Source organism: Lissotriton helveticus, chromosome 3_1 (genome assembly GCF_964261635.1).
Source record: "Lissotriton helveticus chromosome 3_1, aLisHel1.1, whole genome shotgun sequence".
NCBI lineage: Eukaryota > Metazoa > Chordata > Amphibia > Caudata > Salamandridae > Lissotriton > Lissotriton helveticus.
In genome coordinates this window covers 770,700,462-770,772,550 of record NC_136061.1, presented here as the reverse complement: position 1 = coordinate 770,772,550, position 72,089 = coordinate 770,700,462, and positions in this window count along the sequence as shown.

The following is a 72,089-nucleotide window of genomic DNA, read 5'->3' as shown; positions in this document are numbered from 1 at the left end:
GCAACGCCACTCACCCACGCAACGCCACTCACCCACGCAACGCCACTCACCCACGCAACGCCACTCACCCACGCAACGCCACTCACCCACGCAACGCCACTCACCCACGCAACGCCACTCAGCCACGCAACGCCACACACACACGCAACGCCACACACACACGCAACGCCACACACACACGCAACGCCACACACACACGCAACGCCACACACACACGCAACGCCACTCACACACGCAACGCCACTCACACACGCAACGCCACTCACACACGCAACGCCACTCACCCACGCAACGCCACTCACCCACGCAACGCCACTCACCCACGCAACGCCACTCACCCACGCAACGCCACTCACACACGCAACGCCACTCACACACGCAACGCCACACACACACGCAACGCCACACACACACGCAACGCCACACACACACGCAACGCCACACACACACGCAATGCCACACACACACGCAACGCCACACACACACGCAACGCCACTCACCCACGCAACGCCACTCACCCACGCAACGCCGCTCACCCACGCAACGCCGCTCAGCCACGCAACGCCGCTCAGCCACGCAACGCCGCTCAGCCACGCAACGCCGCTCAGCCACGCAACGCCGCTCACCCACGCAACGCCACTCACCCACGCAACGCCACTCACCCACGCAACGCCACTCATCCACGCAACGCCACTCATCCACGCAACGCCACTCATCCATATGCAAAACGAAAAATGTCAAACTCTTCTATTGCGAGACCTATTGCATTTTCAATGCTTGTTTATCTAGAAGCCGGTTGTAGTGGTGGGCTAGAAAAACGAATTTTACCAATGTGAGGTTCAGGTAAGTAAAAGAACATTATCCTCACACAGTCTTTTTCTGTACAAAGCCTCCTTGGGTCACCTGGCAGAGAAAAAGACCCTGAAAGAAGGTTGTAACAGCTTTGAAATTTATCCGACCTGTAAGGAAAGACCTCAACACCTTACCCCAGTAGTAGCTGTAGTGCGCAGTCCAATTACTCACGAAATTGCCGGTCTGGTTCCTCCTTGGACCTGTCGTCCTTCTGCGGTGCCCGAATGTGAAAAGAGGGCCTGGCCGATCGTGTTTATATAGCCTGCGTTATCGTTTACACCTGTGTAAGTGTAGAAACAGAGGGAGGGGTGCAGTCGCGCAAAACGCCATGTCATTGCAGCTGAGCGCATGCGCGAAGGGGTAGTGGCACTCGCCGGGCGCATGCGCATTAGTTTCCTGACTCCTGCGCATGCGCGAAGGAGTTCTGAGAGCGCCCGTCAGTCTGCTCATGCGCGAAGTGCAGACAGTGGTTGCAAGTTTCACGTATTACCTCATTTAGGATAGCGCGTCTTTGCTGCACGTGTAGCGGGGGCATGTACGAGCATGAGGGCCGGTTATGGGATATGAAGGATTAAAAATTAAAGGATTAAAAATTGGAGGGACATTCCCATTAGGTGTTTGTTGAGTACTTAGTTACAATGGTAGCACACTGATATGCACAGAGATATGCTGTAACTGGGTGAGAGAGAAGAAGACAAAGGAACATGTTGCTTAGGATAATTCTCAATTCAATGTGTTAATGAATTCCATGGTATGGAATCATTCAGCCCCCCAATATGTGTGGACAATCTGTATATCCAGCGTTGTTCCTTTTGGAGGAGGTGCCTGTCGTTGTTTTCTGTTATGTCAAATTGTTCAATGACAGTCCAAGTAAAATCATTTGGAGTGTGGTGATGAGACAAAAAATGGTCTGTTAATTTACTTATGTTTTTGCCACATCGGATGGTGCTCCGATGTTCTGTCATTCTGGTTCGCACCTTGCGGGTAGTCATCCCGACGTATCGCAGGCCACATCTGCATGTTATTAGATAAACCAGGTTGGAAGAGTTGCAATTGGTGAACTGACGTTGTGTCCATGTTTTACCTGGTTCCAGGTCCAGGGTTTTAGATGGAGATGTTAAATGGCATACACTGCAATTGTTGCACGGTTGGTGTCCTGTCAGTTTTGGTAAGCCCCATGCGTTGAGAACTGTGTTGTCTCTAGGGGCATTGCTAGGTCGGGGTCTTGTGTGGACTAGAGAGTCTTTTAGATTTTTTGCTCTTTTGTAGGCAAACCTTGGTTTCTCCCAATTTCTGCTGCCTGAGTTTATGATCCTCCAATTTCTATTGATGATGTTGGAGACCTGGTTTGATACAGTGTTATACGTGGTAACACAGGTGAGGGTGGGTTCCTCAGGCGGTCTCGTTGTTGCCTCGAGTAGTGCCTCCCTGTTTTGATTCCGCGCTCTTTTGCAAGTGGTTTTCAAAATCCTGGTGGGATATCCTCTGTCTTCCAGTTTGTGGATTAGGGTAGTTGATTGTTGTTTGAAATCCTGGATCCGGCTGCAATTGCGTCTGAGTCGCAAGAATTGACCATAAGGGAGGTTTTCCCTTAGAGGTCTAGGGTGGAAGCTATCAAACCTCAGGAGGGAATTTCTCGATGTGGGTTTGTAAAAAGTTGTGGTCGTTAGGCCATTCTGGTCTGCTTTTATATTGAGATCCAGGAAGGCTAATTCAGAGGAACTGCTGGTACTCGTAAATCTCAGGTAGTTGTCACGACTGTTGATCCACATGAGGAAATTGTCCAAGGTTTCTTGACTCCCTTCCCAGATGATGAGGATGTCGTCGATGTAGCAACGCCATACTTTGATGTTGGCCGTGTAGGGGTAAGTGAGAGTTCGTATGTGAGTTTTCTCAAAGTGGGCTACGTAAAGACCAGCTATGCTGGGAGCGAAAACGCTCCTCATGCTGGTCCCATTGGTCTGTAGGTACAGTTTACCTTCATATTCGAAGTAGTTGTCCTTTAGTGCAAGGGTTGCGCATTCCATGATGAAATTACGGGGAGTCTGGTGGTTCCAAGTGGTACCCATAAGGACTTCGTGTAGTACCTCCAATGTGGCGTCCTGTGGCAAGCTAGTGTATAAACTCTCAATGTCTAGTCCGACAAGGAGTTGAGTTGTTGGGTTGAAGTTAGTTTCTTTGATCACGTTGAGGAGATGTTTTGTGTCCTTTATATATGATGGTGTCTGTTGAACTAAGGGGTTCAGGAAGAAGTCACAGAAGCGGGACAAAGGCTCCAGGAGTGATTGGATTCCAGACACAATTGGTCTGCCCGGTGGGGGGGTTACCCCTTTGTGTATCTTTGGTACTGTGTAGAAATACGGGGTTTTGGCATTTTTGGTGCACAGGTAGTCTGCCTCTTGTTTGGAGATGTGTTCAGCATCTCGGGCGTTCTTCACCAGAGTCTGTATCCTGTTGCGTAATTCCTCGGTAGGATCTTTCTCACATACAAACTCTCACTAACCCCTACACGGCCAACATCAAAGTATGGCGTCGCCACATCGACGACATCCTCATCATCTGGGAAGGGAGTCAAGAAACCTTGGACAATTTCCTCATGTGGATCAACAGTCGTGACAACTACCTGAGATTTACGAGTACCAGCAGTTCCTCTGAATTAGCCTTCCTGGATCTCAATATAAAAGCAGACCAGAATGGCCTAACGACCACAACTTTTTACAAACCCACATCGAGAAATTCCCTCCTGAGGTTTGATAGCTTCCACCCTAGACCTCTAAGGGAAAACCTCCCTTATGGTCAATTCTTGCGACTCAGACGCAATTGCAGCCGGATCCAGGATTTCAAACAACAATCAACTACCCTAATCCACAAACTGGAAGACAGAGGATATCCCACCAGGATTTTGAAAACCACTTGCAAAAGAGCGCGGAATCAAAACAGGGAGGCACTACTCGAGGCAACAACGAGACCGCCTGAGGAACCCACCCTCACCTGTGTTACCACGTATAACACTGTATCAAACCAGGTCTCCAACATCATCAATAGAAATTGGAGGATCATAAACTCAGGCAGCAGAAATTGGGAGAAACCAAGGTTTGCCTACAATAGAGCAAAACATCTAAAAGACTCTCTAGTCCACACAAGACCCCGACCTAGCAATGCCCTAGAGACAACACCGTTCTCAACGCATGGGGCTTACCAAAACTGACAGGACACCAACCGTGCAACAATTGCAGTGTATGCCATTTAACATCTCCATCTAAAACCCTGGACCTGGAACCAGGTAAAACATGGACACAACGTCAGTTCACCAATTGCAACTCTTCCAACCTGGTTTATCTAATAACATGCAGATGTGGCCTGCGATACGTCGGGATGACTACCCGCAAGGTGCGAACCAGAATGACAGAACATCGGAGCACCATCCGATGTGGCAAAAACATAAGTAAATTAACAGACCATTTTTTGTCTCATCACCACACTCCAAATGATTTTACTTGGACTGTCATTGAACAATTTGACATAACAGAAAACAACGACAGGCACCTCCTCCAAAAGGAACAACGCTGGATATACAGATTGTCCACACATATTGGGGGGCTGAATGATTCCATACCATGGAATTCATTAACAAATTGAATTGAGAATTATCCTAAGCAACATGTTCCTTTGTCTTCTTCTCTCTCACCCAGTTACAGCATATCTCTGTGCATATCAGTGTGCTACCATTGTAACTAAGTACTCAACAAACACCTAATGGGAATGTCCCTCCAATTTTTAATCCTTTAATTTTTAATCCTTCATATCCCATAACCGGCCCTCATGCTCGTACATGCCCCCGCTACACGTGCAGCAAAGACGCGCTATCCTAAATGAGGTAATACGTGAAACTTGCAACCACTGTCTGCACTTCGCGCATGAGCAGACTGACGGGCGCTCTCAGAACTCCTTCGCGCATGCGCAGGAGTCAGGAAACTAATGCGCATGCGCCCGGCGAGTGCCACTACACCTTCGCGCATGCGCTCAGCTGCAATGACATGGCGTTTTGCGCGACTGCACCCCTCCCTCTGTTTCTACACTTACACAGGTGTAAACGATAACGGAGGCTATATAAACACGATCGGCCAGGCCCTCTTTTCACATTCGGGCACCGCAGAAGGACGACAGGTCCAAGGAGGAACCAGACCGGCAATTTCGTGAGTAATTGGACTGCGCACTACAGCTACTACTGGGGTAAGGTGTTGAGGTCTTTCCTTACAGGTCGGATAAATTTCAAAGCTGTTACAACCTTCTTTCAGGGTCTTTTTCTCTGCCAGGTGACCCAAGGAGGCTTTGTACAGAAAAAGACTGTGTGAGGATAATGTTCTTTTACTTACCTGAACCTCACATTGGTAAAATTCGTTTTTCTAGCCCACCACTACAACCGGCTTCTAGATAAAAAACCACATGAGTCCTGTCACTGACAAGACCACACTTTAGCCATACATAGTTCGTTCACTCACCTTATAAGACGGCTGAATGACGGATAAACTTGCAAAATAATGCTAATGTGACTCTACCCTGTACGTCTGTCTGCGTCCCCTTCATGTTATATGTAGCAAAGCGAGAGGGATCCCCCCTCTCACCCATATAGCACCTTAGGGAGTGCTACACATAGCAAAAAATAAACACACTCACTATAATTTAGTCTATTTATTTAATTCACCTTTTACACATACTCACTTGGTCCTGAGGAAAGCCTGTTTCAAATTAAAAAGGCCAGGCTGAAACATGTAGACCACACAGGACACTGGAGGTCATAATCCATACTCCAACGCGTCCGTCTGCCTTTTAATATACCAACAGGGGCCCAGTAAATTAAAATATTGTTTAACCCTCGGGTACTGGGACCACCTGTATGGTTTTTTAATTTTCACCTTCACACTCACTACACTGCACACTCAGCAAGTATACCAGCTCCGCAGTAATCTGGCGTTGAAGCACACCCGGGGCATATTAGGTGTCACTGTGGTGGGCCCGATGATGAAGCATGCCACCAACTAGGTTGGTGGGTGAGGGCTTTCTGAAAAAACCTACTGGTTTGTCGACACACGTACTCCATTGAGTCCCCCTCTATGTAACTTAGCTAGTCCTCTTTGATTTTGACAAATGTAAATCCATCTCATGGGTACGGCAGCGTCTCATCTTAACACCTTCGCTGCGGCGGCTATTCCGCCGCAGCGCTAAGGGGGTGGGGCGGCCGCGCGGCGGTTCCGTGCTTGTGACGGAACCGCTCCATCACGGCTCACGGGTGAGCTGTGCTTGTGACGGAACGGTTCCGTCACGGCCCCGCCTGTTCTTTAGAACGTCAGCGCAGGCGCGGAATTCGCGCCGCGCAGGCGCCGCGGCAGGGCCGTGACGGAACCGTTCCGTCACCAGCACAGCCCACCCGTGGCTCGTGACGGAACGGTTCCGTCACGAGCATGGAAGGGGTTAAATAACCAATGCTAAACAAAGTACGGAGCTTTACAGCTCACCTGTATATACTGAGGTTTGCCCTCAGCTAACATGTTTTCAAGACAGGTAAAATAGCAGCTCGCATATTCATCTAGAGCCCGTTGCTAATCATTCAACCCTAGAATGTATTATTTGGTAGCTGACAGAGTACTCTATAGAACCTTTCGTGTATCCTCTTTTCATCCTTTCTTTCCTATTCTCTCTCCTTCTATCATCCTTTGCCTAATTTCCCAGCAAGTCAATGTAAAGGGGATTAGCTAAACATGTATACCAATGTACCTGTATCTACTGAAACATAAGTTAAGTTTGGCTAAACCGCGCAACAGAAATGCTAATGTACTTGTTTATAAAAATCAATAAAATACTTTGAAATTAAAAAAAAAAAGATGCACAGAACAATTCCAAGTTTCTTAATAAATTTATGATCGGAATGTGTAAAACCTGATTTCCAGAATCAGATGGGTCAACTGCCTCACTATAATTTCCTTTTAGAGTGCAAATCCAGCAGGCTGGCGTATTTTCCTCTGTGACAAACACAAGGACTGGCCAGAAATATGTCTCATCCCCAGCTTACGATAGAGAGGAAGTTGCCTTTAGGAATGTTGGGAAAATTGATAAGTAGATTTTAGTAGTGTTTGTAATGGCACTCGCGCAGAGCTGAGCATTTTTGTAGGCATTTTCGTAGGCCTTTATAGTGGAAAGTAAATTCTAGGGGGAATATTTTTAGAGTTAATGCAATGCAAAGCATCACAGCTCCGCAAGTGAAGATGTTGCGCTGCGTTGTATGAACGGGAGAGAGCAGAGCTGTGTCATATCTTCAAAGAAATGGCTCGGTCCTTCTCTATTCATGCGCTAGTGCACTTGGGCACCCTTGAGACATAGTGGAAGAGTGTCTACCTTAAGGTTAGGGTAGTTTTTGTGCAGGAAGCGGTACCTTCCTGCACAACAACTATCCTTTGAGGCTATTTTCTCGTTGTATGTGTGCTGAACGCAAAGAGGAATAACGAGAAGAAATGAAGATATTTCTCCTCATTATGCCAGCCTCAGGGAGGTAAACCATTAATGGTAGAAAACCATATCTACAAATCTTTGTAGATATGAGTTTGCATTAAAATCCATGGGTGGATGCATAGGAATGCCCAGATAACACCCATGGAACACATACATGACGCAATATAACTTAAGGCAGAGCAATGTGCTGTTTTCCTTTTTTTATTACAAAGCAGCGCAAATAACTAATTGCATTGCTTTGTAAATACTAGAGAGGATTATGCGTCAGGTCTACATCACAAAACTGAAAGCATTAGTAATGACTAAATCAGGCCCTCCTTTAGATATTTGTCTATTTTAAATGGCCGCCTCTTTGTCCTTTAAGCTTGCCCCTGACATTTGCTCATTATTTAATCTATCTATCTCCTCGGGCAAAGTTCCCTCGGCTTGGAAAGAAGCACTAGTTACCCCCATTCAAAAAAGCCTAATTTGCCTCCTATGGATCTTACCAACTATAGACCCATTTCTTTTCTTCCGTCTTTGGGCAAGCATGTTGGAGAGTCAAAACAATGTCCAACTTTTGGAACACCTTGAAATAAATATGCTGCTGGACTCTCCCAATCAGGTTTAGACCCTCGCACAGCACAAGACCACTTTGGTTACGGTGAACGGCCACATTAGATGTTCTCTTGACAACAACACCCCCTCACTACTAGTGCTGTTGGACCTCTACGCAGCATTCAATACTGTAATTCTAGAAAGTTGCTAAGATTGCAGGAGGTAGGAATTTATGTGACGGTATTATCATGGTTCAAGGACTTTTTAACTGACTACTCTCAAACTATTATTTTGGGAGCTTATAAATTGCATACCCTGAAACTGGATAAAAGGGTGTCACGGGGCTCATGTCTGAGCCCTACGCTTTTCAACATATGTGTGGCCCCCTTTTCAAGTTTGCCAAAAAGTTTGGCTTTTTTCCTATGCCATATGCTGATGACGCACAGCTGATATTTACTCTTGATCAAGATCTAAATAATGTTAGATCTCGTGTTTCAGCAGGTTTGATAGCTATTGCATCTTTGATAACAGAGAATTGTATCCAACTGAATGCCTACAAAACCGAAATCATGCTGTTTGGTAGGGCCCAGCAGCTTTGGACACCGAATGGTGGCCTTCTGAACTTGGTCCAGCTCCAACTCCCAAAGTGGTTGTTAGAAATATAGGTGTCCGCCTTGAACAAGCCTTCACCATGGAAGAAAAGGTTGCACACACTACTGGCACTTGCTTTGAAGAGTTACGGCTGTTATGGAGAGTCTGGCCAGGATCAAAACTCTTGATATTGCGCCTCCCATCCACATTAGCCTCTCTAACCCCACACCTACGCCTTATGCTACGCTGTCACGCCTCACCTCCTCTTCTTTTCTCCCTAAACTTTAGGGAACCCCCCCTTCTACAATCTCGATCTCCCTCCTCAACACCTGATCCGCGGTCAAGCACCAACTGGCAACTGGAGCTTTTTGACCTCCTCGTCACCACTAAACCCGAGATCCTGTTTCTAACTGAAACCTGGTACACTGCCAACTCCCTACCTGATGTTCTCACCTCCCTTCCCGACTCTTATTATATCCTACGCGCTGACCGCCCTGAGGGTAAGACTGGCGGCGGAGTGGCTATGGTAGTTCGCTCCAATCTTCGATTTCAACCCCTTCCCCATCCTCCCATCGCATCTGTCGACCTCTTGGTGGTGCGCTCTACCAATCTTGCGATCCCTCTCACCGTGGTATTGCTTTATCGCCCCCCTCACTCCACGACCCATTTCATTCCAGCCATACAGGACCTATTAGCCACCCTGGTCGTCAACAACTCCTCTGTTCTCTTATTAGGCGACTTAAATTTTTGGCCAGGGGACCCGCATGAAGACACTATGTCTAAAGATTTCTCTGATACCCTCCACAGTATCAATCTTATCCCCCATATCTTCCTTCCCACCCACATTCACGGTCATACTCTTGACCAAGTTTGGTCTGTCAATCTACCCATCTCCACTCCCAATATTTCCCCCTGCATCTGGTCTAATCATTTCCTGATCACCTTTTCTGTTCTCTTGGCAGAGGTCAATTCTTCCCCCTGCCCTAAAAACACCTATGCCCGAAACTGGAACAGGGTAGACATGGTCGCCCTAGGACACAGTCTAGCCTCCTCAGCCCCCATTCTGACAGACATTCTCCCTAATAGGCTAGCAGCCCTCATCAACACCTGGCTCTATGAAGCCTGCAATCAAGTTGCACCACTCAGACGTGTCAGAACTCGTCGCCCCCACGACGCCAACAGATGGTTCTCCAATGCCCTCAAATCCCAGAAACTTGCACTCCGTCAGGCTGAGCGCCTTTGGCTACTGCCCCGACTCCAAGCTTCAATTTCTGACCCTTCTGCAAGCCTACAAAAAATCTATCCTCTCCGCTAAGCAGGAATATTTCTCTCAGAAAATTCATCAGGCAGCTAATAAACCTAGGGAGATTTTCACGATTGTGCACAAACTTTCTGCCTCAGACAGAGCCGTTCCCAGGCCCATCCCTTCCCAAACCCTCTGCAATGACCTCAATGACTTCTTTATTGAGAAGATTGCTACCATAAAGCTGAACATCCCCTCGGCCCCCGCTTCCTTCACCTGTCCCCTACTGCCTCTGCCCTCCTCGTTCATCGACCAATTTGCTTTGATCTCTGAAGAGGTCTTCCATACTCTCTTGGGGAAAGTTACCTCGGGCTCTCCTGCCGACTTTTGCCCGGCTCACATCTTGAGAGACATTCTCTCCCGCTGCCCTGCCCCTCCTATTACCCTTCTCAACACCTCCATTACCCTTGGCATTGTACCTGACTCATTCAAATCAGCCAGGGTAATCCCCATTCTCAAAAAACCCGGTGCCGATCCCACCGCCCCTTCCAATTTCAGACCCATCTCACTGCTGCCACTCCTAAGTAAAATCTTGGTGAGCCACATCACATCTTCACTCTCCAATCATATTGAGGCTCATCACCTCCTGGCGACCCATCAGGCTGACTTTCGGCCGGCCCACTCTACGGAATCCATTGTCCTCTCTGTAGTTGATGAGCTCAGGCGCAGTGCCGATACCAACTCTCCCCAGGCCCTAGTCCTTCTTGATCTCTCTGCCTCCTTCGACCAGGTCGACCACTCCATCCTCCTCGACCGTGTCGGGGGCGCCGGCCTGCGGGGGTCGGCCCTAGCCTGGCTCGCCTCTTTTTTAACAGGTCGCACACAGGCTGTCCGCCTGAAGAGCTTTCTTGTTCCCACTAACTCTGTCACCTGCAGGGTGCCCCAGGGCTCTTCACTATCCCCTCTCCTATTTAACCTCTACATACACCCCCTTATTGCTGCTCTACAGGACATGGAGGTCACAGCATTTAATTACGCTGATGACCTACAGCTCATTTTCAATCTCTCTTCCTCCTCTGACTCTATTTCCAAGGTCCACTCCAACCTCAAGTTCATCTTCAACTGGATGAACCTCAACCAACTCAAACTGAACCCGGATGAGACCGAGTTGGTTCTCCTTGGTGGTCCCTCCAACCCCATGTCCTCCGCTTTTTGGCCCCCCATTTTTGGCCCCCCTCTGGCCCCCTCAGCCTCTGTGAAAACCCTGGGTATTAAAGTCAGTCAAGATCTTTCCATGCGCCTCCAGATCAGCTCTGTAGTCTCCTCGTGCTTCCTGTCCCTTAGAATCATCCGTAAAGTCTCACGTTACTTCTCGGCTGAAGCCCTCAAACTCATCATCTTAGCACTCATCTCGTCCCGCCTGGATTATGGTGATGGAGCGAGGTTCAGAGTAATATTTTATTTTGACTCGCAAAGTTAAACTTCCATAATATAATCATATTAATAAGTTTGTGAATGAAATGTACTAATCAACCTAGATTAAAACGCATTACACGACATGAGGGATTAACATATGTGCTTTATGTTGCAAACTGCAAGTTCGTGGAAAATAATGAATTAACCTTGTCTATTGTCTTTGTCAATATTAAATGTGGCTGTCTTATTAAATGGCATGTGCTTATTTTGTGTGCTCATGTTAAGTCTTTTTGTCTTTTTGTGGCATGAGTTTGTAAACTCTATGTGCTTCAGCTTTTGCTAGGTAATTTTGATTAACGGGTTAATAATTAGTAAAGGGGGTGGGTAACAGAAGGGTTTTCAATGCTCTAATTAATTGATGTCTTGTGTTTCTCTAAATACTAGTTCTCCATGAGGGAGGCCTAAAGCTTGAGGCCTAGCGTTTTGAAAATAAATGTTTGGAATCCTGTCGTGAAGAGCTGAGCACAGAGAAATAAATAATAAATTGGTTGTGCAAGATGACCTCTGCAAGTGACAAAATCAAGGACACACAGGATGTGGCAGACCTGCCAAGCCAAGGAAGCAACGGACTGTTTCAAATATTGTTGCATTTCCGAGGAAGCTAATGGTCTCATGAGAAAGTGAACAATGGCGTTTTAGAAAAGTTTAACTTTGGATTGAAAAGGAGGTGATCTCATATGGACTGACATCTGTCAGCCAATCCGGACTCTGGATGGTTGAGAAAAGAATACTTTTTTGGTGAGATTAGCTAGTTAGAAAGGTATAAAAATTGCCCCCATGGGCAGGAGGGTGCTGCTGGCAATCCGAATCCTGAAGGGCGTGACGTGCTGACAGACATTTGGCGCACGTAAGAATAATAGGCCTTAATGACTTTTTCTTTTAGATGGAGCGAGTTTTAGACAGGGAAATTAGAACTTAGGGTTTGAAGAAACTGATTATTTTATCTATCTCATGCTAAATGATTATTCTTTGAAAAGTCAGTCTAATATGCTTTCCCTCAATTAAATGCTGCTATTTTGCTAATAAAATAATGACTTATTAAAGAAATGCTTTTCCTTGAAGAATAAAATTAATAAATTAGATTTTGAAACAACAAGCTGGTCTTGTTTATTCATGGTCTAGTTACCATCAGTTGATCCATTTACCTAAGTGACTTAATTAATATGATAAATGCATTATAACCATGGTAAGAAATGATAAACTGCAGATGTATATAAATGTATAAATAGTTTGTGAATAGGTTCTGTTTAATTAGGTCACATGATACAGTCGCCCAAAAAGTGTCTCGGTTGTTAATGGGCCTTGTGAGTGATTTATGATTAATGGTGAGTATTATGGTGTAGGGTAGCGTTGTTGAGACAGTTTTTCTACATGGGCGCTGCATCAATGGCAATGCCCTTTATGTCGGCATTCCTGCATATGAATGTTGCCGTCTGCAGCTCATCCAGAATCAAGCTGCCCGCCTCATTTACAGGCTGTCCAAATCGAGTCACATCACCCCTTTGCTTAAGTCTCTGCATTTGCTCCCCATCAGGGAACGCTCGCTCTTCAAGATGGGCTGCTTGACCTTCATGTCCCTGGCTGGCACTGCCCCCGCATTCATCAGATCTAAAATAAACACATATGTCCCCAGCAGGAACCTTCGCTCTTCCACCCAGTTTCTACTCAAAGTCCCCCGCTTTCGTAAGAAGAAATCTGGTGGCTCCTGATTCTCTGCCCTTGCTCCTCTTTTCTGGAATTCACTCCCTCTCGTGATTAGATCCACCCCCCTCCTATTCAGACTTCCGCGCCAATCTTAAAACCCACTTGTTCTCTCTAGCCTACCCCTCCTAATCTCTCCTCTCTTTTTCTCTCAGTCTCAGTTTCTGTCCACAGCGCCAAGAAACCGTTCGGTGATAGAGCGCTTAATAAACCCCTTTCAACTTCAACTTCTTCCCCCTTCTTCCACATGAAGTGAGGAACACACTAATCAAGGCACTTCTCATCAGTCGCTTGGACTATTGCTGTGGTCTACTGGCTTCTAAAATGAGACTGCTTTAAGCAAATTGCAAGTCATTCAAAATACAGCAGCACATCTCATTCATAATCTTCCAGCTGGATGGCATCTGCTCCTCTTCTGCACACACTTCATTGGCTACCGAATCTCAAGAGAATCATCTTGACGGGTTACTGCCTGACTCACAAGTCCTTGCAGGACAATGCACCGAGCTACCTCTCTGCAAATCTTGTTCACTATCGTCCTTGTAGAGTTTTGTGATCTAGTGATAAAGCCCTGCTTGCAGTTCCATGTATCACTAAATCTCGCTCTGGAGTCAGTTCCTTCTCTTACCTGGCTCGTCTTTTGTGGAACAAGCTCCCACTTCAAATAACATCAATACGCAGATTATTTCAATGTTAGGAAACTTCTCAAAACACCGTTATTTCAGGCCTAATCCGTCTACTCCTCTGCTTATTTGGGGTGTTGCGATGAGATACCCCTCCTGGGTTGATTCGGGGGCATTATAAATTAAATTAACATTACATAAACCTATTGTTAGCACGCCAATTCGTTTTTTTAAGGAATGGTAATATTAGACCATTAGTTGTGAGATGCTGGTATTTGCATTTTGAAAGCTATCTCTGCCCAGTCATCCACAGAGCTGTTTAAACTTTGATTACCTACAAAAAGAAAAGTTAGAAAGTCAGGAACTGCATTTGTTTACTTCACAAGTCTGCCAAGTGGCACTATGATATATGAAACTGTCAGCCATTCCGGGCTTTTCAGACAGTCATATGTTGCTTTGTTGGGCTTACAGTTTTACCTGTGCCACTGTTATTTTGGGGTCAAAGCCCCAGCCTGTGAAGAGTTGTTGGCTAATGTGTCAGAACTGACAGAAGGTGTTATACAGGACATGTAGCAACTTATCAGACTAAATCATCTAGTCAATTTCACACGCAAAACTAAAAGTAAACTCAGCTCACATATTTTGTGAAAGTTCACTCCTTCATTCTTTTCATGCATTGAAATAAAGCAAATCGTTTGGTCATTTGTGTAGTGGAAAGTTTTATACCGAGTTTTACAACAACAAAAGTTCAACATGGCCAGCACAACCCTAACACAAATAATAAATAACAGACAAGTTGCAGTATCTGAAAGAACGTCACACAGTTCTCTCACGCTTGCAAAAGAGATACACCACAGGTAGCTAATACACTAAAGAAGGAGTGAGAGGAGGTGTTAAAGGACTGCTGTACGTTCTAAGTAAACAAACATAAACATGCAAGAAGTACAATACTTCTGGAAGAGAAAGTCAAATCGTGGGGAGTGACCCCAGGTCACTCCCCACGCCGCTCGACTCTTCTGGGACCCGAGTGCTGCGGAGGGTTCGCCGCAGGTGTGCCCTGGGTTCTGCATTCCTTTTTCCTTACTGTGCAATTGTTGTTTGCTTTCCTGTATTTTATTATTACTATTGTTATTGTGGATTCTTAGGCGCTCCTTGTGCGCCCCTGCCCTCTGTGCCCCCCCACTCCCTGCTTCCCGCCGCTGCTCCCCCGCCCCCTTTTTCCTTTCTGTCCCCTGCCCGCCCATTGGCCGCCCCGCTCCCGCCTCCCAGCTGCTCCTCCCTCCCACTTCGCCTTTTATGGAGGCCGCGCAGCGGGCGTGCGCAGCGGCCACGCCGCTGGCGTGCCGAAGGCGCGCCAAATGCAAGCCCGTCTGCGCCTGGACCGCGCCCAGCACCAGAACCCCTGGAACCCGCAGGCCCCCGCAGGCCCCCGCAACGCCAGACTCCAGCACCCTCCACGCACTCAACACCGAACGAGACCACCCCTGCTACCGGGCCACCCCGAAGCGCACCCAAGGGCCCTTCGCCTGCCGGAACTGCAGATTCAACAGCATTAAGCCCTCCAAACCACCAACCAGAGAACCCAACCACCTCCGCTGCATCCTCCTCAACACTCGCTCCGCTCGCAAACACGCCATCGAACTCTGGGACCTCCTTGACTCTACCACCCCCGACGTCGCCTTCCTGACGGGGACCTGGCTGACCGCCACCTCAGCACCAGACATCGCCATAGCCATCCCACAGGGCTACAAGATCTCCCGCAGAGACCTCACCAACGGGGTAGGAGAGGGAATCGCCATCATCCACAAAGACACCATCAGAATCTCGACCAACACCAACGACACCCTCACCTCCGCCGAGCCAAGCACATGCACTTCCAGATCCACACCGAACCCAACACCACCCTCAGAGGAACACTCGTCTACAGACCTCCCGGACCTCGACCACAGTTCAGCGACACCATCGCCAACCTCGTCAGCACCCATGCCCTCGCCTTCACGGACTACATCCTCCTCGGGGACCTGAACTTCCACCTCGAGAACAACAACAAGGCCAACTCCGCCACCCTGATCGACAACCTCGCCAACCTCAGACTCAAACAGCTCGTGACGGCACCCACCCACGCCGCTGGACACACGCTGGACCCCATCTTCTCCACCAGCCCCCACGTCTCCTTCAACCACACCACTGAACCCCACTGGACTGACCACAGATGCATCCACTTCACCTTCAGGAAACCCACCACACACCACCGCACCCAACAGCTGCCACGCCGCTGCTTGTGCAAGATCACCAAGGACCAACTGACTACCTCCCTCGCCCTGAGACCACCCGCCGACCCCACCGACCCAGACACCGCCGCAACCAAACTCAAACAGTGGATCAACGACTGCACCGACACCCTCGCCCCTCTCAAGACCTCCACAACCAACCACACCAACAAGAAAGCCGCCTGGTTCACCGAAGACCTCCGGATCTCCAAGCGCACCTGTCGGAAGCTGGAGAAGAAATGGCTCCACGACCTAACACCAGACAGCCACACAGCCCACAAGATCGCCACCCGCAGACACCACCAACTCATCAGGACCGCCAAGAGGACCGCCAAGAGGACCGCTTAAACAACAACGCACACAACACCAAAGAGCTCTTCAGCATCGTGAAAGAACTCTCCAACCCCAGCTCCAACACCAACGACATCCCACCATCACAAGATCTGTGCGACTCCCTGGCCGCCTTCTTTCACCACAAGATCACCGACATCCACGACAGCTTCAACTCCGACACCCCCGCACCCACCACCGAGTCCACCACCCCTGCGACCACCAGTCGCCTGACCGCCTGGTCCAACGTCAGTGACGAAGACACCATCAAAATCATGAACATCATCCACTCCGGATCCCCATCTGATCCCTGCCCTCACCTTGTCTTCAACAAAGCCAGCACAACCATCGCGCCCCACCTCTGAAAAACAATCAACAGTTCCTTTGAGACAGCAACTTTTCCGGAAAGCTGGAAGCACGCCGAGATCAACGCCCTTCTGAAGAAGCCCAAAGCGGACACCAAGGACCTCAAGAACTTCCGGCCCATCTCCCTGCTCCCGTTCCCGGCAAAAGTGACAGAGAAGATTGTCAACAAACAGCTAAACCGCGACCACGAAGACAACAACATCCTGGATTCCCTCCCAATCCGGTTTTCACAGCAACCACAGCATGAGACCGCCCTCATCGCCGCCACTGACGACATCAGGATCCTGATGGACAAAGGAGAAACAGCCGCCCTCATCCTCCTGGACCTAACAGCAGCCTTTGACACAGTCTGCCATCGCACCCTATCAGCACGCCTCCATGACGCCGGAATTCAAGAGAATGCCCTGGCCTGGACAACATCCTTCCTCTCCGGCAGAACCCAGAGCGTCCGCCTCCCACCCTCCTGCTCGAAATCCACCGAAATCATCTGCGGCGTCCCACAGGGATCCTCCCTCAGCCCGACGCTGTTCAATGTCTACATGGCACCGCTCGCCCACGTCGCACGAAAACATAACCTCAACATCATCTCCTACGCCGACGACACCCAGCTGATCATATCCCTCACCGAAGACCCCCACACCGCCAAAGCCAACCTCCACAGAGGAATGAAGGCCGTAGCCGACTGGATGAAGGACAGCAGACTGAAGCTGAACTCAGACAAGATGGAGGTCCTCAATCTCGGAACCACCCCATCAGCCTGGGACAACTCTTGGTGGCCCACATCACTAGGCACAGCCCCGGAACCCACAGACCATGCACGCAACCTGGGGGTCATCCTCGACTCCACCCTCATCATGACCAGGCAAGTCAACGCCGTCTCCGCGTCCTGCTTCAACACCCTCCGCATGCTCCGCATGATCTTCAAATGGATCCATCCCGACACGAGAAAAAAAGGTCACACAGGCCCTCATCACTAGCAGACTCGACTACGGGAACACCTTCTACTCAGGAACAACAACCAAGCTCCTGAGACGACTTCAACGAATCCAGAACGCCTCGGCACGACTGATCCTCGACGTCCCCCGATGCTGCCACATCCCACCCCACCTGAGAGACCTGCACTGGATCCCCGTCAACAAGAGGATGACCTTCAAACTCCTCATCCACGCACACAAAGCCCTACACAACACCAGACCCACATACCTCAACAACCGTCTCAGCTTCCACACACCCACCCGAAACCTACGCTCAGCCAACCTCGCCCTCGCCACAGTTCCTCATATCCGGAAAACCACCGCCGGCAGCAGATACTTCTCCTACCTCGCCACCAAGACCTGGAACGCTCTCCCCACCAGCCTACGACAGACTCAGGCCCTGCTGGCCTTCAAAAAACTCCTCAAGACCTGGCTCTTCGATCAGTAGCGTCCCCCTCCCCCCAGCGCCTTGAGACCCTCACGGGTATGTAGCACGCTTTATAAATGCAGTGATTGATTGAACATTCACCTACCTAGTGTGTTATGTTTCATCAGTGGGCAACAGGACTAGCACTCGGAAGGATCTGCGAATACTATTTTTCGATTGTCGTACAGTCTCCTCATAATGGGTTCCCAAGTTTGAGTAATTATGTCCCATGTGGAAAATAATGTACACATATTACCAAAATAATACCCTTGAATATAATTTTTAAATATGGCTTTTGGGGAACAAGTTTTTCCATTTTAAACCACAGTAGCTTATTTTATCCTGCTTTTTATCTTCATATTATGAGACTTGTAGTCCTGCATTTGGAACTGGAAAAGCAAAACTACATGTATCATAATACAAACAAAACCATCACTAAATAAACCACTTTGTTTTTATCCACTATATTTTAATTTAAATATATGTACAACCCTTTCATCTGCTTCTATTCAACATTGGGGAAATATACAGGCGGCAGAGAAGCAGTGTTTCATTTATCTCATTGATGACTGCACGATGGAAGCAGAAATTAAAGGGTAGACAAATAACAGCTGGATGATTCTTAACGGCACAAAGACTAAGGAGGCCATGTACAGTGTTGTTGGATGAGAGAACTGCCTAGAATTGACATATCATCTCCCATGCTAACCTTCTAGCTGTTACAGCAAACAAAAGATGAACAGATGTAATTTTTATCATCTCTTCTACGCTATCACTATTTAAAGGGATGCTCCATGGGCAACTTAAAAGACCCAAATGCTAGGTGAGAGACATCAAATATCAAATATCTTGACACCTCTTCATTAGCCTAGAATTATATTTCAACATCACATTTTTCAGAAGAACAGGAGATAAATTACCTTACACTAAATTATGATAACACTGTTGCAATGACAATGATAATGAATGAGCTAACCCAACGTAAATGAAGAAGATGTAGCCCTAGGAAGTTTGCTCCTTGTTACAACAAAAGTTTTATTGAAGAAATAAATGTTCCCAAAGTTTCAGATCAACTTCGACTTTAATCCCCCTGACAGACAACCTTGTGGCCCTATATTGGGAGTTAGCCACACTCTCCTTACCCATAAAAAAAAACAACGCCCAAAAGAATCAAATGTCCTTTTGATTTCCATTGGGATGTGATATTTTAGTCCACAGGGGATCAGAAATACTATTTAGGTTTTAGGGATGAGGGTGGGGTCTGATGTTAGGATGGGCAGGATCCATCCCATTATTTTATTACAAAATATATATTCCTGTCATACAGTGTGCTTTCTGCCCCAAGGGGCAAATTCAGGGTACACCACTCTAAGGGAGGTGGGGGAAAAACATTTTTTCCCTTTTGGGGTGGCGTGGCCAATGCCAGAGTACAACCCCTGCACTACTTTCTTTCACCCCAAAGGCAACATCTCTGGTGCCAAGTGGAGTTTACCCTCCAGGGCAAGTTTAGGGCAATATACCCCATTAGGTCAGGCCTCTTTTCTGCCGCCCACAGGGGCATAAAGATACTATTGTCCCCACTGAGGCAAGGGTATGGCTTGATGCCAGGGTAAGACGCCCCGTCCTTTTGTTATTTTGGTGCCATTTTGAACTCTCTGGTCTATAGTAGGGTTTCTTCCCCGGGTGACAGATTGGGGTGATTTGGCCCTAGGGCGGGGGGGGCGCTTCCCCCCAAAAAATATTGTATGTATTTAGTACGTAGTGTCGAGTGAGGTTTCTGCCCCTCAGGGGGGGAAGAAAGAATGTTGTCCCATTTATTTGTGGTGGCGGCATGGCCATGCCCATGCTGTGCATCCCGTACCCCTATTTTTAATTTGGCTAGTGGGCTTTTTGCCACCTTGGGGCAGAGCGGGGGTAATTACTCCATCTGCTCCGCTGGGAGCAGAAACACTGTTTACTCATTTACTTGGGGTGGAAGCATGGCCATGCCCATGCTGGGCAGCCCCCACCCCTATATTTAAAAAAAATGGAGGGCAGATTGGGGGTAAATACCCCATCTGCCCCCCATTTACTTGGGGTGGGAGCATGGCCATGCTGGGAAGGCCCCACCCCTATATTTAAAAAAAAAAGATAGAAATCCCTGGAGGCTAGTGGTCTTTTGCCCCTCCCTCTGCCCAGGAGGTGGCAAATTGGGGTAATTCCCCCCTCAATATGCCGTGGGGCAGAAAGACTGTTAAAATATGTATTTGGGGTGGAGTGGAGGCATGGCCATGCCCTGGTAGGCAGGCCCACCCCTAAAGTTTTTAAAAATAACAAAATCCCTGGTGTCTAGTGAGCTTTCTGCCTCATAGGGTTGCAGATTGGGGGTAATCACTCCCAACTGTACCCCTAGCGGGGGTAGAAAGACAGCTGCCATATGTATTAAGGGTGGGGCCAAGGGCATGCCCTGGTGGGCAGCCCTATATATGTATATTTTCTTAAGTCTCTGGTGTCTAGAGGGCTTTCTGCCCCCCGAGGGTGGGTGGGTGGATTGGGGTTTATTACCCCCTTCTGACTCCCTGGGGGCAGAAAGACTGATAATGTTAAAAGGGGGCAGCACAAGCCTTTGCCTAAGGGGCCACTCCACCAATTCCCTGGTGTCTAGCGGGTGGATCCCTGCTTAGGGCTTGAGGATTGCTCTCCTGCAGCGATGCCCATGCAGGGATTCACTGGGCTTAGGTGCCACCAGAAAGGGGAGAGTCTCCCTTTTCCAACAAATACAGCTGATAGTCATTACAAATAAAAAAAAACATTCAGGCTGCTCAGGAAACTCTTTCGAGCTGCAGGAAAAAATAAGAACGGCTCTGGTGCATAGCACCAGAGGGCCCTTTCTAACCTTTCTAACCCTCCCCAGTGTTAGCCAATGGCCGAAGACGCACTGGGCAGGGAGTGCGGTTGTTGGCCATTGGCCAACACCAGGGACATTGGCCACATCAGAAGAGTGTTTACCTTCTGTACTTGGCACTGCTTTTACCACATCTGAGGCCATGGGTCAAATCAGTGCTAGTGGATGGAAGGGGCAAGTCAGGGAGCGAAGCTGCGACCCTTGGCGACTCCTAAATGACTGTCCTTGTCCACTTCCTGCAGTTTTCTCTTACACTTGTACTTGTAAAAGATCCAGTTGTGGTGCTGTAACCATGTTTCCATATCCCTGCATTTCACTTGTTCCGTTAAAAATACACACACCAAATGTAACTTACATTTTAAACACTGAAGCATGCTTTGTAAGATGTTTTAGTTTGATTTTTCCCTCTAGACCCCAAATTCATTGTCTTGTGTGTTCTTAATTATTAATTTTATAATTACGATGCCAGTGTGACTTGCTTTTATCCATTTACATTTTCTTTAGTCTGAGCTGTTTACACAGACTTTTGTTAACTTGTATTTTTTTCAAAGTTGACTAAGGGTCCGATTTATATGTTGGCAGGAGGGGAATTTGGCGGTAAGGAACAGTAAACACAATATAATGCCCCCCATGGGAGAAGACTCCCATGGAGAGGGAAGCATTATATTTTTTCTTGACAAAAAGAAAATCCTGTTCCAGGATTTTATTTTTGTAAAAAACAACAATTACTCTCTGCTACAGGGCTATATCCCCCTGATACAGCCCTGTAGCACAGAGTAATATGCATTGCCAAGAACCCCCATCATTGCGGTTCTGGCAATATTTTTAGGTCAAGCCTGGACAGCGCATGCGCAGCTGAGTGGCATGGGGTACTCGGGTATGGACTTGAAGCCCTGCCCACTCTCCAACCATCTTTTCATCTGGCTCATGTTCCTGTCGTTTGTAAATGGTTGCTTCTAATTCATTAACAGGCTTGTTAGTCCTTCCTTAGTAACGCCTTGTCTACATTTGTAACCTCCATGCAGGACTGTACCTTTTACCATGTCTTTACTGTTCACTTTACATCAGTCCTTCTGGGAACTCTTTACTCAGTTTAGTTAAAGAGCACTGGTGCGACGCCAGCTTTAGTAATGGCGGGTGCTTTTTATGTATTTGCAGAGCCCTATGTGCGCTTTCACTTTTACGATTGGACCACACAATGCACCCTTTAAGATCAATAGCATGGGCGCCCATGATTGTGCACTCAGCACATAAACATTCTTTTTTTATGTAAATTACGTGCACACCTACGAAAATGCACCCTTTTAGATTAATAGCATGGGTGCATAGTCAACAATGGCCCTCGCCCCCTCCCACTCCCGGGCGCCGCGCTGTAACCTGCAGCGCGGCCGCACTGTTACCTACAGCGGGGCACCCGCTTTCACTTTAACACAGGCGCACAGCCAACAATGGCGCCCGCAGCTCCCACCTGTCACGTTGTAAACATTCAATCAGCGCAGCACCCGTTCCACAAACGCCATGCGTTCTTTTACTTCTCGCCAACCACAATTTCCACAACTTTTTTTGTTATACTAGGAGTTTCCTACGTTGAAGGATAAGAAAACCTTCAGTTGATTGTGTCCGACGTTTGTTCTGTGTCGTCAAGGAGTTCTCCAACCCCAGCACCGGCAACAACGACATCACTCCGTCACAAGATCTCTGCGACTCCCTCGCCTCATTCTTCCACCGCAAGATTGCCGACATCCACAACAGCTTCGGCGCACCATCCACGCACCCAACCGTCGAACCAACGCACCCCACCGCCACCCTCCGCACCTGGACCACGGTGACCACCGAAGACACAGCCCGCGCGATGAACACCATCCACTCCGGATCCCCGACTGACCCCTGCCCCCACCACGTCTTCAACAAGGCAGACTCCACCATCGCACCCCAACTCCGAGACGTCATCAACACCTCCTTCAACACCGCCACCTTCCCGGAGAGCTGGAAGCACGCCGAGCTCAGCGCCCTACTGAAGAAACCAACAGCGGACCCCACCGACCTCAAAAACTTCCCCCCCATCTCGCTCCTCCCCTTTCCTGCCAAAGTCATAGAGAAGATCGCCAACAGACAACTTGCCGCCTTCCTCGAGGCGAATGGATCCCTCGACGCCTCGCAGTCCGGTTTCAGAGCCAACCACAGCACCGAGACCGCCCTCATCGCAGCCACCGACGACATCCGAGCCCTGCTCGACAACGGGGAAACAGCGGCACTCATCCTTTCTGGACCTCTCCGCAGCGTTCGACACTGTCTGCCACCGAACCCTAGTCCAACGCCTCAGCAACTCCGGCATCCAAGAGAAGGCACTGAAGTGGATCATCTCGTTCCTCGCCGGAAGAAGCCAGAGAGTCCGCCTCCCCCCGTTTCGATCCGAGGCCACTGAAGTCATCTGCGGCGTCCCGCAAGGATCATCACTCAGCCCCACCATCTTCAACGTCTACATGAGACCTCTCGCCACCATCGCACGCCAACACAACCTCAATATCATCTCCTACGCTGATGACACCCAGCTGATCCTCTCCCTCACCAGAGACCCCGACACCGCCAGAACCAGCCTCCACGAAGGGATGAAAGACGTCGCCGAGTGGATGAAGAACAGCCGCCTGAAACTGAACTCAGACAAAACGGAAGTCCTCATCCTGGGACCATCACCCTCCGCCTGGGACGACTCCTGGTGGCTCCCAGCCCTGGGCACCGCCCCCAAGCCTACAGACCACGCACCCAACCTGGGATTCATCCTAGACTCCTCCCTCTCGATGACCAGACAAGCCAACGCCGTCTCCTCTTCATGCTTTCACACCCTCCGCATGCTCCGCAAGATCTTCCGATGGATCCCGACCGAAACCAGGAAGACGGTCACCCAGGCCCTCGTCACCAGCCGACTGGACTACGGAAACACCCTCTACGCCGGAGCCACAGCCAAGCTACAGAAAAGACTCCAACGCACCCAGAACGCCTCCGCCCGACTGGGCCCCAAGTACCTCAACGACCGCGTGACCTTCCACACACCCACCCGCCAGCTACGGTCTGCTAGTCTCGCCCTCGCCGCCGTACCACGCATCCGAAGAGCCACCGCCGGAGGCAGATCCTTCTCCTACCTGGCGGCCAAGAGATGGAACTCCCTCCCCATCCACCTCCGGCAGACCCAGGACCACCTCTCCCTCAGGAAGCAACTGAAGACCTGGCTGTTCGAGCAGTAGCGAACCCCCTCCCCAAGCGCCTTGAGACCCTTCCGGGTGAGTAGCGCGCTATACAAGTGTCATGATTGATTGATTGATTGATTGTGATTGAGATGAATTATTGGAGAGCAGCTGATGTTCTGAGATTAACATGTGCAAAGGTTAATCAGCTAGCTGTATAAATTAATGTAAAAGTATGTTGAGTCCAAGAGTTTTATAGAGTCATGTAGCATGGCATCGGCATGCACCCAGGCGGTGGGTAACTAGTCCTTAATAACTTAAAACTAAAGAGAATATTTTACTGTTTGTTATCTTATTTCTATCATACTCGACACTAGAGATCATTATTCAGGCAATAAGGAGGGTGAATCCAAGTCTTTCCCTTAAGCCTATTACCTGATTCACTCCAAATTCAAATTATCTTTCGAAAACATCATGATCGCTCCTTAAGTACAGAATTAACAAGCATTTGCAATGAACTAGGTCTTGCATTTACACAAGTTTAAGGTACTGGCATTGTAAATGACAATGCCTTTTGTTTATATTTTAAAAACCAACGCATAAATAAAAGGCATTGTCATTTGAAATGCCAACAGCTCAACCTCGCGTAAATGCGAGACCTATTGCATTGCAAATGCTTGTTATAAAAGATTACCCGGTGGTATCTATCATGAGGACAGAGTAATTTACTCCGTCCCCATGACTTGATGACAGGCCTTATATTAAATAAGTCCCTAAGTCTTGCTTAAAAATAGTTCTCTCATGTATACAGGTTTTTTTTAAACAAAGAGCTGATTGAGGCTCTTGAAGCTTAGATATGTCCTCTGCTTCCTATGTTGTGCGCTAAATATAATCACAATGCAAATTACCATATAAACATCATTAGACATAAACTAATAGATTGCACGAACATGAACCATCAGAGTGGCAAGGTCATTGAAATCATACTGTTTGCAGAGCTCCAGGTCACTATGTGAGTACAGGAGTAAGTCAGCTGTTTGAAGCCAGTACATCCTTGAAACCGATCCAATTTTGGGCCTACTTTCCTGATTTTGTCCGACCACACATTGCCAGACTTCCAATAAGTTTTCCCTGTTCCTGGATGGTCCGTTCATAGACATCCTGCAGACTAGGAAATAGTTTTCATTAAGGAGATCTTAATTGTGTGGTTGATAACTATTACAAAAAAGCAAGATTAAAACATTGACACGATAAGATCAGTCAATATGTTGTTACTGACAGTGAAATAAAATGACATATCAAAGCAGAATTGCTTAAGTTGTGCTTATTGCTAGCTGTTTTGCTAAAATCACACAAAAAAATGTACAGTTCAACTAGCCAGTTGCATATTTGTTGGATTAAGACATTCTTGATTGCTGACTGTTCTAAAGGTTAATCGCCTAAAAGAAAGAAGTGCAAATTTAGGGGCAAATTTTCCATTGCCACCAAGTGACGTTGTGTGGCGTTAGGGCCTTTTGTCTTATTTACAAGGCAGTGTTAATCCACTTAATGTAGCTTAACGATGCCTTTTAAATAAGGCACTCTTTTAAGCTATACTTAGCGTGAAGGGGGAGGGCAATGGGTGTTAAGGTGAGCGTTCCACCGCAACACCCGTTAATTTTGACGCTGTCCCCTATGGGTGGCGTAAATAGGAGGTAGCGCCAAAATTAAGACCAGGGAAAACCTGGTCTTAAACAGGCGAAACAAGGAGAAACGCTTTATTTCTCCTCGTTTTTGCTGTTTCCATGTGTGCTGAGTTGTGCAGTACACATAGAAACGGCAAATTGATATTGATTGTTTATGTGCTGGAAGGCGCCCATTCCTGCACATAAACATCAACAAAACAAATGACGTTTTGCAACTTCTGTGTGTGCTGCCTTAAGCAGCACACATAAAAGTTACAAAACGTTGTCCTGCACATAAACAATCTTCCCCTCAATGCAGACACCCTTGCACTATGGTGCAAGGGTGCCTGCCTTGGCATTAGGCTGCTAAGTTTAGCGCCTGACAGGGGGAAACGCAGGGCTGAACCATATTGTTGTAAAAATGGTGCAGCTCTGATTTTCTGAAGGGGGGGAGTGCGGTGTTAAGCCAAGAAGGCTAACGCTGCACTCTGTCACGCTGTAATTATGCCCCTTAGAGTGCTCGTTCGACAAGCCTTGACAACAGCAGATTACATGAGTCAATGATCCTTTCAAGGAAATAGTGTTGCATATAGCTGTCTCTTCCCATGAACACCCGTAGTTGCCAGGTGTGGCAGTAGAGACATCCTGGGATTGTTTTGGCCTTAAAGCACTATGGTGGAGCTGTGCCCTGGGCCACCGACTGCTTTGGGCAGGTTTTGAGCAAGCTAGGCAGCCCAAGCCAACTTCAATGCCTTGGCGGTAGGAGAGCTCAGAGCAGGTGATGGGTTTAGTAGTTGCCTGAAAGCACAGCTCCCCGTTCCCGTTAGTGGGCTCCTTATGTTTTTTAAGACTACAGCCACTGCATAACTACACATACATAAAAAAAATACAGAGCTGCAGGTCACCATGTTTCATAACTTTGCACACTGCTTGGCTGGCAATCGAACGAGGCACAACAAAGTTGAAGAATCTGTAGCATAGCACCTACACCTCTACTTGTAAGCAGATTTAGGATGGCTGGTGAGCTCTGATGAATACCAAAATGAAAAATACATTATTTTCGTTTAATTATTCACCAAGTATTCCAAAATTATAACTAAAGGTATCCATCTGAACGAAAAGAGAATATGCAAGAGCTCCTAACAATGTAGACAGCTTAGTATACAAGGTTGCTAAAAACAGGAATGGCACTGAAGGATCCATTCACCTAAAAATGTAGGGTTTAATATAGAATGGGTCATATTAGAAATGATAAGATGTCCTTCACACATTAGGGGTCTTCATTTCAGAAAGATGGCTGTAGTGTGAAATGGAAACTGGAATGAGCTCTCATAACCCATTGTCAAATCCTCTATTTGAGATATTGCATACTTTTTGTGATATATATTCTCTGTGGTAAGCCACGGATACAGAAAATCTGGATAATATTCTATTTGAGAATTACTGTGAGAATCCTTACATCCATTTTGCTGTGGATTCTGGCATCAGGGGCAGAAGCAGGGGTTCAGAACCAGCCGTGGTCCATGCAGGTAGTAGCGGTGGGACTGTGTAAGGGGGGATTTCGAGAGACGATGCAGAGGAAAAACTAATAATTTATTTAAGTTTCCCTCTGCATTCTCCCTTGAAATCCCCCCTTACACTGCCCAACTGCCCTACAGCTGTTACAAATGGGGGTGGGGTCGCACACTACTCACACACCGGCGGTGTCGCCCCTAAGGACTCTGGTCAATGTAGTAAAGTGTTCGCGATGCATCATCTTTCGATCTTCTGCTATCTTCGCTGTCTTCGCCATCCCTGGACACGTGTTTCGGGGTATTACCCCTCATCAGCAGGGATAGGCCGTGTACTGGGGTTGCTGATGGCTGCCAATATCTGCCAGGTATAGTACCACTCAGGCGCGTAGGTGCGGGATCCCAGGCTCGTCAGCCCGCTGCTCAAGGGAGCTTTAAAGTTACAAATGGGGGTGGGGTCGCACACTACTCACACACCGGCGGTGTTGCCCCTAAGGACTCTGGTCAATGTAGTAAAGTGTTCGCGATGCATCATATTTCGATCTTCTGCTATCTTCGCTGTCTTCGCCATCCCTGGACACGTGTTTCGGGGTATTACCCCTCATCAGCAGGGATAGGCCGTGTACTGGGGTTGCCGATGGCTGCCAATATCTGCCAGGTATAGTACCACTCAGGCGCGTAGGTGCGGGATCCTAGGCTCGTCAGCCCGCGGCTCAAGGGAGCTTTAAAGTTGCAAATGGGGGTGGGGTCGCACACTACTCACACACCGGCGGTGTCGCCCCTAAGGACTCTGGTCAATGTAGTAAAGTGTTCGCGATGCATCATCTTTCGATCTTCTGCTATCTTCGCTGTCTTCGCCATCCCTGGACACGTGTTTCGGGGTATTACCCCTCATCAGCAGGGATAGGACGTGTACTGGGGTCGCCGATGGCTGCCAATATCTGCCAGGTATAGTACCACTCAGGCGCGTAGGTGCGGGATCCCAGGCTCGTCAGCCCGCTGCTCAAGGGAGCTTTAAAGTTATAAATGGGGGTGGGGTCGCACACTACTCACACACCGGCGGTGTCGCCCCTAAGGACTCTGGTCAATGTAGTAAAGTGTTCGCGATGCATCATCTTTCGATCTTCTGCTATCTTCGCTGTCTTCGCCATCCCTGGACACGTGTTTCGGGGTATTACCCCTCATCAGCAGGGATAGGCCGTGTACTGGGGTTGCCGATGGCTGCCAATATCTGCCAGGTATAGTACCACTCAGGTGCGTAGGTGCGGGATCCCAGGCTCGTCAGCCCGCTGCTCAAGGGAGCTTTAAAGTTACAAATGGGGGTGGGGTTGCACACTACTCACACACCGGCGGTGTCGCCCCTAAGGACTCTGGTCAATGTAGTAAATTGTTCGCGATGCATCATCTTTCGATCTTCTGCTATCTTCGCTGTCTTCGCCATCCCTGGACACGTGTTTCGGGGTATTACCCCTCATCAGCAGGGATAGGCCGTGTACTGGGGTTGCCGATGGCTGCCAATATCTGCCAGGTATAGTACCACTCAGGCGCGTAGGTGCGGGATCCCAGGCTCGTCAGCCCGCTGCTCAAGGGAGCTTTAAAGTTACCAATGGGGGTGGGGTCGCACACTACTCACACACCGGCGGTGTCGCCCCTAAGGACTCTGGTCAATGTTGTAAAGTGTTCGCGATGCATCATCTTTCGATCTTCTGCTATCTTCGCTGTCTTCGCCATCCCTGGACACGTGTTTCGGGGTATTACCCCTCATCAGCAGGGATAGGCCGTGTACTGGGGTTGCCGATGGCTGCCAATATCTGCCAGGTATAGTACCACTCAGGCGCGTAGGTGCGGGATCCCAGGCTCGTCAGCCCGCTGCTCAAGGGAGCTTTAAAGTTACCAATGGGGGTTGGGTCGCACACTACTCACACACCGGCGGTGTCGTCCCTAAGGACTCTGGTCAATGTAGTAAAGTGTTCGCGATGCATCATCTTTCAATCTTCTGCTATCTTCGCCATCCCTGGACACGTGTTTCGGCGTATTACCCCTCATCAGCAGGGATAGGCCATGTACTGGGGTTGCCGATGGCTGCCAATATCTGCCAGGTATAGTACCACTCAGGCGCGTAGGTGCGGGATCCCAGGCTCGTCAGCCCGCTGCTCAAGGGAGCTTTAAAGTTACAAATGGGGGTGGGGTCGCACACTACTCACACACCGGCGGTGTCGCCCCTAAGGACTCTGGTCAATGTAGTAAAGTGTTCGCGATGCATCATCTTTCGATCTTCTGCTATTTTCGCTGTCTTCACCATCCCTGGACACGTGTTTCTGGGTATTACCCCTCATCAGCAGGGATAGGCCGTGTACTGGGGTTGCCGATGGCTGCCAATATCTGCCAGGTATAGTACCACTCAGGCGCGTAAGTGCGGGATCCCAGGCTCGTCAGCCCGCTGCTCAAAGGAGCTTTAAAGTTACAAATGGGGGTGGGGTCGCACACTACTCACACACCGGCGGTGTCGCCCCTAAGGACTCTGGTCAATGTAGTAAAGTGTTCGCGATGCATCATCTTTCGATCTTCTGCTATCTTCGCTGTCTTCGCCATCCCTGGACACGTGTTTCGGGGTATTACCCCTCATCAGCAGGGATAGGCCGTGTACTGGGGTTGCCGATGGCTGCCAATATCTGCCAGGTATAGTACCACTCAGGTGCGTAGGTGTGGGATCCCAGGCTCGTCAGCCCGCTGCTCAAGGGAGCTTTAAAGTTACAAATGGGGGTGGGGTCGCACACTACTCACACACCGGCGGTGTCGCCCCTAAGTACTCTGGTCAATGTAGTAAATTGTTCGCGATGCATCATCTTTCGATCTTCTGCTATCTTTGCTGTCTTCGCCATCCCTGGACACGTGTTTCGGGGTATTACCCCTCATCAGCAGGGATAGGCCGTGTACTGGGGTTGCCGATGGCTGCCAATATCTGCCAGGTATAGTACCACTCAGGCGCGTAGGTGCGGGATCCCAGGCTCGTCAGCCCGCTGCTCAAGGGAGCTTTAAAGTTACAAATGGGGGTGGGATCGCAAACTACTCACACACCGGCGGTGTCGCCCCTAAGGACTCTGGTCAATGTAGTAAAGTGTTCGCGATGCATCATCTTTCAATCTTCTGCTATCTTCGCTGTCTTCGCCATCCCTGGACACGTGTTTCGGGGTATTACCCCTCATCAGCAGGGATAGGCCGTGTACTGGGGTTGCCGATGGCTGCCAATATCTGCCAGGTATAGTACCACTCAGGCGCGTAGGTGCGGGATCCCAGGCTCGTCAGCCCGCTGCTCAAGGGAGCTTTAAAGTTACAAATGGGGGTGGGGTCGCACACTACTCACACACCGGCGGTGTCGCCCCTAAGGACTCTGGTCAATGTAGTAAAGTGTTCGCGATGCATCATCTTTCGATCTTCTGCTATCTTCGCTGTCTTCGCCATCCCTGGACACGTGTTTCGGGGTATTACCCCTCATCAGCAGGGATAGGCCGTGTACTGGGGTTGCCGATGGCTGCCAATATCTGCCAGGTATAGTACCACTCAGGCGCGTAGGTGCGGGATCCCAGGCTCGTCAGCCCGCTGCTCAAGGGAGCTTTAAAGTTACAAATGGGGGTGGGGTCGCACACTACTCACACACCGGCGGTGTCGCCCCTAAGGACTCTGGTCAATGTAGTAAAGTGTTCGCGATGCATCATCTTTCGATCTTCTGCTATCTTCGCTGTCTTCGCCATCCCTGGACATGTGTTTCGGGGTATTACCCCTCATCAGCAGGGATAGGACGTGTACTGGGGTTGCCGATGGCTGCCAATATCTGCCAGGTATAGTACCACTCAGGCGCGTAGGTGCGGGATCCCAGGCTCGTCAGCCCGCTGCTCAAGGGAGCTTTAAAGTTACAAATGGGGGTGGGGTCGCACACTACTCACAAACCGGCGGTGTCGCCCCTAAGGACTCTGGTCAATGTAGTAAAGTGTTCGCGATGCATCATCTTTCGATCTTCTGCTATCTTCGCTGTCTTTGCCATCCCTGGAAACGTGTTTCGGGGTATTACCCCTCATCAGCAGGGATAGGCCGTGTACTGGGGTTGCCGATGGCTGCCAATATCTGGCAGGTATAGTACCACTCAGGCACGTAGGTGTGGGATCCCAGGCTCGTCAGCCCGCTGCTCAAGGGAGCTTTAAAGTTACAAATGGGGGTGGGGTCGCACACTACTCACACACCGGCAGTGTCGCCCCTAAGGACTCTGGTCAATGTAGTAAAGTGTTCGCGATGCATCATCTTTCGATCTTCTGCTATCTTCGCTGTCTTCGCCATCCCTGGACACGTGTTTCGGGGTATTACCCCTCATCAGCAGGGATAGGCTGTGTACTGGGGTTGCCGATGGCTGCCAATATCTGCCAGGTATAGTACCACTCAGGTGCGTAGGTGCGGGATCCCAGGCTCGTCAGCCCGCTGCTCAAGGGAGCTTTAAAGTTACAAATGGGGGTGTGGTCGCACACTACTCACACATCGGCGGTGTCGCCCCTAAGGACTCTGGTCAATGTAGTAAAGTGTTCGCGATGCATCATCTTTCGATCTTCTGCTATCTTCGCTGTCTTCGCCATCCCTGGACACGTGTTTCGGGGTATTACCCCTCATCAGCAGGGATAGGCCGTGTACTGGGGTTGCCGATGGCTGCCAATATCTGCCAGGTATAGTACCACTCAGGCGCGTAGGTGCGGGATCCCAGGCTCGTCAGCCCGCTGCTCAAGGGAGCTTTAAAGTTACAAATGGGGGTGGGGTCGCACACTACTCACACACCGGCGGTGTCGCCCCTAAGGACTCTGGTCAATGTAGTAAAGTGTTCGCGATGCATCATCTTTCGATCTTCTGCTATCTTCGCTGTCTTCGCCATCCCTGGACACGTGTTTCGGGGTATTACCCCTCATCAGCAGGGATAGGCCGTGTACTGGGGTTGCCGATGGCTGCCAATATCTGCCAGGTATAGTACCACTCAGGCGCGTAGGTGCGGGATCCCAGGCTCGTCAGCCCGCTGCTCAAGGGAGCTTTAAAGTTACAAATGGGGGTGGGGTCGCACACTACTCACACACCGGCGGTGTCGCCCCTAAGGACTCTGGTCAATGTAGTAAAGTGTTCGCGATGCATCATCTTTCGATCTTCTGCTATCTTCGCTGTCTTCACCATCCCTGGACACGTGTTTCGGGGTATTACCCCTCATCAGCAGGGATCGGCCATGTACTGGGGTTGCCGATGGCTGCCAATATCTGCCAGGTATAATACCACTCAGGTGCGTAGGTAACTTTAAAGCTCCCTTGAGCAGCGGGCTGACGAGCCTGGGATCCCGCACCTACGCGCCTGAGTGGTACTATACCTGGCAGATATTGGCAGCCATCGGCAACCCCAGTACACGGCCTATCCCTGCTGATGAGGGGTAATACCCCGAAACACGTGTCCAGGGATGGCGAAGATAGCAGAAGATCGAAAGATGATGCATCGCGAACACTTTACTACATTGACCAGAGTCCTTAGGGGTGACACCGCCGGTGTGTGCGTAGTGTGCGACCCCACCCCCATTTGTAACTTTAAAGCTCCCTTGAGCAGCGGGCTGACGAGCCTGGGATCCCGCACCTACGCGCCTGAGTGGTACTATACCTGGCAGATATTGGCAGCCTTCGGCAACCCCAGTACATGGCCTATCCCTGCTGATGAGGGGTAATACCCCGAAACACGTGTCCAGGGATGGCGAAGACAGCGAAGATAGCAGAAGATCGAAAGATGATGCATCGCAAACACTTTACTACATTGACCAGAGTCCTTAGGGGCGACACCACCGGTGTGTGAGTAGTGTGCGACCCCACTCCCATTTGTAACTTTAAAGCTCCCTTGAGCAGCGGGCTGACGAGCCTGGGATCCCGCACCTACGCGCCTGAGTGGTACTATACCTGGCAGATATTGGCAGCCATCGGCAAACCCAGTACACGGCCTATCCCTGCTGATGAGGGGTAATACCCCGAAACACGTGTCCAGGGATGGCGAAGACAGCGAAGATAGCAGAAGATCGAAAGATGATGCATCGCGAACACTTTACTACATTGACCAGAGTCCTTAGGGTCGACACCGCCGGTGTGTGAGTAGTGTGCGACCCCACCCCCTTTTGTAACTTTAAAGCTCCCTTGAGCAGCGGGCTGACGAGCCTGGGATCCCGCACCTACGCGCCTGAGTGGTACTATACCTGGCAGATATTGGCAGCCATCGGCAACTCCAGTACACGGCCTATCCCTGCTGATGAGGGGTAATACCCCGAAACACGTGTCCAGGGATGGCGAAGACAGCGAAGATAGCAGAAGATCGAAAGATGATGCATCGCGAACACTTTACTACATTGACCAGAGTCCTTAGGGGCGACACCGCCGGTGTGTGAGTAGTGTGCGACCCCACCCCCTTTTGTAACTTTAAAGCTCCCTTGAGCAGCGGGCTGACGAGCCTGGGATCCCGCACCTTCGCGCCTGAGTGGTACTATACTTGGCAGATATTGGCAGCTATCGGCAACCCCAGTACACGGCCTATCCCTGCTGATGAGGGGTAATACCCCGAAACACGTGTCCAGGGATGGCGAAGACAGCGAAGATAGCAGAAGATCGAAAGATGATGCATCGCAAACACTTTACTACATTGACCAGAGTCCTTAGGGGCGACACCGCCGGTGTGTGAGTAGTGTGCGACCCCACCCCCATTTGTAACTTTAAAGCTCCCTTGAGCAGCGGGCTGACGAGCCTGGGATCCTGCACCTACGCGCCTGAGTGGTACTATACCTGGCAGATATTGGCAGCCATCGGCAACCCCAGTACACGGCCTATCCCTGCTGATGAGGGGTAATACCCCGAAACACGTGTCCAGGGATGGCGAAGACAGCGAAGATAGCAGAAGATCGAAAGATGATGCATCGCGAACACTTTACTACATTGACCAGAGTCCTTAGGGGCGACACCGCCGGTGTGTGAGTAGTGTGCGACCCCACCCCCATTTGTAACTTTAAAGCTCCCTTGAGCAGCGGGCTGACGAGCCTGGGATCCCGCACCTGCGCGCCTGAGTGGTACTATACCTGGCAGATATTGGCAGCCATCGGCAACCCCAGTACACGGCCTATCCCTGCTGATGAGGGGTAATACCCCGAAACACGTGTCCAGGGATGGCGAAGACAGCGAAGATAGCAGAAGATCGAAAGATGATGCATCGCGAACACTTTACTACATTGACCAGAGTCCTTAGGGGCGACACCGCCGGTGTGTGAGTAGTGTGCGACCCCACCCCCATTTGTAACTTTAAAGCTCCCTTGAACAGGGGGCTGACGAGCCTGGGATCCCGCACCTACGCGCCTGAGTGGTACTATACCTGGCAGATATTGGCAGCCATCGGCAACCCCAGTACACGGCCTATCTCTGCTGATGAGGGGTAATACCCCGAAACACGTGTCCAGGGATGGCGAAGACAGCGAAGATAGCAGAAGATCGAAAGATGATGCATCGCGAACACTTTACTACATTGACCAGAGTCCTTAGGGGCGACACCGCCGGTGTGTGAGTAGTGTGCGACCCCACCCCCATTTGTAACTTTAAAGCTCCCTTGAGCAGCGGGCTGACGAGCCTGGGATCCCGCACCTACGCGCCTGAGTGGTACTATACCTGGCAGATATTGGCAGCCATCGGCAACCCCAGTACACAAACTATCCCTGCTGATGAGGGGTAATACCCCGAAACACGTGTCCAGGGATGGCGAAGACAGCGAAGATAGCAGAAGATCGAAAGATGATGCATCGCGAACACTTTACTACATTGACCAGAGTCCTTAGGGGCGACACCGCCGGTGTGTGAGTAGTGGGCGACCCCACCCCCATTTGTAACTTTAAAGCTCCCTTGAGCAGCGGGCTGACGAGCCTGGGATCCCGCACCTACGCGCCTGAGTGGTACTATACCTGGCAGATATTGGCAGCCATCGGCAATCCCAGTACACGGCCTATCCCTGCTGATGAGGGGTAATACCCCGATACACGTGTCCAGGGATGGCGAAGACAGCGAAGATAGCAGCAGATCGAAAGATGATGCATCGCGAACACTTTACTACATTGACCAGAGTCCTTAGGGGCGACACCGCCGGTGTGTGAGTAGTGTGCGACCCCACCCCCATTTGCCCTACAGCTGTTACCTGCATGGACCCCGGCTGTTCAGAACGTATGAAAATCACAAGCCACTAGAAGTAGAATGGCTTGGATTTTTGCCCAGTAAGTAATAAGATGGCGACAATGGTGCTTCCATCTTTTTTTCTTGGAGGTGAGTGATAAACATTCCATGAAAGTTGAATCCACTAACCTCTCTATAGTTCTCAGTAGGAGGAATACAGTGACTGCTTTTGCAGGTGGAACTTCCATTGCTTGAAAAAAATTACTATATTGTTCAGGTCATCTTTTTCCAAACATTCCAGTATATTCTTCTTCTACTACAAGGTAAAGAGTGATTAAGGCATTGTCTGTATGATCTCAAAGTCGACCAAGGGGTCAAGGCCCAAAGATGAAGCCAGAGAGGGTTCTTTGAAATTGGATACGTTGTCTGCTGACGCCATTGGTTTTGGTGTCAAAAGCAACAGAGGGGCAAAGTTGGATTTCGTAGCCACCAAGATCCCTTAACTACAGCAATATATTTACCACTTGGCCCTGGTTCCATGGCTTTCTTCAAACTTAGGGGCTCATTGTGATCATGAACAGACTTGAGTCCGTCCGCGACCATCGAGGAGGAGGGAACCTCCGCATGACCTGGGGAGTTCCCTCCTGTCCAATTAGGATGTGACCGCCACCCTGGCGGTCACATCCTCTATTTTTAACATTGCGGCGGGTGCAGCTTCAAGCTGCACCCGCCGCAATGTTAAAAATGCATATATTGCATTTGTATGCAGAAAGCGGCAGGCACTGCGCGGTGCCTGCTGATTACTGCATACAAATGCAGGGGGGTACCATAGGTACCCCCCATGTGCACCCCCCACCCCCCTTCACCCAGGGGGCCCGCAACGGGCCCCCGCAGTGAAGCTCCGTATGCTTTTCCACGGCGGAAAACCCGCCGTGGAAAAGCATTTCTTTTTGGGCATCATAATATGGCTGGCGGTGTCTGAGAGACACCGCCACCATATTAGGGCTTTTCCGCCGCGGTTGTAATCCAACCGCGGCGGAAAAGCTGCTGACGTAAACCTGGACCCACCAGCCATCCTAATGTGGCGGTGGGTCTTTGGTGGGTCCGCTGCGGTTTTTCCGTATCCGCCGGGCCGGCGGTGACTTCCGCCGGCCCGGAGGATACGGAAAAACCGGTATCCTAGTCTGCCCCTAATTCACTTCTTTAGTTCTGACAATGCACCAATGTTGCAAGGTTGGAAGTGATAGTGAGTCATGGCTGCACAAAGCCAGATATATTTACTTCAAGGTCTTGCTGTGCCAGTTTTCAGCAAAGAAAAAAGTTCTGAAGAAGACAACCCTGCTTTTCTTGACAGCTAAGGGTGAGCTTTCCGTTGAGAGGGGAAAAATATGACTAAATCCTACTTTTCCTAACTGCTGGGAAAGTTCTTGCTGGCCACTAGTAGAGACCTCAGATCCTCAGGGCAGGCTTCTGGCAGCAGGTGTCTCTCCAGCCAAGGCTTCTGAAGGGTCCAATCCTCAGTGGTCAGCTGGGCCTTCTGGAAGTCAGGCTTCTTTCTACTTTTTGTGTTCATGTGACAGCTAACAAGATACCAACCACTTGACCCTTGAAGAGCAGTTCCATTTCCTGGGTGCTAGTAGGAGACCTTGGGTATTCTTTCCTTATTCTGAGTCTTCTTTCTACAACTTCAATCCTTTGAAGATCCAGGGCAGTTTTGAGGTAGTGGTAGAGGTGAGGTGGCTGTCATTTTCCATTCACTAGCTGGTAATTAGAGATTTCCCTACACCCAATCATGAGTACAATCTTTCAGCATCTTTCAGTGTTGAAAATGGTCCTTTCTGGTCACCCCAAACCGTTTATCTTCCTCCTCTTCTTTTTTTACTGAATCTGTTTTTGCTGGCTTTAGGACTCAGCGCACTTTACCACTGCTAAACAGTGCTAGAGTGCTTGTGCCCTCTCCTAACCTAACCACATGGTAACATTGGCTTATAAGCATTTGGCATATTTAATGTGCTTATAAGTCCCCAATAAAGTGTACTACAGGTGCCCAGGGCCTATAAATTAAATATCTCTCTGACCTGCTATTGCAGAACCTAGGTGTGCAGTTTACACTGCCATTTCAACTTGGAAAAATAAACCTTTTGCCAGGCACAAACCTTCCTTTTTAATACATGTATCTCACCCCTAGGGTAGGCCCTGGACAGCCCAGAGGGCGGGGTGTACTGTATTTAAAAAGCAGGACATGAACTTTTATGTTTTACATGCCCTGGTAGTGAGACTCTAAAATTCATTTTTCACTACTGCAAGGCCTATTTCGCCTACACGATAACATTAGGATTACCTTATTACATTTTATAAGCGTAATTTCCAAATGGATAGATATATAATTATTTTATGTTTGGTGTCTTCTGAATCCTAGTTTAAAATCATAACTTATGGTGAAGTCGCATTTTAAATTACAATTCAGAAAATGCCACTTTTAGAAAGTGGGCAACTCCTTGCCTTAGCCATTTTGGGCTTGCAGCTTGTTTCTGGTCACATGACAGGGTGTAGTTGGCAATTGGGCTTTGTTTATTCCACATAGACAGCTACACACAATGGGAGCTTAGGTGTGACTGAGTGGGCTAGGGCGGAGCTGAACTCAGACTCATTTATACCTGAATAGGTTGTGTCCTGTCCCACACAAAGGACAGCCTATCACCTGTAGTTAGTGTGGGGCCAGGGCTTGTCTTTGAAGTCTCTCTCAGTTCAAAGGCACCTCTGTGTATAAGTACCGGACCTCTGAAACCACCACTTCAGTACATCTCTGGACCTGTGGATACTTTGCCAGCGAGAAGGACTGCTGTGTTACTGAAGGACTGCCACTTTGCTGGACTGCTGCTCTGGAAGTACTTCTGCCCTGCTGTGCTGACCTACTGCACGATACCCTCCTTGACAGTGCAAGAAGGAGTGGAACTGCATCACTTGAACCCAAATTGACTCCAAGGGCTCGTTGGCTGGCCTCCTGATCTGAAGCCTCAGGAACATAACAGGCTTCCATCAACCTTGCATCTGCACTTGGACTCTGCCATCTGTGAGTTCACCCTGCCAAGTGCAACCACCCCACTCCTGGACCCTTGGTAGTGGGCCTAAGGTGCTTTACAGCAGAACGGATGTATCTTTTCTGCTGAGCATCACATACTCGAGCCAGACTGACACATCTGCCAGACGCATTGCCGCTGCTGTGTGGATTGGATCCAGCTCATAAGGTCCACATCAACCTTGCATCTTTGGAACCGATGCATCGCCGAAGGCTCGGTGCATCTCCGACCGAGGTCCTCGCATCCCTCATCAATGACAATTCAACACTGACGCTGGCCTCAGTATCACAGCCTCACAGCTCTTCAGAATTGACGCATCACCGCAGCAGCATGCTGCATCCTCGACGTCCGGACTCCTCACCGGAAACCCTAATGACGGGTTCCTCAACGACGACGCACAGGAACTTGCACCGCAGTATCGCCACATGTCAGATCCAATGCATCGCCTTGACTGCATGACATTTCTGGCCTCAGATCCACACAACGCTCCGCAGCCAGGATTTAGGATACTTTGTTCAGCGGACCTAACCTGGTTCCTGAGGCCTGCATGAGCTCCATTTCGGCAGGGATGGACTGGGAACAGCAACCAGTCCTGGGCTCGATTGGCCCTGTGAGCGGAGGAGGGGGTGGTAGTGGCCGCTTTTCTTACAGGTGACTGATATTGCAGAACTGCTGCAAAACTGCCCCCGTAAGAAAAGTGGCCACAAAACCGGCCCCCACCCCTATGGCCCACTGGGGAAATGCCTGGTGCCCGCTACGGTCAGTCCGACCCTGCATTTGGTTACCCTGAACTTGCGTCTTTGTTCTGGTGCAGCACAACCAGATATCCCTTGTTGATGCTATTCACTTTTTTTGCAACTGTATCACCTAAAACTTTGAAATTCAATATTTTCCGTTTCCTTAATTGAATGTTTGACATTTTGGACCTGCTTTATTTATTAAAATATTCTTTATTTTTCTAAACCTGGTGTGGGATCTTTTTGTTTGGTGTTTTCACTATTTTTAGTGTTTGAAGTGTTGCACAAATACTTTACACACTGTCTTCAAGTTAAGCCTGACTGATCTGTGCCAAGTTACCAGAGGGTGAGCACTTGTTAATTTGGAGATTGATGGTTCCTTACCCTGACTAGGATTTGGTTACAGCTTGACGGGAGCAAACACCCCATTGAACCCAACACCCAATTCCTAACATTCAGCATTCCCAGGATTCTTCAACTGCAGACGATGCAGGCCTTTGCTTAAACACTCCCCCATGGAGATGATGGTTCTCCCCTTTGTCAAGGTCAGAACTGAGTTTGGGATCAGAAATTCTGGGAAGGCCCTGGGAGTGAATGGTAGCAGGTTTTGTCAGCCCAGTTCAGAGGAAGATCTGTCAAAGTTGCCCTTTGTTCTATGTAGCTATCCTGTGCCTCTCGCAGAAGGGCCGGACTGGCCGTAGCGGGCACCGGGCAATCCCCCGGTGTGCCACACGGGTGGGGGGCCGGTTTGGGGCCCCTGGGGGCCGTTTTTGTTACAGAGCCGTTTTTGCAGCATAGCTGCAAAATCGGCCCTGTAACAAAATCGGGCGAAAACCGGCCCCGGCAAAGAGCTTGGTCGAACCCCCAACCTCCCCCTGGGGGACCGGCCAAGCACTTTGCCAGGGCTGGTTTTGGTTCCCAGTCCGGCCATTCTCTGAGTAGTGAGCAGCTGACAACACTGTGCCTTCCTCGTCCTAGAAGCCAAGCCATTGTTCTTTACGAGGGGGATTTATAGCAGCAAAACAAGGAGCCAAGGCAAGAGATAAACACACTTTAAACAAGTTTTCTTTAAGGCAGCACAAATTACACATTCTTAAAGTTATGTTTCCACTGCTTATATTTCCTCATGAGGGGATATAATGAGTTTAATCAGATCTAGGCATATTCTTGGAAAATCCAGCTTAATTTACACAGTGATAACAGCATTTGGACAATTGTTTACCGTAAGGACACACTATTTCCAATGTGTAGTATGGCTCATTTTTTATATTAAGCACCAGGCCTTGTGCGGTTAAAAGTCACACTTTAGGGGTGACTTAGCTAATATATAGAAATTGATTTTTCTACATAGCACATGCACTCTTCCCTGCCAAGTGTCCCTGCAGTGCTTTTATCTTGCAGCCTAGCAGGAGCGCAATAGTGCCACCTGAATCCATATTTATTTATTTTACCTATTTATTTATTAGAGGTTTAATAAACTGCATACACGAATTTTAGTATCAAAGCATTGTACAATGTGCTTACATACAAGTTACAAAGAAAAAGCTGTCGAGACCAAAACAAGGTGAACATATCATATACTATATACAGAGTACAAAGCAAGGGCCATGCATTGCACTTGCAGTAAGTAAGGGACCCACTAAGTACCAGAGGCAGAATTCTAGAAGAGGCATTCAGATCAGAGGTAATATCCACGTGGGCACTGGGCAGCAGGTAGTTTGTTAAGCATAAGAGAGAAAATACGATCTATCTTTAAGGCACAAGGTGTACTTTCAGAATACCAGTTAGAATTGCATTACCATGGTCAATTCTAGTTATGACTCTGGATTGGACCACTTTCTTTAAGTTTGATTGAAGAATGGAAGGTCTGAAGTTTTATGAGATGTCTGAGTTAGTGTAATTTACTTCTTACTGTGTAATTGATGTGGGCTATCAAGTTCAGATTTTTGTCTAGAGTGACCCCTGGAAACTTGGTGCAGCCAATAACTACGAGTCTGCGGTTGATTGCTTCTAGACAGCTGAGCGATTCTTGAACTGTGGGGAGCTATGCCAGGGTAAGAGCAGGAGGAATTCACTCTTCAGTGGGTTCAGGTTTAAGTCGCTGAACAGCAGCCACGCTTGGATGTTTTTAAAGGTTTGGTATAGGTGACATTTTCAGGTAAAGCTGAGTGTAATCAGAATACAGATGTATGCAAGCAATGAGTGATGTAAGATTGAGGGCTGGAGCCCCATATAGAGATTAAAGGGAGAAGGGGCTAATATGAAGTCCCGAGGCCTCCTTGGTTAACAGGAGTCAGATTAGCAGGGATCAATTTAGTTTTACTTTTTGGACACAAAGGTTAAGGTAAGAGAAGATCCATCTCAAGACACAGCAGTGTATTGCCATTTGCTCATTCAAAGGGGTTGAAAGGATGCCATTATTGACTTTGTCAAACACCACGGATAGATGGAGGAGTATGAGAAGGCAGGAGTTACCTTTGTCCAGAAATATGAGAGCATTATCCATGATCTAAAGGTTAGCCTTTTCTGTTCTGCAGTCAGTCCTCAAGCCAGACTGGAACTTGTCTCACAGGTCTTGACCACCAAATAATTGAGTGAATTGAGGCAGAATGCATCTTTAACTAGGAAAAAAGAGTTGGACACTGTAAGGAAATTGTTCAGGTAAACAGGGTCAGCTACTTAAAGAATGGGGTGACTTGTCATATCTTCAGACAGTAGGAGACATCATCTTGGGTCTGTGTGAAATTGATTATTTGTGTCCAGAGGGGGAATACGAGGTAGCAGATCTCCTTTATTAAGGAGAAGGCATTGGGTTGGCAATGTGTGTGGCTGGATTCTTATTGGCTATTGTTTTGATGTGGTTCCTCTTCGTTGACTTCCCTGAAGTTATTCCACGAGTCTTTGTTGTGTGGGTTAAGCAGTAGGGGGTGTTTGTCAGCTGATTCCTTGGGTTTGTTCTAGGCTGCACTGTTCTTTAGATCAGCAGGAGGGGGATTTTGCCAACTGGTTCAGTAACTACTGAGTGCTCCAGCTTCATAATTTGTACAGCGGAGAAGTTAGAGAACACCTCACATTTCTCTTTTGAGGAGTCAATGACTGATTTTTCGTGGTAGGGATGCCTGGTGATATTGAAGACCTTGCCTGGGTGATTTCTTGCCCTGTCTATTTGTAATCTAAAGAAGAGGTTTGCTTCAAAAATGAGGTTCTCGTATCTGTTTCTCTCCTTCTGAAGTTGAGTCAGATGAAAGGCTGAGGGTGTCTTGTCTTTCAAACAGTTTAACCCATCTTCTTTCTTCATTGAGATCCATAATGTATCATAAGCAGGAGAATGTGTTTTACTGCCTCTTGAGTTTTAATGGGGTGACTTCATCCATGATATTGATCATAATTACAATGTAGTGTGAGGTGAGTACAGTTGCACTGAAAAAATCATTTGAGTGTTGGATGCACAACATGATTTTCACTGACAGCTTGTTGATGTTTAATTGTTTGGTTTCTTTAATCCATTGTTTAAGCCAGTGGGCTTGGCCTTTAGCTAACAGGCTTTCTGTGCTGAAGAATAAGAGGATGATATGGTGGTCAGACCAGTTTATCAGTAGCATGTAGTCAACAGAAATAGACCTTTTTTTGCTATCAAGAGGCTAGAGTAGAGCCTTTTCGTGGGTCAGAGGAGTACTGATTTTAGTGAGGTTGTTAATAAAATATATTAGTGGAGCTATCTCAGAGCCTTTGGAGTCTTTCCATTGTAGGTTGAAGGCTCCTAGAATGATATTGATAGAAGACAGGAAGGATTGCTCAGTAATGAGATCCATCACTTGTTTGTTGTCACCTGGCAGATGATTGGTGCGGTGGGTCTTGGTCAGCGTCAATCCTGCTGTTGTACGTTCAACCCCCAGACATTCAAGGTGCTTTTTATGCATTATTTGGTAGCAGTTGAAGATCATTCCAGGTTGATAGAGACAGTGATGTTAGGCATAGGCCTTTTCTTGTGTAGGCGTGACGTATGCTTCTTGCAGGGCCAACCTTTAGCATGGGCGAGCTGGGCACAGGCCCAGGGCACCAATATTCTGAGGTGCGCATGGTCTGTGTGTGCATTAAGGTTATGCCAACAACAGCGATCTACTCATCTTGCTCCAGCCTTGTCCTTGCACCTGCCTGTTCATTACTGTCTGATTTGCCAGTTTAAACTGGTTTTAGTCCTTCATTATCACATGGCAGGCGATGTTTTTGACGGATCACTGACATAATATTGAATACACAAATATAGAATTACCAAAATATCAAAGAAAAAATATAGAATGCAAAAATATCGAATTCCTATCTACAAACAGGTAAGTACACAAATATCGAATCAAAAACATCGTTTTAAAAAATCTAGTTAGTCAAAATATCAATTTTTTTTAAATGTCTTAAAATTAATTTTAAATTAATGAAATAATAAATATTATTAACTAAAACATACTGAAACGTACTTAAATAACCCTAAAATTATTAAATAATTAATTTAAGTTAAAAAACATACCATTTTATTTTTTAATACATATATATATATATATTAACATAATATTAATAAAAAATATACAATATTTTTACCGTAGGATAACGGGAGGCTACAATTTACTATTACCACTCCAGTGAGTGCAACAGTAGGGAAAACGTTGGATAGCATAGGGGTAAAAATTACTATTCCCACTCCAGAGAGTTCAACAGTAGGGAAAGCGTTGGATAGCGGGAGGGTAAATATTACTATTCCCATTGCAGAGAGTGCAACAGTAGGGAAAGCGTTGGATAGCGGGAGGGTAAAAATTACTGTTCCCATTCCAGTGAGTGCAACAGTAAGGAAAGCGTTGGATAGCGGGAGGGTACAAATTACTATTCCCACTCCAGAGAGTGCAACAGTAGGTAAAGCGTTGGATAGCGGGAGGGTACACATTACTATTCCCACTCTAATGAATTCAACAGTAGGGAAAGTAATGATTTAATATATTAATACAAATTAATTAAATATCAATACCAATAAAATATTAATTAAAATTATTTGCCAATTTAATAATATGTAATAATTAATCAATTATAAATACAAATAAATATTAGTTATTAAATAATTACCTATTCATAATTTAATAACAACACATTAATTTTCAATAATAAAAACGAATTCATAATAAAAATTAATACTGATCATTAAAAGTAATTACCTATTCATAATTAAATAGCAACTAATTCATTTTCAATAACAGAAACTAATTAATAATTAAAAATTAATACCAATTTTATAATTAATTAACAGTAAATTAATTATCAATACACAAAAAGTATTTGTAATATGTAATTAATTATAATTAAATTACTTCCCACCCTATTCCCCTATAAACCCACAATCCGCTACAGAAAATAAATTTATACAATTATCGTAATTATCAATTAATAAATTAATAACAATTAATTACCAATTAATAAAAATGAATTACCAATTAACAATTAATTAACAATAAATAAAAAATCAATACCAATAAATAAATGAAAATGATTTACATAATTACAATTAAATTACTTCCCACCCTATTCCCCTATAAACCCACAACCCGCTACAGAAAATAAATAATAAAATTAACATAATTATCAATTAATCAATTAACAAAAATTAATTGCCAATTAAAAATTAATTAATAATTAATTCAAAATGAACACCAATCAATAAATAAAAATATTTAATTAATTACAAATAAATTACTTCCCATCCTATTCCCCCATAAACCCACAACCCGATACAGAACTAAAACGCAAAATGTAATTAAAAATAATTAGTAATTTCTCAAAATTAATATTTAATTTAATATAATTAAATTACTTCTCACCCTATTCCCCTATAAACCCACAACCCGCTACAGAAATAAATTACGCAAAAATTAAATAACATAATATTCATTACTTAAAATAAATTACAAAAATAATATACACTTTCCACTTATATACTAACATAAAAACACTATAAAAAATTTGATCTGATGACTCCCCTATGGGACTCACATAGGTTGGGTTACATGGGCAATACCAAAGGGTTTAAGGCATGGGACGACATTGGAATTTCAGTGGTGGGGGACCTCTGGAAAAATCACAGAATCGTTGATTTTGGGTTTTTACAGTCCAAATATGGTATGGGGGAGTCCGAACGGTACAGATTCATGCAGATACGCCACGCGCTAGGGGCAGCCATTCCAGCAGGTGCGACTTTGCAGGAGTCTACCCCCCTGGAGGACCGTCTGCTGACTGAACACATGCCCCAAAAAGCCACCTCATACACATACCGGAAGCTGGTTAACAATCTACCTGACATGTTGTCCAAGTTGCGCTCCAGTTGGGTGGCGGACATAGGTGACCTTGACGACTCGGAGTGGCAGGAAGCTCTCTCGTCCCCGTGCGAGTCGGCGATTCCCTCCAGGCTTAAGCTGGTGCAACTGAAAGTCCTGCACCGTACATACTATACCAGGACGGTTCTGTATAAAATAGGAAAGGCTGATCGGGAGTACTGCCTCCGCGGCTGCGGAGAAAGGGGGACGTTCTACCACACCATCTGGGACTGCGGGAGGCTGGCAGGGTATTGGACAGCGGTGCTCCGCACTATTTCCCAGACTATGACTGTTTCCCTGCGGCCAGACCCACGCTGCTGCCTGCTAAACGTATGGGAGGCCACGGACTTGACCCATCGACAGCGGGACTGGGTGGTGTTGGGCCTGATGGCTGCGAAGCGCAATGTGGCTAAACTGTGGGGGTCGCCTGTAGTGCCCCGACTGAGAGATTGGTGCAATGATATGGATGACGCAATGGTGGCGGAGAAGGCGGTGTTTGTCCGGAGGGGTTGCCCCAAGAAATGGGGTCAGATCTGGGGGGCATGGAACGTATACAGAGGAAACATCTGTGAACCACCGAGAGAGGAGTTGGATGAGGGGTTGTCAGATTAAGATTTAGCATGTGGCTGGGAAATGTGTGCTGCTGAGATCTGCAGCCTTGGTGGATGCCTGACTAGAGCAAGGGAGGGTGGAGCCGGGAGAGGCCATGAACTACGTCACTACTGTTATGATGATCTGATGATGGATACAAGTCTGTTTGCCCGCTGGGAACGCTCTGTGGTTTTATTCGACGACTGTGCCCTTGTTGTTTGGTGCTGTTTGGTTCCAAGGTTAAAAAGCAGACCTTTATGTCTACCGACAAAATTGGCGAAGTAATGATGCACGCTAGATATGATTGCCGCCGGGCCTCAGGGATGCCGGCTAAACGGCTGTGTAAACTTCCACATTCAAACTTGGTTGCTGAATTGATTGAGACCGGCCCCAGAGGTTGTAGGCATTCAACTATGTCTTGAATTAAGTGTGCAATAAAGGTCTTATAAAAAAAAAAAAAAAAAAAAAAAATTGATATTATTAAAAAATTTATATATTTTAATACCTATATTATATACTTCGATATTTTGACTTTCTATATTTTAAAAAATCGATATTATATTACTTACCTTCAATTCGATATTTTTCACCACTATATTCTGTCCATTCGATATTTTGTCCATTCTATATTTTGACTTCGATATTTTGGTAATTCTATATTTTGAGTTCCTTGCCCTCCCTTCAACCTCTAACCCTTGCTGAGACGTCAACAAAACCATCATCTGAGTTAGGCAGCTGAGCTATCTGTGATTTAAGTGAGCTAGGGGCGGTCCTGGGATATTTTTGTTCAGGTGCCAGTCCCAGCTCATCTAGATACTGACCAGTAAACACAAAACGGACCTCCTGATGCCTCATTTAATTCACAACTATCAGCAAGGGCAACAAATTTCTCTCTGTCCACATCCAGGGCGCTCTCTTACCAAAGGCTAGCTATGGCTTTTTGGATCCCTCAATCACCGGGATATTGCGGTAATTTAAGTGTGAGTAAATTGAAGTCAGATTATAGCGTTGTAGAAGTCAGTCAATGTCTTCCTCAGAGAGATGTGTGTGTGTTACATAAAGGGTAGACCCAAAGGCACCGGGACCTGGGTATGAAATGGTACAGAAAATAGGGGTCCAATACACAATTGTTTAAAGAAATGGTTTCACATAATATGCATAAGGAAAATCATACACAAATTAATAAAGACATGTTATTTAATCACATCCTTATTCCAGCAAAAACATCAAAGATATTACGTTAAATAATACATTAATAACATGCCCAGAAGAAGGAAAGGAGTTGGTCGGGAAGGTAAGTGATTCAGTGAAGGATAAAGTGGTGTACGCAATGCAGAAGGAAGGTGCAATCACAAATTTGACAGTTTGCCTCCAAAGGGCATATTATTCAGCCACACAGAAGATTATGAACAATTATTAGCCAGGCCCATATATACCTTCACAGTAACAATCATCTGTTGTTGGTGGACTGGTAAGAAAGAAGAAGTCGACGTTTCGACCCCGAACAGTTTAGGTCAGTTGCCACCTTACTAAGGGGTCTTCCTCAGGACTCAGGCGCGGTGCGGGGGGGGGGAGGTGAGGTGGGGCACCAAGGAGAGCCCTATGCAGAGGGCTGAGGTGAAGGATTATCGGGTGCATGGGCTCCACGGAAGAGAGGGCGAATTGGCGACACTTCTAAAAGAGGAACAAAGAGTTTCCTCATATGCGGCCGTATGAAAAAAAAAATACTGGCCATTCAAGATAGAGACATCTGTGGTAGGATCAATCAAATTATACTAGCACGAGGGCGCCAATCGCTCCTCGGCGGTCCCGGTCAATTAATGCTTGCAGCCCATGTTATAATTGCGGGGAGCTGCTCGCTGTCTCGTAGAAACAAACTCTTTTAGAAGTGTAGCCAATTAGCCCTCTCTTCCGTGGAGCCCACGCGCCCGATAATCAAATTTGTGATTTTACCTTCCTTCTGTATTGCATACACCACTTTATCCTTCACTGAATCACTTACCTTCCCGACCAACTCCTTTTCTTCTTCTGGGCACGTTATTAATGTGATATTTAACGTAATGTCTTTGATTTTTTGCTGAAATAAGGATGTGATTAAATAACATGTTTTTGTTAATTTGTGTATGATTTTCCTTATGCATATTATGTGAAACCTTTTTCTTTAACAATTGTGTATTGGGACCACTATTTTCTGTTCCTCAGAGAGATAGTTGAGAGTTCTCTTGGGTCTCTGGCTATTGTTGTTTAAGGGGGTGAGTCCACGTAGAGGCAAGGAATTGTAATATACTCCTGATAAGGAGCTGGAGCATACTGATTTTCTGGGTGGGGAGGCTAGTGGATCTTAGGTTAGCTGGAATAGTTTTCTGTTCATTGTCTATGAAGTATAGTCTGTTCTCAATGTTTAGGAAGAGAGGGAGAAGTTGATGTATTTCCTAGTTTGTCATTGTGAAGCGAGGGTGGGTCTAGATGTTTAGTTTAGGTGGGGTTATTTTGAGCAAGAATATGGACTACCATGGGCACTTGGAAAAGGCGACTAAGTGGAGTCTAGTATTCTGCATGTCAGGGTACTTCTCCTGTATGGAGAGGGAGAGTTCGGGGAGAAAGAGGAAGCATTCTCATAAGTTTGAGACATTTTTATAACAGAACCTCTGGTAAAGGGACACTCGGGTGAGAGTCTAGTGTGAGTTTGGGGAAGAGTCCAGACTAGTAGCTAACATGGAGAGCGAGGTTATAAATGTTCATTCAGTGGTGTAACTTTTAGAAGGCCACTGTACTCCCGTGTTCTGCAATTCGTTTTGGTTCAACAGCACCGAGTTAAAGGCAGTGTGAAGCAGGTGGAGAGCGTTAATGGCGCAGGGCTGCAATAAAGCTTTATTTTAAGTGGAAACGTAACGGAGTATTTATTTCTCTTTACAAGGATTGGCGACGAACTCAACAATAACAAACATGCAGCCCGGTCTTTTCATCGGATGCCTTTCAAGCTAACCAGGAACCACGCTACGGTGCACAAAAGACTCGTAGACAAGAGTTCTCTGGCAAGACGCTCTTCACAAAAAGGTGATAGATTTTGTTTCTTGTGGGAAACGTAACCCACACCTCCGGATAAGTAAGTAGGCTCTAAAACAAACAGTTACCTTTTGGCCGTTGCTCGGCTCACGCGCCTTATCTTCAAACAATAACCAGCGCGTCGCTCTACGTGTGTATTGTGGAGCGTGTGCCTACGCAGTAGACTGCCACCCAGACAGGCCACGCAACGTAACCTTTGCAAGTCGTCATCTGTGGCTATTTTCTCAGCGTAATCAAGGCTGTATTCTTCAGCAATAGTACATCGTTGAAGTGCACTTCGGAACTGTTTTTTGTCAACTCCTTTTCCATTAGCTCGGGGTGAGGACTGCATTGGTTTCACCGTTGAATTTAGAATGATACTGAAATGTATTAGTTACACTCAGTGATAGAAGTGGGCGGGGACGGAAGGGCACGGCGTGCCCCTACTTCTAAAAAATTGTTCAGTCCGTTCCCCTACTTCTTGCTTTCAAAAAACCGTCCCGGGACGGCAAGAATAGTCCATCTTTAAAATGATAACTTTTTTCTTTCCGGTTCCAGGGGCTGCTCGCACTTCTCTGTTGTACTCCAGAGGCTGCAGCAGCCCCCGCCCCCCCTGAGCTCACGCAGATCGAGGGCAGGCCATTATCATTCTGATTGAGGCAGATTAGCCTCTTTAGAATGACAATGCGCCCGCCCTCTGCCTTTAACATATCAAGTGCCCCTGAGATCAGTGTTGCTGATTAGAAGGAGCTTTCCCCAAGCAGAGTACTGTGGGGAATTTGACACCTTTGTCAATGTTGTACACGGAGTGAAGTGAATTGGGCAGGAGCAGTGACCACAGTGACCGGACAGAAGAGGCGACAGGAGAGGAGAGGTACTAGGGCAGGAGAGGTACTAGGGCAGGAGAGGTGTCGGGGCAGGAGAATTGACAGGGCAGGAGAGGTGACGGGGCAGGGGAGGTGACGGGGCAGGGGAGGCGACGGGGCAGGGGAGGTGACGGGGCAGGGGAGGTGACGGGCACGAGAGGTGACGGGCACGAGAGGTGACGGGCACGAGAGGTGATGGGGCAGGGGAGGTGACGGGGCAAGAGAGGTGACGGGGCAAGAGAGGTGACGGGGCAAGAGAGGTGACGGGGCAAGAGAGGTGACGGGGCAAGGGAGGTGACGGGGCAAGGGAGGTGACGGGGCAAGGGAGGTGACGGGGCAAGGGAGGTGACGGGGCAGGGGAGGTGACGGGGCAGGGGAGGTGACGGGGCAGGGGAGGTGTCGGGGCATGAGCTAGAGCAGTAACAGGCCGTGAGCGGTGAAAGGACAGGAGCGGTGAAAGGACAGGAGCGGTGAAAGGACAGGAGCGGTGAAAGGACCAGGAGCGGTGAAAGGGCGGTGAAAGGACAGGAGCGGTGAAAGGACCAGGAGCGGTGAAAGGACCAGGAGCGGTGAAAGGACAGGAGCAGTGAACAGGACAGGAGCAGAGAACGGGACAGGAGCAGAGAACGGGACAGGAGGAGAGAACGGGACAGGAGCAGGGAACGGGACAGGAGCAGGGAACGGGACAGGAGCAGGGAACGGGGCAGGAGCAGGGAACGGGGCAGGAGCAGGGAACGGGGCAGGAGCAGTGAACGGGGCAGGAGCAGTGAACGGGGCAGGAGCAGTGAACGGGGCAGGAGCAGTGAACGGGGCAGGAGCAGTGAACGGGGCAGGAGCAGTGAACGGGGCAGGAGCAGTGAACGGGGCAGGAGCAGTGAACGGGGCAGGAGCAGTGAACGGGGCAGGAGCAGTGAACGGGCAGGAGCGGTGACGGGGCAGGAGCGGCGACGGGGCAGGAGCGGCGACGGGGCAGGAGAGGAGACGTGGAAGGAGAGGCAACAGGGCAGGAGATGGGACCGGGCACAAGAAGTGACGGGCAGGTGACATGACAGGCAGGAGACATGACGGGCAGAAGACATGACGGGCAGAAGAGGTGACAGGCAGGAGAGGGGACGGGCAGGAGAGGTGACAGGGAGGAGAGGTGACGGGGCAGGAGAGGTGACGGGGCAGGAGAGGTGACGGGGCAGGAGAGGTGGCGGGGCAGGAGAGGTGACGGGGCAGGAGAGGTGACGGGGCATGAGCTAGAGCAGTAACCGGGCGTGAGCGGTGAACGGACAGGAGCGGTGAAAGGACAGGAGCGGTGAAAGGACAGGAGCGGTGAACAGGGCAGGAGCGGTGAACAGGGCAGGAGCGGTGAACAGGGCAGGAGCGGTGAACAGGGCAGGAGCGGTGAACAGGGCAGGAGAAGGGAACAGGGCAGGAGAAGGGAACAGGGCAGGAGAAGGGAACAGGGCAGGAGAAGGGAACAGGGCAGGAGAAGGGAACAGGGCAGGAGAAGGGAACAGGGCAGGAGAAGGGAACGGGTCAGGAGAAGGGAACGGGTCAGGAGAAGGGAACGGGTCAGGAGAAGTGACGGGCCAGGAGAAGGGAGGGGCCAGGAGAAGGGAGGGGGCAGGGGAATTGACAAAGCAGGAGTGTTGATCGAGTATGAGCAGGAGTACTGACTGGACTGGAGCAGTGAAAGTGCAGGAGCAGGCGTTTCCCAGGGCGACTGGAAGGGTAGGGGGCCAGTTTAGTTTGGGGGGACCGGTTTTGTACAAGTGCAGGAGTTTTAAAAACACTGCAAAGTTCTTTGTATATTCAGCAGGTTTCAGTCAACAATACAAGTGCCAAGATAACTTTGGTGAGCAATGTACCTGCTGGAGAGAGATGGGAGCATGTTTTGTCTAGTGGCTGTTTTACTCATCTAAGGTAGTGCAGAGTGGTAATATGCCTGCTGCAAAGAACATGTACCATGCATATCAAAGAGCAATATGTTATGTGCATAGTTCAGTGGGTACTGCTTTGTGTTCACTTCCCGAATGAAAGGACACTTGAATACATATGGCCTGGCAGTTCGGGCTGGACTGTTCACATTGGGCGCAGGATCAAGACCGATTTGCATATGGCTCGGTCCAAACTGGAATGGCATGGTGAGCAAAAAAACGATGGATTTAAGCCCAGATCTCTGAACTGGGGTGAATGTATGACATTGTCTGCCTTCTGTCCATCAATTGTTCTTTTTGCATTTGTCACCCCGAGTGGGACAGGTATGCTCAGACAATAGTCCCGTGCTCTCCATGCCACTGGAATCAAGCTATCCTGGTTGATGAGGGCTGAAAGCCCGAAACCGGTCCTAGGATGCTTGATTCCGGTGCAGGGAGGACCTGGCCTGGCAGTTCGGGCTGGACTGTTCTCATTGGGTGCAGGATCAAGACTGATTTGCATATGGCTGGGTCCAAACTGGAATGGCATGGTGAGCAAAGAAACAATGGATTTAGGCCCAGATCTCTGTACTGGGGTGAATGTATGATATTGTTCTGGATTCTGTCCACCAGTTGTTCTTTTTGCTATATTATGATTGAGCAGCTAGCTGGCTGACATGAATATGAAGGAGCCTTTGTGGGTTTCCTTGAGTCTAGATTCTCCTGAAGAGTCCCTTTCTCTTCTGAGCCTTGCTTAACACATGTGTACATAAGGAGCCCTGTATTCATGACCTCAATGTTTGAGACAAAAAATAATCATGGATTTCTGAACAATGAGAGTAAAAGCATTAAGGTAACATGTTGTTCCTGCTTATATTTCCCATGCTTTACATAAACCTGTATTCCCTATGCGCGTTTGCTTTTTCCTGAATTAAACCTCAAATAAACATATCCATTCTTTTAATTAAATAATGTTATAAGCTGTAACTGGTCAGTGAAATGCTAAACGTACTAAAAATTGGTATGTTTTGCTATTTCTAGCCACACCCCTGACTCCGCCCACTGATTCATACTTCGGTTATTCCCGCCCCCTGATTCTCCACCCACAGTTCCCCTACTTTTGTTTTCCCACTTCGACCACTGGTTACACTAGAGTTCAGTATAATAAATGCATATCTTTATAAACAATGGGTGCGCGGTGAGGTACATTAACTCTCACTCCTTCGCAGCCTTTTAAATCTTCTGAGGCAGAACTACAAATGAAATAGGAGGAATGGAGATAGTATTTTATTAATTACATTTCCACATTTGAAGTCTAAGAATAATCTCCAGAAAGGAAAAATAGCATGTTATTGCATTGCATAGGTACAGGAGGTTTAAAGGTGTTTGATTGTTTTGAAAAGAAACCTCAGGTGCCTGGTCAAGGAGATGTGTCTGCACAATTTCGTGAGGAATTGGATTTGTACTTCTCCCCTACTGGGGGCTTAGCCATTGATCGCTGTAAATTCTATCACATAGCGAGGAATAAAGATCAAAACAACACTGATGACTATGAGGCTGTGATTAAAAAGCTACCATTATTGTGTTGGTTGGACGTATTACATGACAATCCAAATTAATTGAGGAAGATTCCTTTGAAACATAATCTAGTAAAGAACAAAGACAATTCAAGAGGAATGAAAGGGAGATGCTACAGATGTAAAGAAAAAAAAATGCTGACCATTTGGCCTGTAAAAAAAGTCTCCTGCTTTCAACTGAAAAGGCTCAGGATGTGGCGTCAAGGGACATTTTTGTAGAGAGAGACTTAAAGACTAGATATCAATGTTTAAATATATTGTTACAGAATATTTTGAGTACCATGTGTGAGATTACCTTTGGTGGTACAAGAATGAATACAGTGGCAGATTCAGGGTCACCCAATTCAATTCTTATGGAGGATGTGCCGAAAAATCTATTCAAAATTAGGCATGACAATTCATGAGAAGTTACTGATGTTAACGCAGAAAGTTTCACAGGGGAACGTATTGAAATGAAGCGTATGTTTGAGTTTAAAAACAGGTTTGTGAATGTAAAATGTACTTTGCAGAAAAGGAGCTTCAGTTTTAAGATTGGGAAAGACCCTTAAACCCCATTGACAGTTCCAACATGCAGTGGGAAAGTATTGGGATTGGTATTATGTGACTGATTCAGGAATTGAGTGGATATTTGAAGTAAAAAATTGTGTTATTTGACAATTTTTTTACATGGCCAGACATTTAATTTGTGAGTAGTGCAGATGCCCATGCAGTTGAAAGATGAATGAATGAATGAATGAAATAGGTCTTGTAATGCGCAAACTTAACCACAAGGGCATCAAGGCGCAAACAGCAAACAAACAATATACAGACAGGGGAAACAGAAAGGCTGATGCCACAGAGTATACACGACTTTAGTAGGGCTGGGAGAAGAGCCAAGTCTTCAGAAGTTTACGGAAAATCGCCAAAGATGGTTGGCTGGATAGTTCATGGGGGAGGGAGTTCCATAATTTAGGAGCCAAGGTGGAAAATGCTCTTCCTCCCCATTTCGTCCTCTTAAATCTGGGGACAGTGAGTAGATTTCTGGAGGCTGAGCGGAGAGTTCTATTGGGGGTATAAAGGCTAATAAGGGACCTAATCCCTTCCGAGCCTAGGCCATGGACTGCCGTGTGACCCAGATAAAGGAGTTTAAATGAAATCCTAGCCTGAATCGGCAACCAATGAAGATCTTTTCTGGCCTTTGTTGCCGAAGACCGTCTAGGCAGGTTTAGGACCATCCTGACTGCGGCATTTTGGACCACCTGGAGGCGCTGAAGTGACTTCTTGTTAATGCCTGCATATAACGCATTACAGTAGTCAAGTCTGGACCCCACCAGGGCAACCGTTGATTGTCTACGTGCATCAGGAGATAGGTAGGGGGCTATCTTTTTTAGCGTCCGAATGATGGCACAGCATATAGACACAGTTTTGTTGACTTGGAGATCAAAAGAGAGATCAGGATCTATAAGAACTCCCAGATTCCTGGCCAGGCGAGTTGGCTGGGGACAGTCCCCCAAAGATGTAGGCCACCAGTCCCCAGACCAGAGGTCGGAACCCCCTCCAAAGACCAAGACCTCCGTTTTTTCTCCATTCAACTTCAAGTAGTTGCGGATCATCCAATGCCCAACTGCTTCCATACAGGCTCTAAATTTAAGGGCAGAATCTTTTATCAACTCGGTGGTAGAGACGATGATCTGTGTATCATCAGCATACGACAGGATCTGCTACCCAAAGGATCATATAACTTCGGCAAGTGGGGTCACATAGATGTTGAACAGAAGAGGGCTCAACGCGGAGCCCTGTGGGACCCCACATTGCACCGCCAGGGAAGATGACAAAAATGTGCCCAGTTTAACTCTCTGCCTTCTCTGATGTAAAAAGGAGGAAAGCTGATTCAGGGCAGAGCCCTCCACACCGATTCCTAGACAAGGTGTTTGTGGGGGAAGGATTATCCAAGTGCATCCTAAGTGACGATTGCCCACAATTAGTATCAGAATATTTTCAAGGTTTTTGTAAGAGGAATTCTATTGGGCATAAGATCACATCTGTTTACCGCCCAAAGGCTAATGGTCTTATAGAACATTTCAACAGAGTCACCAATTGATCTGTAGAATTAGTCAAAACAAATAATATGGAATGGAAGATGCAAGTTGTGCTTACGGTGTGATCTTATAGGATCACGTTGTGTGCAAGTACTAGTCATAGTCCTTTTGAGTTGATGAGAGGGAAGAAGACTTTTACAAAGAACAATTTAGGATGGATGCAGAATTCAAGGAAGGTTTAATGGTTGCCTGAAGAACCATGAAAACTATTGTGAATGAGCAGCACGCATATAAGTCAAGGTATGATCTCAAATGTGGGTCAAAATGGAGAATCAAAGTAAGTGATTGGGTTAGTGTTAAGGAAAATATATTGAGGAGGAAAGGGGAGCGCACATTTTCTGGACTAAGAAGAGTGGAAAGATTATTGTTATATCAGATTTTTGGAGTGATGGAATAGTTTGGCATTTGAACAGACCAGATAAGTGTAAAAATAATAAGGAAGAGCAGGTTGTAGAATGAGCTAATAGTACCTTAGATTGGTTGAAGGAGGGAAGAAGAATGGCGTGTTAACAAGTGGAAGGGGAACATGGTGAACATCATGACCTCCGACCCACCCCTACGCCATACGCACCCCCACACCGAAAGACCACACCCGCAATCTTGGCATAATACTTGACAGCGAACTCTCCATTAAACATCAGGTCCACGCTGTGTGCCCAGCCTGCTTCCACATGCTCCACAAAGATTTCAAGTGGCTCCCTGTCAGTCCGAGGAAAACCATGACACATACCCTTATCGCCAGCCGACTGGACTACCTCAACGCAGTTTATGCAGGTGCCACCACCAAACTCAGTCAGGAACTCCAGACGATCCAGAACACAGTTGCCAGACTGATCCTGAACTTGCCCAAGAGGACCCACATCACCTGTCACCGGAAGGACCTACAGTGGCTCCCCTTCCAGAAGAGATGCCAATTCTAGCTTCTGACCCATGCCCACAGATCCCTCCATGACCAAGGACCCACCTACATGAACCACCGCCTGCATTTCCTCCGACCTCCCAGGAATCTCCGCTGTACACACTTCGCCATTGCACAGATACCACGCATCTGTTGCTGTCAATCCAGAGGAGGCTCTTTCTCTCTCGCTGCCAAAGCCTAGTACTCCCTCCCCAAGGCCGGACTGGCCATAGCTGGCACCGTGTGTTTCCCCGGAGGGCCACCAGGGTGGGGGCTGGTTTTGGGTCCCTGGGGGGCCATTTATGTTGCCCGGGCCGGCAGTATGGCCCCCTGCGGGCAAGCAGTTTGCCAGAGCTGGTTTCGGTTTCCAGTCCGACTCTGCCCCTCCCCACCCATCTCTTGATCTCTCCCTCTCTTACCCTCTTCAGGAAGGGACTCAAGACCTGGCTTTGATTGATACTTGCGGCACAGCGCCTGGATACCTTCTCGTGTGATAAGCTGCGCTATACAAGTACGACATACAAGTATGACCTGATAACGAGAATTGATATAGAAAGAAGAATCGATGCGGAAGGAACCAGAGAGCTAAATTAGAGTGTAGATTCTCAGTCAATACTTTATTTGATTTTTGTTAAAATCATAAAACTACAATCACAGCAAAAACATAAAAAACTTAATTAGCAAAAAACAGCCATATGGTTCCTATCCAGCAAATCATATGGGCTTTAGCCATTTGATGTGCTTATTGAGAGTCCAAAGTGGCTCACTCTGGTGCATGGGGCTCACGGTTCGGATCCTGACACTGGAGGTAGCTCAGTTCAGCATCATGTGACTCTGGGCAATAGCTCACTTAATCTCCCTGATGGCCCCCAGTGCCTGGATACTCTTAGGGATGATACGTTTGTGTTTTGCAAAAGTGGAATTGAATTTTAATTTAATTGTAATGGTATGAGGATTTGTTGTCTCATTATATTTTGCTTACTGCTTGTCATGCATCTAGTACTGTATGCTCTGTCTCAACTGATTACCTCTTTCTTTTATTTTATACTAGCAGCCTGTCCCGACGTTGTCCGGGGCAGAAATAGAATGTGTGGCACATCACTTACAATCCGCTCCCTGTGACATATGTGATTTATAATGAAAGTGTGAGCAACTGTGCCTCTGAAAGCCTTTTCATTGTAGTAATTTGAAAAAAGTAAACCGTGAGGTTAGCAGCATTTTTGTTTTGTAAATTTTTTATTATTATGAGAAAAGAAACAGAGAAAAACAGACAAGGCAATATAACAGTAGTACATCAATCGGGCGAGTGCTCAAGGAGGACGGGAGACACACAGTAGTTTGATACAGGAGTTGTTATACACAGATGAGGGGGGGGCGAAAGCAGGAAACACAAAATCAAGAACAAAATACGCTATACTACATCAGGAATGTCGGGTCAGGGAGACTGGGGGGGGACTAGAGATCTCCGTGAGAGGGGGCATACATATATTTCCCCGGTACGAGTTCCATTGATTCCAAATTTTCCCCCATTTTCTGGGTCTGCCTCTCGCCACATATACAGTCTTTTCCCTAAAGATGCACCAGTCCATGTTCTCTTTCCAGGCCGCCACTGTGGGGGGCTTTGGGACCCCCAAAGCTGTGCAATGTCTCTCTTAGCAATCATATTACCAAGGGTCGTCCATCGTAGCTGCGACACGTCATAGTCATTTGGCTCCCATACATTCAGCAAACATCGTCGGGCCTCTGGCAACATCACAACACCTGTTACTTCATTCATCACCTCATGTATACGGTTCCAGAAAAGCACCATCTAAGGACATTCCGAAAGTATGTGGAGAAAGGTACCAAGCAGACCACAACCACGCCTACATAAGCCATCCGTCGAATAGCCCATACGGATCAGGCGAGGGCCGGTAACATAAATCCGATGAAGGATTTTAAGCTGGACCAGGCGGAGAAGGGCCGGGATTGCGACCTCCCTGGGAGAGGAGATCGCAGATTGCCAGTCCTCGTCATCTAATTCAATACCATCCGCAATCCAGGTCGCCCTGAGGTGCTCGAGCAAGCTCGAGCGATCATTGATCATCTTTTTGTAGATCAAAGAAATAGTGCTATCAGGCACATGACCGTCTAATATACGATCTTCGAGGGGGGAGGAGTCCGGAATGTCGCTACCCACGAGGAAGACCGAATTCAACGCATGGCGAACTTGAGCATAGCGGAAGAATTCCTTATCACTCAGCTTATATTCCGTCTGTAGTTCTGTGAAAGTCTTTATCCTACCCTTAACCCAGAGATCACGCACTTTACTGATGCCAATCATATCCCATTTCTCAAATCCTTTCGTTCTCCACAGGCCACCCAGTCTAGCAGAAGCATGAAGCGGAGTCGCGCGGGTCAATCGATCCCTCCAACCCATGGCTGCAGTCGCACTATGCCACACTCGAACGGCTATCCCGGTGGGTCCCGAAAGCTGTACATGAGAGGACCCAGAATAGAGCGCCCTGTAATAGTCTCCCCCCGGTAACAGCCATCTATCCATTTCAAACGCTGGATTCAACGCCGGACCTTACATCCCGTGGTTAATTGCAGCAAGCTGGGAAGCCCAATAATACCGCCTGATGTCCGGAAGTGCTATCAAGCGTCAACTTCGGAAGAGCGATACGCGAATGCCCGCCCCATATCAATTGCCTCTGTAAAGACTCTACCTCTCGGAAGTATCTCGCAGGAATCACATCAAATGTATTCTGGAGTGCGTATAAAAACCGCGATAAGCGCGGAGGGAGTAAATTACGCTCATAGCGGACCGCAGGGTCCAATGATATAAAAACTCCCAGATATTTAAAACCAGACTGCGACACCTGGATAGGACATCCACGCGGCAGAAGGGGGACGCCACCAGCGAGCACGTATATATGGGACTTGGTCCAGTTAATGACGAGGCTGGAGTTTTTCCGGAACGAGTTAAGCACGTCGAACAATACATTTAACGATTTTTGAGGCGACGTGAGGTACAGCAAAATATCGTCCGCATATAGCGATATGCGGTCCTCGAAATCCGGGGGCCAGCATATGCCTCTCATCGAGGGCTCCCACCGTAGCCAGGCAGCGAGAGGTTCCAAAGCGAGGGCAAAGAGAAGCAGAGATAAAGGGCTGCCCTGCCGCGTGCCTCTCCCAAGAACAAAGGGCCCGGAGACCCGGCCATTTACCACAACCTGTGCTAGTGGTGTCTCATACAGTAGTTTTACCCAACTAATAAATCCAGCGCCAAAACCAAATTTTGCAAGTGTAGCCCAAAGATACGGCCATTCGATTGTATCAAAAGCCATCGTGGCATCCAGGGACGCCAAGATGGCCGGTTCACGCAGTGACATCGCCCTCGCGAGAACACCATGCAAGCGCCGCAAATTCAGGGCTGTGTTACGATTTGGGATGAAGCCCGACTGATCCGGATGGATCAGCTCACTGATTACTTTTATCAGGCGGTTTGCAAGCAGCTTAGCAAGAATCTTAGGCTCAGCATTTAGAAGTGAGATAGGCCTGTAGGACGCACAGCTGTCCCGTGGCTTCCCCTCCTTGTGGATCACCACAATGGTCGCAAGGCGCTGATCACGAGGAAGGGAGCCAGTTTCCCGCGCTGCTAAAAACATATCTCGGAGATATGGCGCTAGTGTATCAGGGCGCAACTTATACAATTCGATAGGAAGACCATTAGGGCCCAACGCCTTTCCGGAGCGAATAGAGCACACCGCGAGAGCTACCTCGTCTATTGAGGGTGCAGCATCCAACCAGTCCCTATCGGACTCAGACAAACAAGGCAATGCTATATCCCTTAGCAACAAATGAGAATCCTCCTCGGGCCTATCAGATACCGGAGAATAAACCTCTCGGAAATAATCAGCGAAGCATTCAACAATGTCAACCGGGCCGGTCACTCGCATACCATCAGATCTCTCAAACACTGGAAACTCACGGCTTGCCCTCTCCTTTCTATCCAACCAAGCAATCAGTTTCCCTGCCTTATCGCCCACATCATGCAACCGTCCCTGCTGTTCCCTACTCATCATCTTGGCTACATCGGTAACCAAATTCTTATATTCGAGTTGCTTGAGACCGAGGACGTGGAGCGTGTTTCGGGTGACATTCCGCTCTAAGGCACTTTCCAAAACAGAAATTTCACTCTCAAGACGGACAACTGCCTCATTTCTACTTTTCTTAGCACACCCAATTAATGACAATGCTTGTCCCCGGATGACCGTCTTAAACGCTTCCCACAGCGAGACAGGCGATGACACAGACCCCACATTTTCTGCAAAGTATAGATCCAGTGACTTGATCAGCTCAGTACGGGGTTTGGGGTTGTGAAGATACCATGGATTGATCGGGGCCACCCTCCCTTCAGCGCCTATAGTCATATTTATCTGAAACCATAGAGGGGAGTGGTCCGATATGCCTCGAGCTAGATGTCTAATCTCCCCAATTGACGAAGACTGGGCAGCCGGTATCAGGATATAGTCCAATCTAGAAAGACTACCATGTGCGCCTGAGTGGAAAGTGTACTGCGCCTGTTCTGGATGCATCAACCTCCAACAATCCACGAGCCCCAAAGCTTCTAAAAATTCACCCAACCAAGATTGTGCACTCGTGAGGTCTCTGGGGGGATAGTGATCCTCCCTCCCAGAGACAACTGAATTAAAATCACCACCCATTATCAGGACACCATGTGGGAGAGCCAAAACAACTTGTCCCAAGTCTGCAAATGTAGTGGTTTGTAAGCCAGGCGGGACGTACACCGATATCAGTGAGATCGTTTTCCCCTCCCACCTGCCTGTGAGCACAACATATCGCCCCCTAGCGTCCAGAACTATGTCATCGATTTCCAGGGGAAGAGAAGTCCTGACCAAGATACCCACTCCTCTAGAGCTAGAGGTGAACCCAGAATGAGCAGCGAGACGATATCCCCGCCTATTCAGAGCGTAGCAAGCATTTCCAATCAAATGAGTCTCTTGTAGTAGCACAACATCAGGGGAAAGGCGTCGCAACATCTGCAAGACCACCCCCCTCTTTATCCGGTCTCCCAACCCCTTCACATTCCAACACAGTAGTTTCAGCCACCTACCCCCCATCCGAACCCACGATGATCTCCCACCTCATAACGAGCACTACACCAAAGTCCAAGTCGTAACAGTTCATTGCCTTGAAGAAGAAAGAAAATAAAACACTCCCAACATACCTACCCACCTCCCCCAAACAATACCCAGGCGCAACTCCCCCACACCCTGCACCCCTGCATAGCCTCAAAAGCCACCCCAACTTACAGTGTGCCTGTCGCCCTAGCAAAAAACTAATCTACACGAAGAAACCCAGAGGAGGAAAGGGTCCCTCTTTCCCCGCCGCCTCCGGGGATGCACTTAAAGGCAGACGATCACAGAAGTCAGCAAGCCACAGTTGTCCATTGTGTTCATTGTCCGGGACTCGGGCGCCAATGTTCATTCCTGTTCCAATAGTCCCCCTTCAGCACCACCTGTTTGTTCCTTGCGATCGCGACGGGTAGGCAACGTATCCAGCCAGTCACTCACTCCCTCCGGGCGATCAAAAAAGAGTGTCCGATCCTCATATTCCACACGCAGCCGGGCCGGGAACAGCATCGCATACTTCAAGTCCATATCCCTGAGACGCCGTTTCACCCCCTGAAATCCCATTCTCTGCTTCTGGACGGACTGGGAAAAATCCGGATAAAAGTTAACTGTGGTATTTCCGAACTGCGTAGGACCACCCGCCCGCGCAGCCTGCAAAATGGCGTCCCGGTCTCTGAAGTTGAAAATTCTGGCGATGATCGGCCGCGGGGGGAAACCTGGCTTCGCTTGTCCTCCCGGCACTCTGTGTGCGCGTTCCACCGCAAAGAATTTACTCAGTCCCTTGGGGCGAGATGATTGAGGATGAGGTCTTCGACATAAAGATAAGTAGACAGTGATCCAGAGTTCTCCTGGACCCCAATAATACGCACGTTATTTCGCCTTGCACGGCCCTCAAAATCTTCCAGACGACGAGCAAAGAAGTAGTTGGCAGATCTCAAGTTGCGTACTTCCGTTTGCAAGTCAGACATGTCCGTCGTGAGGCTGGAGGTCTTCAAATGAAGAGATTTGACCTTCTCATTTGTCTTCGCCAAATCCGTTTTGATAAGATTTACGTCGAGGGCCTCGTATTGCTGGCCGATAGATGTCTTGATGCCAGCAATGGCGCCCATGACGTTCTGTAACGTTAGATCCGCTGACACAGTAGGGTCATCAGACGCCTCTTCCCGGACCTTGAGGTTAGCAGCATTAGGTAAGTATCACAAAATGTAAGATTATTTTGGAGCGTTATTTATCATTGAGCTTACACGTCGTTATGTACCTGTTTATTGAAGTTGGTGCTTTAGCCCCCACCTGAGCACCCGAGCAGTATGCAAAGCTTTGTGATCCCCGCTGTTAGGCTGATTGGCTTGAGCCCCCGCGTGAGCACCGTAGCAATGCCGCGGCCCGTGAAGCCTTGCCCATTGGTGTTTGGCCACGCCCCTCTGACAATGTCCAGGAGGCGCGCCCCGTGAATGCGGTGCCCATTCAGGTTTTGCCACGCACCTCTGACAACGGCCAGGCCCACAACGGAGTAATGCGAAGGTTTTTGTTTACAATGCCGTTTTCGCTTTTACCAGTAATGACGGGGAATGGCGCGCCCCGTGAATGCCGCGCCTATTGGTGTTTGCTGTTTGTCCACGCCCACCTCACAATGCCCACGCCCACAAGGGAGTCCTGTGAAGGTTTGTTTGCCGCGCCCATCGCTGCCAGCACAACACCCACGCCCACAAGGGACTACTTTACCCCTAAGGTCGTTTTACCTTTGTAATGTATATGGTGGCCACTTGTATAGCCTATGTCCATCTGCTGCAACTGTCCTTTCCAATGCTTTATTGGGTGTTGTGATTGGTGCTGTGGTTCCTGAGATTAAGGTTTCGGCTCTCTCTTTATTATATTAGTATAGATGGTACCTCTTTTACTTAGAAATGTGTATTTTTGTTTATGATGTTTTTTCTGTGATTGCACTTTTAAGATTTTAACAAAAATCGAATAAAGTATTGACTGAGTACTGAGTGTAGATTCTCCTAGGATGAAGTACCTACGGGGAGGTTTGGTAAAAGAATTACAAATCCTAGATAGACATCTAGAGCTTGACATATGTGATTAATTCATATGGAGTTAATTCTTATGTACTTTTCATTCTGTTATTTACTCAAGGTTGCTAATTGCTACTCTCTCTCTTTTCACATTCTTCTTTTCTATTTGCCTGTATTATTCTTATTAATTTTGTGCTCTATATTGCACTTAAATTGTAGCATTGCCATTAGTATCTTGTCAACTTTACTGTTGTTTTGGAATAGTGTATTATAATTAATCATTCAGTGCCGTAGCTGTAGCTTTTAGAAGGACACTGTACTGTAGTTTTATGGAATTTATTTTGGTTCCATGCCAAAACTGGAGGCAGCATGAAGCAGCAAGAGGTTGTTATAGTATGTGCACAACGTGACATTCCCTCCTCCCAAAATTCAGTCACCTTACCTCCCACTACTTCCAAAACATCTCATAATCAGGGTATGTTGTCCACGGCGTAGCCTTTTATTCACAACAATCCAAGTAATTTATCACTGACCATTACTCAAGAAAAGTATCCTTCTTGGATATATAAGAATTTTTCACAGCATCACATTTTAGCTGCATCAACATGTCAACGGCAGTAAGGAAATTAGGTACGACATTACACATTAACTCGGCCGTACATACAATTCATACAAAAAAAATAATAATAATCTATACATATATAATAAATACACTTAATAGTAAGTACACAACGCCACGCCCCCCTCCAACTCAGCCTGCCATCTCAGCTCACAGCCAACAGGACACCTTTCTCCACGTCAACGACGTTCCGGTAACCCAGGCTGTAGTCCTCGGGGACAAAGAGAACGAAACTCCCTGGGACACAGTCTTAAATAACCTGCTAGGTTTCGTTTCTTCTATGTTTCGTTTTGTCCATGCCTTACGATGACATCACCACAGCCAGACAACCCCCTTCCTTGTCCAGGGGCACCAGAGGTGGTTCAGCCCCGTGGCACAACTAAGGGCGCCACTCCCCTAGGTGCGGGGGCGCCTGTTCAATAGAGCAGACCAGTAATAAAGCATTATCCTAATAGGAAACCTGTCGAAGAATTTGAATTTAGAAAAGGTGAATGTGCGTGGCCCAGCAATGACAGGGTATAGGTATTTAGGAATAGTCATAAATCCAGGGTGACCATACTGAAAAGACGTATTTTCCACTGCTTTGATATGTTTTGTAGTTTATTTGTCTTATATAAGGGACGGTGGTCTTCGCTGACACGGTACTCTAGTTTTTTTGTTGGTTTGGAATGCCCCGTACATTAGAATTACAGGAATGCGATAGAAGAGTAGGAATATGGTAATTGACCTCCTCCCACCTCATCTCTGTCACCCATCAATAATTTTGCATGCTCCTTTGAAAAAATTTGATTTATATTTGACACATTCTGGAACAGTTCCTCTACATTGTTCACAGCTGTTATGAAGGTTGGGGACTTTATATTTGGGTCCAGAATGCTACTTTGAGAAACAAATCCCAAAACACAGTCCAAAATACAAAGTGGATTGAAATGAAGGTAGAAAGTCTGAGCACACACCCCGCACCTGATTTATTTTCTCCAGGTCTTTAGCATGCGCTACGGCAACCATATGATTATTTGCAAAAGGAAAACAAACACATAGCTCAGTTGAATTCCATTGTTCAAATCAGTGTTTACTTTGGGTTGATTCATATAATACCTTTTCAATAGTGTTTATTCAGAATGCTTTGATGCTAGCAAATATTAAACTATTACTCCTGTGCATACGGACTCATCATCTGTGGTTGTGAATGGTTGTATTGCCAAAGGACGCATGGTTCCAATAAATGGACTGCTCTGCCGGACTCATCTTCTGTGCTGTGAATGGCTGTATTGTCAGAGGAAGTGTTGTTAACTTGTTCTTATTGTGATTTCAAAGAGTTCACTGCGTTTTCGAACTCATCATTGGTGGTTGTGAATGGTTGCATTGTCAGGGGAATTGTTGTTATCTTGTTATTACCACAGTTTCAATAAACACATCACTCTGTGGGACTCAAGATCAATAGTTGTGAACGGTTGCATTGCCTGGAGTGATGTTGTTATTTTGTTCTTGCTGCGGTTTCAATACATTATTTATTTATTTAGCATTTTTGTGTTTTTATATAGCATGGACATGGCCTGTAGGCATCACAACACTTTATTAAATCAGAACATATTCATAACACATAGAAAATATATAAGCCCGACAAGTATTTGTGCTGGGTGAGGTTAGTCTACATTTGGTGGGAGCGTGACAGGTGTTGTTCAAGGAGAAGAGCTTTGAGGCCTTTTTGGAAGGTAGCATGACGTGGTCAGGGGGAGGCTCGGCAGGAGATTGTTCAATAATCTTGTGGCACTACAGGAGAATGATTGGGTCATGTTTCACATCTGGTTGAAGGCAGGGGTGGTGGTGGGTGGGGGAGGTTGAGGTGGAGCAATTTAGCATGTGTGAGAGTCTCGGCCAGAACCTGAGATTTTTACATACTCAGAGAGGTACAAAGGCGAAGAGGAATGCAGAGCTTTATGAGTGATGCAGCAGTTTTAAATTGAGCTCTCGCTTCAATGGGAAGCCACCGAAGGGAGCGTAGAATGGAAGAGATGTGGTTGAATTTCTTGTGACTTATCACAAAGCGGGCTGCCACATAAAGGACTGGTCTGAGAGGACCTAATTGAACTTTGGCAATGTCATAAAGGAGTGAAATTCTGTAGTCCAGTCTGGAGAACACCTGCACCTGAATAACAGATTTAAGGGCATGTGCAGGGATTCGGTTCCTGATTCCCAAAAGAAGCCTTAGCTGGAACAGGCACTCTTAGCCATGAAGGAGATATGTTTCTGGAGGTTCAGACAACTGTTGAGGGTGAATCCCAGAGATTTGGCATTCTGAATGATGGAAGGGTGGCCGCCCTTGTCCGGGAGTAGATCCATCCATCCAGTATTGCATCGGTGGGTTAGCTTACCCTGGAGAGATGAGAACAAATTCTGTTTTCGCTGTGTTTATTTTGAGGTGGTTGCTAGCCATCCTAGTTTTTAATTCTATTCAGCCAGTTGGATAGGTGAGTGCACTCTTCAGGGCATGACACCTTCAGGTAGATCTCAGTGTCATCGGCAAATAGGTGGAAGAGGATGCTTAGGTTCCTGAGGATTGTACAGAGGGATTCAAGGTAGAGATTGAACAGTATTGGGAGAGAAATGAACCTTGTGGGAGCCCTTATTGCAGGCTGGCTAGATTTGAGATGGCATTCCCAATTTATACAATTTCGGAGCAGCTAGTTAGGTAGGAGGTGAACCATTTAAAGACAACACCATCAATTCCTATTCAATGCATCATGGTGTCTAGTATCTTCTGGTAGTTGACTGTGTCAAATGCCACAGTGTGGTCGAGGAGCACAAGTAGACAGGAAAGTCTTGATCTCTCCCTTTCCTGTCTACAAAGTTTTTTCTCACACTCTTTCTGATCCCGCTGTCTGTCGGTAACCATGTCTAGGATATGTAGGGCGTCTTACACAATCTACATAATTGAATTCTCAGTGCTGTGCCCCTGATGTACTCAGGATTGAAGACAGTCTAGGAGATTGTTGTCCTGGATGTGGGATGACAGTTGGAAGGCTTCGCAACTTTCAATGATCTTGCCTAAGAGAGTTAGGGTGGATATTGGGCAGAAGTTATGAAAGTCATCATGGTTTCTAGGAGAGGAAAAATATGACACCTTTTTAGACAGTCTGGGTACAAGCCCTCATCCAATGACGAATAAACCAGGGTTGCCCAAATGGGGAGAAGCTGTTTGGCTAGGGATTTACTGACAGAGCCTGGAATAGCACTGCAAAGATGGTTAGACAGTTTCACCTTAAACAGAGATCATAGTGTATCTGCCTCAGAGATTAGGGAGAAAGACGACCATGCCTGTATGTTGTTGACTTTGGAAGGAAGGGATATATTAATATCTTTTAATTTTTTGTCAAAGCACTCTGCAAAGGATATCTGATGCCTTGGTAGGAGGGAGGGTTTTTGACTTGATTAATTACCTGAAATAGATTTTTTGGTCTATTCTTGTCCCTATCATGGAAAGATCAGATATGCGATGCCTTGGCTAAAGAGATGTAACCTTTGTATTTTTGTCTTGCAGTATGAAGCTTTGTTAGATTTAATGGTGAGGGTGCTCCCCACTAGTCTTTAACACATTTTCTGATGTCTTTCCTTTCTTCATTGAGGGCTTTTGAGTATTAGCGGCAAGATGGTTTGGGTCTACTATACTTGCTCTTGATGGGTGCAAATTCCTCTATCATGTAGGAGTTGAAATTGTCTGTGGCCTTGTTGATATCAAGATGAGGCACTTTGGATGTGACGTTTGACAGGGCTAGGTTGGCCATGGTTTCAGTGTCAATGTTACTGATATCTGTGAACCAGAATTATTTTTTCTGGTTGACCTAGTGTTTCTTGTTTGAGAAAGACATTAGGAAGAGAAACTGTAGGTGATCTAACCAATTAACCGGGATAGGGTCTCTGATTGAAATAGGAGGTGATATGGAGATGAACAGGTCGAGAGTGGCGCCTTTGCTGTGTTTTGGTTTCTGGCAGTGCTGGTGTGAGAAAGTGCCCCCTTTCTGCATGGTTGCCCCCACTTTTTGTGCATTGCGGATGTGCTTTGACTGAGTGTGCCCTGAGCTCCTGCTAATCAGCTACCCAAGGCCTATGGTCTTTCCTTAAAACTGCATTGAACCCTAAACCCAATTGCCATTTCTCACCAATGGTACCACAGCTACCCAGAGCACTGTGACCAGAGAAGGCCTCTAAGGGCTGCAGCACTTATTGTGCTACCCTTAGAGGTCTTGTACGATTACACTCACTTACTGCCCTTGCAGGCTGCGTGTTGTAGTGCAGAACAAAGTGAAGAGTCCACATGGCACACATCTCTGTGTGCCATGCCTACAACCCACTGCCCTGACATAGGTCAGTCACCCCTCTAGCTGGGTGCACTATACCAGTGGTGAGGGTACAGGTGCATGAGTCCATTCTTAGACATTTTAAGTGCAGAGCTGCCATTAAGAGTATATGGTGCTGGAAGTTTGTCATTACAAACTCCACAGCACCATAATGGCTACACTGAAAACTGAGAAGTTTGGTATCAAACATCTCAGCACATTAAACACACACTGATGTCAGTGTGAGATTTAATGAAACATGCACACAGAGGGCATCGTAGAGATGCCAACTGAAAACAAACCTACCACTAATGTCCAGGCTGAGTGACTGCTTTCAGCTGCCACCACCACACCTGTTTCTGGACCCCTGGGTCGAGAGCCTGCTGCTCTCTGGGGCCTGAGGCAATGCACATCCTGGGACGAGGTGCCAAGCCTCCTCCCCCAGGATGAGCAGGGTTCACGAAGGGGAAGCTTCAAAGGCTTGCCACATTTGTGAGCTTCCCCAGGCCACTTGCTGCTCCCAGCAACTGGTCCCCGCTGGCTCTGACCCCTAATTTGGGCCTGGAGAACCGGAGGGAAACACAAGTGGGGAAGAGAGGTGTGCCCACATCTGCCAACTCCACCCCTTAGGTGGGGGAGGAGAGGTGAAACACAACTCTCAGTCTACGCCATCTTGAAGATGGTGGGACTCAGCCAACCAGGGACTGGCTCATGCCCCCTGCCCACTGGAGGGTGGTATAATAAGGGGTATACCCACCCCAGGGAAGGGACCCATTGCTCCCTGCCTTTTACCTACCTGTAACGCCCCTAAATCTAGTATTTAGGGGCACCCCTGAATCTTGCTTCCTCAGACAAGAAGAAACTACAAGAAGAAGAAGAAGAAGGACCGAACAGCCGTGCAGCAGCTAACAAGAGGAAGGTGCCCATTGACTTGGCCCCAGCCCAACCGGCCTGTCTCCACCTCGAACCTGCTCCTGCGAAATTCTGGTGTTTTCCTGAGACAGCAACCTTAAAAACCCCAGCGGACCTGCCTGCCTTCTACTAAAAAAGACTTTGTCTCCTGCGAACACCATATTTGTTCATCTGCAACCTCTGGCCTTGACTGGAAACCGCAAATTCTCACCACTCTACACCCACCATCCACGGCCCGAGCTCGAGTGGGCAAACACCACGAGGAGGTCACCCCGGCGATCCTGATCCGAGATCCGGTGACCCCTGACCTGCCTCAAACCTCCAGCCAACACCTGCAGTCCAATTCCAGAAGGCCCCCCTAACCGCGACCAGATGCTGGTGAGAAGATCCGACTCCAAAAGGCACCCCTGCACATGACACCCCATGGCCTTGTGTGCCCATATGGACTGTGCCTAACCAACCCCTAACTTCCCAACTTACCTCTCAAAGTGGTGGTCACAGCCAGAAGACCTTCGTCCTCAAGCCTGCAGTGCCTTTGTAAACCGGAGATTCCCCATTGAAAACAACACGGCACCTGACGTCGAAACAGCACCCTGCACCCGGCCACCCTAGTGCAGCTGAGGGTGCACCTTTGGTGCTAATTTGTTTCCCCTTTTGCCCTGAACTAAAGTCCAGGAGCTTTGCTCCCACGCCCAAGTGGCCTGCTTGCCAGCAGCCACCTATCCCCCATTGGATAACATTGGGCCTCAGCACTCTGCACCCGACCACCCTAGTGCCGCTGAGGGTGTAACAAGAGTGCATCCTTGACCCTGGGGGAGCCCTGAGTCTATCCCCAGAACCTCAGTTCCCACTACCAAATACTTACCTCAAAACCGATAACACTGTTTTCCTCCATAGGATAACATTGACTGTTTTTCTTTGAAAAGTTTCTAAGTATGGAGTTTGAGAAACTAAAGAAATTCTTTAAAATTGCATAATCTAACAAAAAAGATTTTACTTACCTGTTTTCAGGAGATGTCCCAGAGTAGTATCTAGGTATACTACTCTGTGTAAGCCTAGTAATCTCAAAAGTTACTCACCTGCAATTTTACTAAAAAGCCTATTCAAGTCTATGTACTACATTTACTAAGTATTGTATTTCTCTGCATCCATACTGTAAATCAAACCAAAGTGCATATACACTTATCATTCAAAATCCATTTCAATTGCTTTACTACTGTAAAATACTTATTGCTTACCTGTGTTAAGCTTGCTTGGTTCTAGAAAATTAAATAACTAAAAGAATTGTGTTATATAAAAACAATTGGTCTGAAGTTCAGTCTTTGAGTGTGTGAATTCATTTGCTGACTGAGTGTGTACAACACATGCTTAACACTGTCCTCTGATACTGCCTTACTGCTCGACCACACGACCACAAATAGAGGGAAAGGTTCAATCTAACTTTACCTTTGACTAGCTTTGGGGTTTCACTGGACTCTGTGCATACTATACCTCACTTTGGTATAGTATATACTGAGCCATTGGTGGATCAGCGGTGGGATATACAATTTTGCATTTGTTGGACTACTTGGCTACCACCATATCACACAACAGAATTCTTAAATTGTCTTTAGAATTCTGATTTTTCAAATTGGCAATTGTTTGCAAAATTACTAAAAGTCTGGTTAGGGCCTTGGTTAAGTCCCTTTAGAATTTTAGAAAATGAAAAGTCACTTTAGCTAGAGTTAGAGGGGTTAGAAGTCTTTTTTAACAAGGTCTCAAAACAAGAACCCAACTGTTAGTGAAAATAACCACAATGACATAGAGGACTTGGTTGAGGAGCTCCACCCACCCCTTACCTTCACTTGTCTTTCAAGGAAGTAAGGTCCCTATGTAAAATTAAAAACATAGCAATGGGTCCCCATCCCCCCAAACAAAAGCTCCAGGAGCTGTTGGCTGGGTATGCTAAGGACCACCCATCTGAAAATGGTGAAGACCAGTCAGATGGAGAAGGGGATGACCTGGTAGATCAACCCCCTCCACTTCCTAGGGAGAAAAGGATCCAAGTACCCCTGACTTCAAGAAACAACCTCTCAGTATCTAGATCCCACACAGTTAGGCACTGTGGTTTAGGCACTACTGATGACATTGAGGACAGCCTCAATGAGGAGGATATCCTTTTAGTAAGGCTGACCAAAAGACTGGATCTAGAGACCAGGTTGCTGGCTTTAGAAAGAGAGAGAGCAAAGATGGGCCTAGCACCCATCAATGGTGGCAGCAATTTATTTAATAATGATAAAGAGCAAACCTATGATCCTAAAATCTCCAAAGGGAGTGTCCCTAAGTATGAAGAGAGTGATGATAGCACGCAATGGTTCACAGCCTTTGAGAGGGCTTGTGAAATGAGAAAAGTGAAGAAGTCACACTGGGGGCCACTCCTTTGGGAACTCTTCTCTGGTAACTGCAGAGACAGACTCCTGACCCTTATATGGGCAGATGCTGGATCTTATGACATCATGAAGAGAACTCTGATTGAGGGATTTGGACTTATAACTGAGGAATATAGAATTAGATTCAGGGGGGCTCACAAAACCCAAAACCAATCCTGGAATGACTTTGTAGACTACTCA